At 41.7% G+C, this 72,089-nt stretch overlaps 1 protein-coding gene across 1 annotated transcript; it reads right to left on the reverse strand.

Moving 5' to 3' along the window:
* Positions 1–17,413: 17,413 nt before the first annotated feature.
* HS3ST1 (heparan sulfate-glucosamine 3-sulfotransferase 1) lies at positions 17,414–53,042 on the reverse strand. Its single transcript, XM_003934685.4, has 2 exons — positions 52,483–53,042; positions 17,414–22,433 (listed from the first exon to the last, which is right to left on the reverse strand). Exon 2 carries the CDS (start codon positions 22,332–22,334, stop codon positions 21,411–21,413), a length of 924 nt encoding a protein of 307 aa, XP_003934734.3. The 5' UTR covers positions 22,335–22,433; positions 52,483–53,042; the 3' UTR covers positions 17,414–21,410.
* Positions 53,043–72,089: the final 19,047 nt, after the last annotated feature.

Raw genomic sequence — 72,089 nt, forward strand, 5'->3', positions numbered from 1 at the left:
AAGTATTTTTTTTTTTTAATAGAAGGACCAACTGTGAAGTATTTCAAACATGAGTTGCCATTGTGTTGTTACTTTTTAACCTGTGAATGTGTCAAAGTCTTTAGCAAGGAAGGTCCATTATCTGTAGTGCAATGATAATAAAATGCATCACATGATAATATTATACATATTGTAAAATGATACCTGTGCAGGCACAGAGTCCAGAACAGATCAACATGGAAAAAAGAGTCAGTGTTGTGTGCACCAAAGAACACTGGCTTTGGTGTGAGACAATCCTGGCTTAAACCCCAGCCTCCATCTTTTTCTAAGGAATCATTGCTAAGCTTCAAGGAGACAGAATAAACCAAAGACATTACGTCTGTCCAAGCAAGGTTACATTAACATTAGTCCAAATGGATAGTGACATTGAGCCCACCTAGCTTGACGGCAGAGTATCTTTTCCTCTCATCAGCATCTTCCAATTCTTTCTTCTATTTGCAAAAGAATACCATGTGCTTGCAATTAGCTCACTTCTTGCCCTTGTCCTTTGGCTGTGTAACAACAGCAGCACCCCTAAATTCCAAAGGGTTTACACACAAAAGTGTGTTTCTAGCTCACACAAAATCCATTGAGAATCCAGGCAACCTTGGCACAATTATCCCCCATGCCACTTGCCCCTACTGTCTGTGTGTCTGAGGAGGAAGAGAGGCTGGGATGCAGACACTAGCCCTGCCCCATTTGGAGTTGCTTTTTCACTGGACCCCAGAGAAGTCTTTTTCTAGCCAGAACTTCGCGACATCTCTCATGAAATTAGTCTTCAGCTTCTCTTTCATTTGTGTTTCCTCCTGTATATAAATATCAGTAAACAAACTTTGAAAAACCATCTCCAGCTGGGTGTGGTAATGTATGCCTAGGTTCCAGATACTCAGGAGACTGAAGAAGGAGGATTGTTTGATACCAAGAGTTTGAGGCTGCAATGACCTGCAATCATACCACTGTACTACAGCCTGGGTGACAGAGTTAGACACTGTCTCAAAAAAAAAAAAAAAAAAAAAAAAAAAAAAAAAAAAAAAAAACAACCTTAGCCATTTCTACCATGATACGGTATAGACCAGAGAACACATTTTAAATCAATTTCACCAGTTTTTGCCAGGTCCAAGCTCTAGGCCAAGACAAGGTTCACTCACTGACATTGCAACTCCTACCACCAAAATGACTGGCAAGTGTGGTGTGGAAAATGGAAAATAAGTTCCCAAGAGCAAGCCCACCACTGAATTCCTCTATGACATTTCAAGAAATGAGATTTGTAAATAATGAACAGAGAACATGGTGGCTACAAAAGAGTCCTCAAGTTTCATCATGTAAGGAGTGTAATAAAATGTCTACAGTTTGTTAAGAGAATACATTTCTGGCTTCTACCTAGGACATCTTCAAAATTTCAGGGTACTAATTTCATCCAGAGCACACTGTTACTTACTTAAAATGTTGATACATTGTAGCGGGGGAAGAAGGAAGGAAGAAAGGAAGGAAGGAAGGAGGCAGGGAGGGAGGAAAGAGGAAAGGGACAAAGCCACCCCATTTTCTTAAACGTTCCTCTTTCATACCTAGGAGAAATTATAATGTTCTGAAATTTTTCGGAAATTTAAAGATAATCGAATTCTATGAGCTTTTTCAGAGAAGGAAATCTGTAGCTCAGGGAGGTGAGGCTCATTGCCACTAATCACAGCGTCAGCAAATGGATGAACTAAGCTTTTGTGCAGCACTTTCCACAGCCGCTTTTGTGTTGTCTAGCTAAACAACAGCTTAGATGCGATGAAGACCTTGTTGGGTAAGTATCCCTCCCAGATCCCAGCCAGAGAATGCAGCCTTCTGTGTGTATCCAGGCTCTTGGTTTCCGTGTTTCTGTGCTGAGAGAACAGTGCTTGTTTGAGCCCCTGGCCACAGGCCAGAGAAGCTGGGCTCTGGAAGCAGTTCAGGGAGACTGCAGTGAATGGGAGGGAAGCTCCCGGTTGAGAGGAGGCTCTTGGCTGTCCACTGAGGAGAGGCTAGGAATCCTTCACAATCAACGATTGAGAAATCCCTCCAGGAAGATCAACAACTTAAGGGTGCAGTTGGTGGCCAAAGATGAAAGACTGATGTGAGCAAAAGGCCAATTAAATGTCCACCTGGTTACTCATTTTTTCTCTTCTCTTCTGCTCCCTTCCTCACTCCTCCTCCCCTTCCTGCTCCTTCTCCTCCTCCCCTTCCTATTCCTTCTCCTTCTCCTCCTCCTCCACCTCCTCCTGCTGCTTCTTCCTTTCTTTTGCCATAAATCACTAAAATGATTTATTTTTTCAGGTATCTAAACCCTAGATGTTTAAAATCGCCAACATCTATTTTAGCTGAAGTGTGGGGTGATGCACACAGCCTAGAGAAACTCCTTATGTAACGGAGGTGTTTGCCAGCCGTTCACTACTTCTCATTACTGGCCTGTAACTCAGTGCTCTTCTGCATGAATATAGTAGGTAAAGCGCAGAGCTGGTGGTCAAATAGACCTGGATAGAATTCTGACTCGGTTTCCAACTAGCTGTGTGTCCTTGAGGAATCCATTTGACGTCTCTGACTCTCACTTTCCACACTAAGAATAGACAAAGAGTACAGACCACGCAGAATCATAAGGAGGAAATCTCAGATGCATTCCATTTCCCAGCTCTCTGTGTGTTAAAGAGCTTCAACATTTGCTCCTCTTTTCTTCCCAGGTGACAATTTCTACGTGCCAGGTAAAAATATTATTTATTCACTCATTTGTTTGTTCACTAAGTGTTGACTTTTTAGGATCGTCACTGTTCTAGGTTCTGAGTTTTCAGCAATGAATCGAAAACACAAAGTCCCTACCCTCATGGAGACAGGTTCCCAATAGTGAAGGTCAGTAAGTCAACACCAGAAAAAAAGGTGAAGGAAATTTTATCTTTTAGTTACTGTTACATCTCCAGTTCCATGAATAGTTCCTGGCACATCAAAAATTAAAACAAAAGAGACAACATTTAAAGTAATATTAAATCATTAAGTATATATTATTACTATATCTAATAATGATCAGTTCTATGAAGACAAATCAAATACAATGAAAATAGAAAGTTATCAGACGTTATAAGGTGGTAGGGGAAGCCTTTATAGTGAGGTAGTATTTGAGCAGAGAGTTAAAGTGAGGCTACAACCATAATGAATATTTACCAATCATGTAATCACAGAAGAACAGTTCTTAAGAGTTTTCTGGCAACACATGGTGGCTCACACCTGTAATCCCAGCACTTTGGAAGGCTGAGGCAGGTGGATCAAGACCATCTTGGCCAACATGGTACCCCGTCTCTACTAAAAATACAAAAATTAGACAGGTGGTGCATACCTGTAGTCCCAGCTACTCAGGAGGCTGAGGCAGAAGAATCATTTGAACCCAGGAGACAGAAGCCGCAGGGAGCCAAGATCGTGCCACTACATTCTAGCCTGGACGACAGAGCCAGACTCTGTCTCAAAAAAAAAAAAAGAGTTTTCTATACATTAAATTATTCTTCAGCTCTCCAGAATCCAGTGAGGGATTGCAATTATCATCACCATTCTAACACTGATGGAATGAAGCACTGGGAGTCAAATTACTTGTCCAGGGTCAAACTCTCTTCAGTCTATCTAGAGATATTTCCGCTCTAGATAGACAGAAGAGAGGTTGAGATTTGAACCCATCAGCCTGACTCTACGTTTGTGGGTTCAACCTTCATGTGACACTGCCTTAATTCCATCAGGTGAGGCTACATTCTCAAGCCTTAGACCATTCAGATCCAAATTATAGAATAATGGTTCAATCATCTTGTGTGCTTCAGAATAACCTGTGCTTGAAGTGTTAGTAGCAGATGGAAATGTTTGTAGCCTACATAGGCAAATAGTAGCACAGGCTTTAGGATTTCAGAGCGAGCTCTGCCGTCATCTGCAGAAAATCCTCTCCTTTTGAAAGATGGCTCTCTGCCAACTATTAGGCCTTAGTAAAAAAATGGATGCTTGACTATGGGCCACTAAGTATCCATGCTATCTGGGCTGCCTATCATGAACTGGGTGTTACCTGACCTACCAAGCCATGAGGTTAGGCATGCAGTACAATACTTTATCACCAAAGGAAGTTCTGTATACTGGTTCAGGCCCAAGAAGGTCCCAAAGGCATAAGTAAATTAGATGAAGATGTGACCCAAATGCCCATGGTCCCTGCTGCTGCTACACTGCCTTCTCTCTTCCAGCCTGCATCTGTGGCTTCATGGTAGTACCCTATGATCAGTTGAGAGAGGAAGAGAACAATTGAACCTGGTATCAGATGGTTTTGCATAATATGCAGACACCACCAAATTAGACAGCTTCAGCACCACAGCCTCTTTCCAGGACATCCATGAAGGACAGTAGCAAAGGGAAAACCTCCCAGTGGGCAGCACATTGGGCAGTGAACCTGGTTGTGCACTTTACTTGGAAGGAGAAATGGCTAGACATGCATTTATGTGTCAATCCATGGGCTGCAGAACCAATGATCGGGCTAGATGCTCAGGATCCTGGAAGGAAATGTCGTCTCCATTTGTATTTATGTCTTTCCCACTGGGCCATGGGCTCCACCAGAACAATGACTGCACCTGAGTCATCTTTCATTTACTGGGACTTCAGGGTGCAGAAAACCGCAAACTTTGAAAAGAGAAGGCAGAACAATATGGTCTGAAGAGGGAGAAACCTGGGAAAGATAAGTCTGATTTTATTGGCTCCATCTCTCAAACTGCCCCAGGGCTAGGAGTCAGAACACTTCCCTGAGCTAGAAGAATTTGAATTGTTGAAACCATAAATGGCATCCTCAACACCTGTATGTTTGAAAATAGCTATACCTGCTTCCAGAGGTCACTCAGTGCAGTGAAGGGGCTGCCTTGAAGGGAGTCCATTGATCTTCCTTTTATCAGTGTCCTGAACCTGAGGCTCCTCAGGTTCAGGAGGAAGACTCCAGGTCTGTGTCTTCCTCAGCACCCAGTGGGAGGCTGAATAATGTCCCCATAGATGTCCACATCCTGATCCCTGGAACCTGTGAATATGTTGCCTTACATGGCAGAGGGACTTTGTAGGTGTGATGAAGGTAAGAATCTTGCAATGGGGAGATAACTTATCTGGGTGAACCAAATGTGATCACAAGAATCCTGAGGGAAGCTGAGGTGATTTAAGAGTCTGAAGGAAGGTGATTTGATGTGAGACCACTAGCCAAGAAATGAGAATGGACTCTAAAACCTAGAAAAGATTCTGTGAAACATTCTCCCCATTGCCTCCAGAAGGAACAGATCCCTGACAACACTTTGATTTTGGATCACCAAGACTGAGTTTGGACATCCAAATTTCAGAATGGTAAGATAATAAATTTGTCTTGTGTAAGCTACTAAGTTGTGGTAATGTGTTTCTGTGGCAATAGAAAACTAATACAGCCATTTGATGGATCTTCTGAGTTGACAGCAGTCCACTTGAAGATGAAACACCCATTCCTATGTAAGGCAGACACTGTAGTTCCTTATGGTTATTTAAGTGAGCCGAAGATGGCCTCTATGTGTTGGCTACTGGGTTGCTTATTTCTTTGCAGAAGGCTGAGACCCCTGAGCTCAAAACCCTACTCGCTCCAAAGTCAAATATTTTGCATATCCAATTATTTAAAATATAACCCAAACAAGCCACTTGAAGCCTGCTTGTTTTGCATACTCTGGGAAACACCAGACAATTGTTACCCATTTATAAGATAGGGCCTTGTAAATACAAAACCAGAAGAAGCAGCTACTACCCTTGGGAGCTTTCTGACCCAGCCTTGCTGTTTAACAACATCACCAGAATGTTGTTAAAATCACTGGATAGTCTCTTGCTCTAAGGACCTTTCCTGATATGCAACCCTGTCCAAATACCGTCCCATAAAGCTTGTTGTGTGTTACAGCCTTTCAGGATCATATATCATTTCTTGATCAGCCCCCAAATCCCTTGAACTTCCAATATTTACTGTCCTCTAGTAGGAGAATGCCCAGTTGCCCAGGACTTATTTTGAAGAACTAAACTATCATTGAAGGAATCAAATCAAAGTCTAAGGTGTCCAATTTTCTCTATGTAATATTAAATATAGTCAGTATTATTTCTAATTATATAAAATTTGTTCACTTTTAATCTAGTAGGAAATTGGCATTTGAGACAAAGTAATACCTGCTCAATTTAGCCTGTGTGCCTGATGGAGATAAACAAAACAAAAAGAATTTTAAAGTACACTCACTCCTTGTTGATGTATTCTTTTGGTTAATTTTTATTACAGCTCAAGTATACTATCTGTTTTTTACTATTAAGGAGCTCATCCATTTAGTACTTACTCCAGTTTGATCAGCTATGTTCAACCCATGATCAGGAATTTTTGTTAAACAGAACTGAGAGGGAGGGCAAGGGGTTAATTTCCACCCTGGAAATTGCTGACTGTTGATGCATTCACAGTAAGGTTGTGTTGCTGAATGTTTCACAGGTAGATTGGGAACAACATGATTTAGAAAGGCAATAATGTACTTCTCAGGATAGGAGAAATTGAAAACTCTGTATGCAGTAGTTTAAATTACAAGTGTAAATGATTTATTTGGTTTAAAGCTAAGTCACGAGTTAGGCACATGAAAAGTGGGTGTAATTAGGCCTCCTTCACATTAAGTACCATGTTTATTTCCCATCTATAAACTGATAAATAATGCAGCAATTGGAAACTGAAATTGTCATGCAACAGGGATGCATAGGTTTTCAATTTTTATAGAAGAGTTTATGCATATTTAAATACAAAGTTCACATAGAACCTAACATTAATGTTTTCCCCTGTTTTGGAACACACACAGAAACACACACACACACACACACTCTCTCTCTCTCTCTCTCTCTCTCACATGGTGGTAAAATATACATAACATATTTGCCATTTTAACCTCATGTGTATGATTATATAATTCAGAGCCATTAATTGCTTTCAAAATGTTGCACATCCATCACCATTATTTCTAAAACATTTTCACAGCCCAAACAGAAAATTTATACCTGTTAAGCAATAACACTTCATTGTCCAACCTCTCTCCCCACCTCCCTCTGGCAGCCCCTGGTATCTGCTAATCTACTTTCTAGCTCTGTGGATTCTCCCATTATAGGTATTTCATGTAAGTGGAATCATACGAGATTTATTCTTTTGTGTTTGGTTTGTTTCACTTAGCATAATAGTTTCAAAGCTCGCCCTTGCTGCAATGTATATCAGAACTTCATATATTTCCTTTTTATTAAAATTTTTATTTATTTATTTATTTTTAAAGGCAAGGTTTCACCATGTTGGTCAGGCTGGTCTTGAATTCCTGACCTCAGGTGATCTGCCCGCCTTGGCCTCCAAAGTAGAACTTTATATATTTTCTTGCCTAAATAATATTCTACTGTGTACTATGTCACATTTTGTTTATTCATTAATCAGTTACAGGACATGGGTTGTTTCTACATTTTGACAATTGTGAATAAGGGTAAGACTGGATTTTAATAAATAGATGGGCAAGGCTGAGCTATCTCTTGACCTTTACAATTCTTTGTGCCCTTTTCAATCTTGCCATCCTCCACCTCTCTAGAAAAAAAATAGTAAGTAGGGCTATTTGCATTGAAAGAGAGAAAAAAACTGAATTTTAAAGGAACTATCTTGGTAAAATGAAAAAATCTGATAGATAACTGAACATACTCATTTCAAACTCTTGAAAAAGTTAACAATCATCTTTAGAAAAAGAAGTAAATGTCTCAACTAGTTAGTAGAACTTTTTAAAGAAAATTACCTTTCATCTGCATCTGTCTTTGTGTAAGAAGAAAGGACAAGAAAATTGTCTACCTTTTTCTTCTTCATTATTGGAATATTTCAGAAAAACAAAATGATCTTTATAATCCTGATAATTATCTTTAAAATGATGTTTGTTTGTTGTACAGGATAAAACAAATTGTTTTTCTTTATACTCACTCAACTTCCACATCACTATTTCACATATGGTCATCCAATATGTGTTTTTCTCTTCCTCACACTAAGATAATTTTAAATTCTTGGCAGACAACAGCTGAGTGTCCTATTATTTAACTCAATTCTGATACTGTCCTGAGATTGTATCAGACCCCATAGGCTAAGGCCTCAGTCCCACAAGACTGCCCCCACTTCAAAAGTCAATAACACATTCTAAGGTGTCATTAGTGATTCTGACTTGGTAAGTATATATTCAGGATTCCAATAACCCCCTTTCTCAGGTTTAATAATTTTCTATAATAGCTTATAGAACTCAGCAAAGTGCTTTACATACCGTTACAAGTGTATTACAAAAGATACAGCTCAGAAACTGACAAATGGGAGATACATGCTAGAGTTTGAACGTCTCTCAAAAAATTCATATTTTGGAAACTCAATCCCCAATACTTGGGGTCGGGGCCTAATAAGAGGTGATTAGGTCATGAAGGCTTTGCCCTCATAAGTAGATGAATGTCATTATCAATGGGGTGGGTTAGCTATCACAGAAGTAAGTTTATTAGAAAAGTGAGTTTGTCTCCCCCTTGCTCTCTCACTCCCACCCTCATCCCCAAGCCTTCTTCCCTGAGATGACGCAGCAGGAAGGCTCTCAAATGCTCTTGGACTCCCCAGTCTTCAGAACCATAAGCCAAACAAATTTTTATTTGTTATAAGTTACCCAGCATGTGGTATTCTGCTATACCAAAATAAAATAGATTCAGACAGAAAATTGGTACTGAACAAGTGGTGGTGTTGCTGTAACAAATACCTGAAAATGGGAAAGCAGCTTTGGACCTGGGGAATGTGCATGGGTTAGAACAATTTAGAAGTGCAGGCTATGAAAAGCCTAGATGGCCATAAACAGAACACTAAAGGCTGTTGTGGGAAGGACTCAGAAGTCTGAAACTTCTTAAAGGTTACTTAAATCGTCATGATCAAAATGTTGGTAGAAATATGGACAGTAAAAGTCATTCTAATGAGGTCTGAGACAGAAACAAGGAATAATGCATTGGCAATGGAAATAAAGCCTATCTTTGTTATAGATTGACAAAGGATTTGATTGAACTGTGTTCATTCTTTAAGTAAGAGTGATGAACTCTTAGATTGTGCAAACATAATTGCAGTTTTGCCATTACATCCAATGGCAAAAACCACAATTACATCTGCACCAATCTCATAAGATATCTGGTGGAAGAAATTTCTAAGCAAAATATTGAAGGACCTGCCTGGCTATTTTTAACTGTTTCTAATGAAGTGATAGAAGTCAGAAATGATTTAAAGATGAAATTTATCATTAAAATGGAAGCAGAATAAAAATATTTGTAAAATGCTCAGATTGTCATGTCAGGAATAGAAAAAAAATGCTTGAGACAGAACACTAATAGAGTGGCTAAGTGACCATTTGCTAAAATGATTAATATGGATAGAAGGAAGCCAGATTTCATTTAGCAAGACAGTGAGAGAATGTTCTTGGAAGCATTTCAAAAGATATTCCAGGCAAGCCAGAAACTTAAGGGCAAGGTTTTCAAAGAAGTGCCCATGGAATGTCAGAACGTGCTGCCCTGTGACATCTAAAATTTGGGCATCCCTGAATTCTGGTCCAGCACCCCTTGGCCACCCCAGCTGTGGTTCAGGTGAGTCCAGGTGTGAGTTTACCCACTGCTCCAAAAATTACAAACCATAAACTTTGGAAGAACTCATGCGATTCTAATTCTGCAGACACACAAAATGCAAGAGCCATGTGGCCAAGATGGCCTCTGTCTAAATTTCAAAGGTTGTGTTGGACAGTCTGGGGGCATAGACTTGTTACAGGAGAAGACACCACAGACAGCACCCACTAGTGCAAAGCCTATTGGTACTGTGAGAGTAGAACAGCCCCTATAACCCCAGAACCATAAAGCCACCAGAGTACAGCTCTAGGAACCCTGCAGTTGCAAGTACAAGAGTTTAAGCCATGACAGTTTCTGGATGTATTGAGCCCAGCAAAGCCATAGGCATGGGGCTGCCTGAGACTTTGGGGGCCCAATTCCCACCCTCTTTGTGCTCAGGATTCCAGACATGGAGTCAACACAAATTATTCTCCAGATTTAAGATTGAATGTTGTTTTCCCTGTTGGGTTTTGGACTTACTTGGGACCAGTTACTCCTTTCTTTTTGTCTATTTCTCCCTTTTAAAGTGGGAATGTCTATTCTGTGCCTGTTTCACTATTGTATTTTGGAACCATATAACTTGTTAATTTCACAGACTCACAGATGGAAAATAATTTGCTTCAGATGAATTTTGCCTTTAGTGTCACTTATATTTGATTTAGATGAGACTCTGGACTTTTGATGCTGGAACAAGTTAAGACTTTTGAGACTATTGGGATAGAATGAATGTATGTTGCATTGTAAGAACACACATTTGGGGGACCAAGAATTGAATGCTATGGTTTGAATATGTCCTCAAATTAATATGTTGAAAACTTAATCTCTAGTGCAACCCTGTTGAGAGGTGGGGCCTCGGAAGAGGTGATTTTGTCATGAGGGCTCGGCCCGAAGGAATGGATTGATGTCATTATCAAAGGAATGGAATAGCTGTCACAAGAGTGGGTTTGTTTTAAAAGTGAGTTCAGCGTATTTTACTCACTTGCTCTCATGTTCCCTTGCCCTCCCACCTTCTGCCGCAGGATGATGCAGGATGAAGGAATATAGCACTTCCTTGGCCTCTCTCAGCTTGCTGCCCTCCCAGCACCCCCAAATCTTCGTCAACGTCGAAACTCTCAACTCTGTCCTTTGGGTTTTTATAGTCACATCTTTAAGTAGGTATGGCTGATTAAATCATTGACTGCTGGTGATAAACTCAATCTTCAGCCCCTCTTCAGCTGCTTCCTGGGGATGCTGTAGCATCTCCATCATTCAAAAATTCAAAAATTAATTTTAGTTCAATGCTTCTAACATATTTCAGTCCCAGTGTGCTTTCAGCTGTATATGTTAGTGGTGGGTACTCATAAAGCCATTCTGTTTTTTACTTTCAGTTCAATATTCAATAAATGATCAGAAATTGGGGAGTGTGAGAGCAAGGGCTGAAAGTTCAGACCTTTTAGTCACATGGTTGTTTCCTCTGGCAACCACCTCCCATCCTGTCTTTATCTAGGAGTTTGACAAAAGTCATCTCATCAATGTTAACTCAGGTGTCCTTGAAAGGGACTTGTTCTGAATAACAAAAGGCTCCTTTCTATGCTTTATTGCTTTTATCCCTTAGGAAATTCCAAGGGTTTTAGAAGCTCTATGTCAAGCCCAAGATGAAGACCAACATACAGTTGATTCTCAACTTACAATGATTTGGCTTACTATTTTTTGACTTTGTGATGGTTGCAGAAGCAATACAAATTCAGTGGAAACCATATTTCACATTTTGAATTTTGATATCTTCTTGGTCTAGTGATATGCAGTAAGATACTCTCTACCAAGGCTAAGCAGGGGTAACGAGCAGTAGCTCCCATTCAGCCATGTGCTCACTGGAGCAAAGGGACACTTAGTATTGTCTTGAAGTACACTATTGCTGCTGACCCATAAACAAGTGTCCTTGTTCCAGTGCCTTCTATCTGCTCTTCTTAAGCTTCACTGGAAGAGATATAAATTGATGATCCTGTTGCTATAGCACCCCTATCGTTCAAAAATTAATTTCAGTTCAATGCTTCAAGTGTATTTCAGGCCCAGTGTGCTTTCAGCTGTATACGCTAGTGGTAGGTACACATAAAAACGATTCTGTTTTTCACTTACAGTACAATATTCAATAAATGACATGAGCTATTCCACATTTCATTCTACAGTAGATGATTTTGTGATAGATGATTTTGTTCACTTTGAGTTAATGTAAGTGTTCTATGCATGTTCTATGCATGTTTAAGTTAGGCTAGGCTTAATTGTGATGTTTGATAGATTAGGTGTATTAAATCCATTTCTGACTTACAATACTTTGAACTTATCAAGATATTTCAATACATCAGATTTATTGGAATATAACACCACTGTAAGTCAAGGAGCATTTGTACATAGTTCTTACTACATCACAAGATCACATTTTCCCATGGCTTGAACTTATGTAAATGATTACCATTAGAGGCACAATAAAATTCTGTTAATTTTTGGATGTATTGGCCTTGACTTTCATGGTGGTGTAATGATATCTGAATGGCTGTTTCTCTTCCACGAGTGAATTCCTACTTATAGACCCTTTGAATCTCCCAACAAAAAGTATATTAGAAGATCAATGAATATGCATGTGTTCAATATCTACTGCATGCCTGGCTGTGCTCAATGCCTTCAAGAGCCACAACAATTCCTGAAACATAATCATATTGCCATTTACCATATCAGCCAACTGACCCTCTGAAATAGTTAATCAAATTTGCCCAGCATTACCCAGATTTTAAGTGATAATGCCAAAATTTGAAACTTAGTTTTCTGACTGAGAGGAATACAAACAGATAAACAGAGAAGAAAATGTAAATCACAGCCAAATGGGATACTTGAAGTGCAAATCAGAACTAGGTACAGTCTTTAATTGTGTGGAAAATGTAAATTGCTACTAAAGATAGAATTTCCAAATTAAAGAAATTGAAAATAGAGTGTGCCGTATATTGTCTTTTGAGTGCTGTGCACAGCTCTTAATATCCAGTGTTAAATGTCTTAGCAATAGTCTTTTATGTCTGACAAATTGTCTAAGAGGTTTTGCAGGTCTGTCAAGGTTTGTGCTTTCATATAACGCAAAGTTTTCCAAGCTAACTCCAGCCTGTAATTTGTTCAAGTGTATCTTTTCTTCACATGGTTTGGTTGAGCCATAGGAAAATTCAGGGGAAGCAACGCAGTATGCACGCCTGCATTCTACTTGTAGAATAAATTGACTTATGCAAAATCACTTAATCACCATCACATAGGATCAAAAGAGGAGTGAACTGGTCACATCCCTTAGGTCAACATAGTTGAAATTACATAGCAAGCCCAAGGAATTACAATAATGATAACTTACATTTGTATAATGGATGCTAATATCCTGAAATCTTATACCTATATTAATCTTTCTTTTTAAGTATGACTACATAATCATTAAGCAGGTGTTCTGTCTATTTTATTGTCAAGGAACAACCAGGTATGGAAGCTAGTCTCCACAGAGGGCCCCCCGTGAACCACGCCTCATAATATTCTGCTCTTACGTGATCCTTTCCCACACTGAATTTGGACCTATGCAACAATCTTGCATGTTCATCACATGTACCCCAAAACCTAAAATGCAATAAAAAAAAAAGGGGGAAAAAAAATGTGGCCATGGTTTCACCATGTAACATTTGCAACTTTTGCCTTGGTTTCTTGGAACATTCTAGGGAAAACCAGGTACCATATAAAAAGTTCCACCAATAACTCTTAAGTCAGCCATGCTGCGAGGAAACCCAAGTTTGCCACATGGAGGTGTTATAGTTATCCCAAATGTGATTAACCAAGCCATCTTGGCCATCCAGATGAGGTTACTCTTTAGATGACTACAGTCTTAGCCACCATCTGAGTACAACCAGGTAAACCCCTAAGCAAGACTTTCCCAGATATTTCCAATTTATCCACAGAACCATAAGTGGTAGCAGATTGTTTCTTTATACACAAAATTTGGGAGTGGTTTGTTATATAACCTTAGGTAACTGCAACACCTGGTCTGTTTAGCTATTACTGTTTTTCCTGTTGCACCAAAAACACTACTAAATAAGGAGCATGACTTCAATCAACTCTCAGCTCAGTATCTGCTTTATAAAGAGAACTGTGTGGCACAATGGTCTCCACAGAAAGCAACAGACCTTCACTTGGAGAGCAAGTGATTAGACAACAGATACATGGTGTGAGAGACATTACAAAGTAGTTCTGAGTTTTCCCTTGGATTCTGCCACTACCTACATTATTTACTCCTCCAGGCCTCAAATCCTCTGTAAAACAAGAAGTTTGGCTAAAATGACCTGTAAATTCCCCTTCAATTCTATCAACTGATGGAGCTGCTGTTGTGTATATGTATTTTATTATCTCAAGGAATACAAATAAAAATGTTGACAATTGTCATCTCTCAATAATCTTGCTAAAAGGCTCTGGTTATTATACAATGGGCATGCATCCCTTGGGCAACAAAAATCCATGTATTTTCTTTGTTTTCAAGGGAGCATGCAGAAAAGTAAGCATAAGACAAGATGAATGGACTAGATAATAGAGTTACTCTTTGGATTAATTACCTATTACTTAACAAATTGCTACAAATGTAGCAGCTTAAATCAGTATACACCTATAATCTCCACTTCCCTGGGCCAGGAGTTCAAGCACATCCTATATCTTCTGTAGCCTTCCCAAGCAGCAATCAAGATTTCAGACAGACAACTTTCTTATCTGGAGCTTAGGGCCCTCTTCCAAGCTCACGTGTTGTCGGAAAAATTTACTCTTTGAAACTGGAGGATTGAGATCTTTGCTTTCATGTTGGATATTGGCTGGGGACACTCTCAACTACTACTGGTCACTGCAGTCCCTTGCTACATGGCCCTCTGAAAGGCCTCTCACATCATGGCAGGTGATGCCTTCGAAGTCAGTAGAAAAATCTTTTCAGTGTGCTAAGCTGGAGTCTTACATAGCACAATGTCATTGTAGTCCATCACCTTTGCTATTTAAAGTACCCTAACCCAGAGAGTAAATTAGTCATCTTATTTATAATTTCTGCTCATATTCGAGGCAAGGGGCTCTATGCAGGGCTTGTATACCAGTGGGTGGAAACCTTGGGAACCATTCTAGAATTCTGCCTGCCACAGCCTTTTTGCTGATATTTATATTAAGTTCCTGGTATATATTGTTGCCTTTTTTGTTTTCTAACTCTTTCTATGAAGAGACATGTTGGAGAAGAGATTCTCTTTTGCATTGAAAGGCATTATAACCTAGAGGCAAATCATTCTATTTATGAAGAGAATGTACAGGGAACAAATCTGGCTCTACCATTTACTAGCCATGTGACCTTGGGCAAATGACTTAATGTCTCTTTGCTTTGGTTCCCCATCCATATATAAAATTAGTAAAATAGTAGCATTTATCTCACAGGTTGACATGAAGGTTAAATGAGATACTACGTAGATTTTAATAAACACATGGCTATTCATCCTTTACTTTTTGTAGAACATGACACCAGCCATGAGAGCTAACTAGGAATTAGAAAGACTTACTTTTATATAATTGGAGAGTTTCTGAAATTGTGATCATTTATATTTGTCTGTGATTCATTTTCCGTAAAATCCTCATAGAATCTCTGTGAAGAAGGTATCATTATCCCTATTTTAAAGAAACGTACTGGAAATTGCCTGAGGTCACATAGCAGTGAAAAAGACTGAGAAATAAACTACTAAATTCACGTCTCCAGAGTCCACGGTCAGAGCTCTTTTCAGTACACCAAAAGAAGAGCTTGGAATTAGGGTGATTTGCTCAATTACTAAGTATTTATAGCTCTTATGTCAAGTATTGTTACTATTTGATGGGGATCTAATGGTAAACAAACACAGGAAGCTTGTATTGATGATTTCCTCTGGGGTTTGTGAATATTTAATAAAACAGCATATTACGAAGTACCTACCAGCGTCTGTGCCAGAGAGGGTACTTCCAGGAGGCAGGCCAGATCATGAGGCTGGGGTGTGGTAGGTGGGGCTTTCATGTAAAACTGACAACTAGTCTAGAGTTACCCTTCAATCTACAAACAGGTATTAAAAATTCTTACTTACCATGTGCCAGGCACTGTGTTAAGTGCCAGAGGGTTGCAATCAAAGGAAGAGTTATCCATATACTAGTTCTAAGTGGAATATTTATCAAGCAATAGAGATACAAGACATTGCTACATTAGATGAAACAATATATTCATATTTGTTGGGCTCGGAATTATTTTATGGAAGTGGAGTTTAGGTTTGATATTGATGCATTGTACTGTGTTGGTAGTCTGATGAGCCAAGAAAGGAGCATACTACTGGTAACAATTTCATCCATGATTGTATTTAACACTGCGATTTGCTAGCCAATAAAATAGACATTCTCTGCTATCTCTCATTTAATTGGAAGAATTCTAATAACCCCTGGCTTGATCATATTATACATTTAAAATACAGAGAGAATAAAACATACATGCAAGGTTAAGATCTTAGAATGGGTGTTCCAGATGCAAAGCCTGAGGAGGGGATTCCTGTATTCTTGAAAAACACATTTACTGAGAATAGAGTAGCAGAAGAAATGGGGAAGGTAATGTGGGAAAAGGATAAAGTTTGGGAAGAAACAAGCAGAAGTAGCATTTCAGGGGAAGTCTAGCCTCAGTCTGATCTCACATGGAGCTCTAAGCATGAGTTGCACCAGAGGCTGTTCTGCCCAGAGGCGATGAGGGTGCACTATTACCCTAATACCCCCGTGCTCCATCCCACATTGGTCAGTCAATCATCAGTCATGCCCTAACTTTAGGAAAGCAGGGGAATGGGGTGGGTAACACTTCCCAGGCATCTTCAGGTGGGGAAACTCCTGCCAACGAAGTGAAATCCTTCAGAAAATAGTACAGGGTGAGCCACCAGAAGCCGTCCTTTGTAGCAGCTGGGGCTGAGAGCACTTCCCTGGTAAGTGAGGTCTGGATGGAGCATGAACAGCAATAGCTGTAGTCACACAGCTGGGAAGCAAGTAGAGGAGGGAAAAAGACAGTGCATGTCTGCAGAATGGTTCAAATGCAGTTTTGGTCTGTCTCCTAAAGTCCCAAACGTTTTTAACCACTAACATATTCACGGAGTTTATACTTTTTACCTACTTTACCTCATTGAATTTGAGTTTTCCCCCAAACAGAGTAAAGTACATTCTCGGCCCATTTTTATCGAGAATGAAATTGAGTTTCTCAGAACCTGAATCTACAATCTCATGGCCAGTGATTGGTAGAGTAAGGAGGCACACCCAGGTCTTCTGGCTCTCTCTCTCTCCTGTGATCTAACTGGGACACTGGGCAAAATGGAGTAACGGTCTTGATGTCAGGGAGAACTAAAGCACCAAGGTAATTTCCTACATCAAAATATTTTAGTGAGGCAACTAAATTGGATTATGTCCCTGGTTTTGGCCTTCTTTCCTAGTGCGCTGTTCAGAGAACTCTGTTATGTTGTTCTGGCCTTAGCTCAGGCTGAGTCTTTCTAAATCAGCTGCTTCCAGTTAGAAGCATGTTTTATCTTTTATCACTTCTCTGTTGCATCAAATCCCAGCCACTGCTTTTCTTGAAGGTGATCTTGGCATCACCCTAACTGTCCAAATCCAAAACCCAGATGCCCATAATTTCCTTTACAGTCTCTGCCTAATAGACAGACACATGTTTTATGTCTTCCTCCACTTAGCCACAAATAGATGGGCCAAAAAAAAAAAAAAAGCAGAGTAAAGACATTGGAAACAAAATTTTATTTGTAAGAAGAGTGTCTCTATCAACATGGGCAAGCCCTTTAATTTCTGAGTTTCCCTTTCTTTAAAATTAGTAGCCCATTTCCTAACTCTCAGAGTTGTTATACTGGTTAGAAGCAACATATTTGAAATACCAAGAACATGGCAGGTGTGCAATAAAGGATAGTTATTTTTATGCGACAGATACAGCTGTCAGGAGCCAAAGACACATGGGAGCCTGCTAAGTAAGCATACAACACTCCAGCCTTGGGAAGCAGCAGCCTCTCATTGAGTTTAACACATTTGGCATACCACTTAGACAAATCTCCTGCCTCCCTCTACCTTCTACCCCCCGCCTTTCCCCATGACCACTGTCTTGATGTCTAAAGCTTCCCTTGTTAGGAATGCCCAGCTCTGGTGGAAATCACACCATAAAGCCTTTCCATAGGAAGGTCAGGGTCCCTGTGGCCCACAAATTAAGTGACCTGCCCTGCTGTTTGACCTCTGGGAAGATTCTCCATCTCTTAGCATTTCTGACAAATGACAGTCTGGAAAGAGTCTTTGATATTTTCACCCACTCATGTGATATGTGATATCAGCATTTCCCATTTCTGGACTATTTCTCTGGTGTGAGCAAGAATCCCTTCTTCTGAAAAGAATGATTTGAGGTCAGGGCAACTTTTTAAATCTCGGTTTCCTCTTCTCCATAAGGGGCTAGCTGATTTCTCTCAGGGATGTTGCTGAACTGAATGCCAGACCATGAAACACACCACCCCGCCCAGACATGTGTCTTTTCCCTTGCACTGCAAGACCCTGTGTATTTTTATTAAAACCCAGAACAAATAGTTAATGATTACTAGTTCCTGTTGTATTTTTTTAATATTCTTGAGGACTTAATACCACATTGAGCCTGTGGTAGGGGCTCAAGAAAGTACAATTTTAATGAATAATGGTGACCTGTGACCCCACCCTTGCAAGCAGCAGGCACGCTGGGCATTGGCGTCCCCTGCCTGCATCTCTTTTCAGGTGGGCAAACCTCCCAGGACAGAAGGAGTAAAGCGCCTGGTGCTCAGAGGCACATCACTTTTCCTAAACTCGCTAACTTTCAGGCTGTGAGCCGATAACTGAATGGTGTCAAAAGGATTTCAACCCTATCTTATTCCAGGAGGGGCTGACTCTGGAATGCCATGTGTGGGAATATTCCGAATCTAATAGCTGAGGCTTGGCTCAGTTGCTCTCAGCTGCCTCTCTGGAAGGACCCACCTATATCAGTCTGGCACCTGTCTCTGTTAATGGAATTGGTAGGAGGCATGTTTGGGAGGGATCCATGCCTCTTAGGTTCCCATGTCACTGCATTTTGGCTCTATCAGGACAGGTCAGGGTCTACTTCAGGGCATCCTTTGAATTTCACAGTGATTGGTGAGATCTATTAATAAATACCTTGGGTTAAGTCTGAGGTGATGGCTTCTTACCTTTTCAAGGACTGGCTGGGGTTGTACCAAAAATGAATGAACAGACATTGCTACTAGGACCTCTGATTCCTTGCTCATGGTAGACTCATTAGAACATAACTTTAGTCATGATTCTGCACCCCTAAATAAAAACATATCGAATTTACATCCACTAATCATTTTACACTGGACAAACCCCTCCATCAATGATGCCAGCCCCAGTAGGTAGATTATATTCCATGTGCTGGTCCTGTCTTCCTCCACTCCTACCCCCAGCTCTTGTACCAACAGTTCATGCTTCAACTAGACCATCCCTGTTAGGGCACAGAACTTACAGGCAGTTTGCAAAGAACATCTTCTTCAGAGTCAGAGACTCTCATTGCACTTTCCTTTCAGTCACCATATTCCTGAACAGGCTTGGAAACTTGACTTAACCTGTCTGGGCCCTCTTATTTCTTCAGTTCTTCAATGAGTGTGATAGAAGCAAGATCCAATGACACGCTGCAGAGGGAGGGTCTCTGCCTATTGAAAAGTACCATGTCCACCAGGAGCCTGCTGTAAATATTTTTGCTACTTCCTCTGGGGAAATGATGGTTTAATGACAACTTTAATGGATTCTAAAGAAAGAGGAGGGCATCCTCTCTGCTCTCTGTGCATGATATAGGGTGGGGCACAGGCCATGCTAAGGTCAGGTTGGGCTGGAGCTGCTGAAACATACCAAGGTGACTCACTTCCCTGATAACACTGCTGAGAAAAATGCAGGCTTCTTCTTGCCCTTCCTGTAGCTGGGACATACCTCTTAGGATGGAAGATATTTGGCACCTGGGAAGAAATGTCATGTCAGGTCAGGAAGAACTGGCTCTGAGTCTGGGCTTTCCTTTTGAGTTCAGAAAAGGTTGGGTAAAAAATAAACACATAAATAACCTGTGTTTTGGCTGTAAGTGGCCTCTAAGCCTGAGCTTATAGTCAGTGTGACCTTGGGCAAGTTTCTCATGTTCTCTGAGCCTATTTCCTCCTCCCTGAAGTTTCCTTCATGATATCTGCATCCTGGGGTTGCTTGGAGAAATTTCAATGAGTTCTTAAGTGTAGGAGATGATTAATTATGTCCATTTCTGTCATTTTCCTTAGGCATAAACTATGTCTGGAAACCAGATTATTTTGGTTGTTTGTATTTTCTAACTATAATGAATGTTTTATTTTTATTAAAATGTCCAGTGTATTTAATTCTGCAAAAAAAGCTGAGCTGTGTGAAGAATGCATGAAAAAAAACTGAGACTCAGAAGGGTCTGTGTGACCGTCTCCTACACCCTGGCTATTCAGGGGCAGAGGTAAAAGTGAACTCCAGCCTTTTCTCTGGGGACAACTGCAGTGGCTCTCTTACATGCTACCCTCAACTCTGCCCTTTTCTCTTTTTAACTTCAACCCTTGGGAGCTTAAATTTTGTTTCACATTCAGGACTCCAAATTTAGAGTTGACTTTGAAACATACACATATTTATGTCTCAATACATATGGAATATATGTCTATAATGCCAGTGGATCCTTCGGTAAATAAGCAGACTTTCAGACTAAGCAAAAAACTACTACCCTTCTAGTCAGCTTTTCAAAGAACCTAAGGTAGGAAGACACACATAGATTTTGCAGTTCCTCTTTTCTATTCTAATTGGCTTTCTGGAGGCCAGCTGCCACCTGGGGCAAAGTACCCAGGCCCAAGATCATTCTGAAGGCCAGGGGTTTAATTCTCTCTATTGTAGGTTGCCACCATTGCTGAGATCAGAAGCATATGCAAATATACTTTGAGGCCAAGATGGATCCCAGGGGGCCTCTAGTCAGTCACTAACTGCTTCTCCATCCTGAATATTGCTTTGTTTACTTGAAGTTTACGTGTGGCTAAAATCCGCATTCAGCTACCTGCTGAGTCAGAAATGGGTAATACTGTGACCTCCAAAAGTGACAAGGAATCTCCAAGGAGATAAATCTTACAATCTAAGTAATAATAAATCTGATGATCACAATGAGGCATTAAAATTAAAAAGAGCAATGCAGAAAAGAGAGCGGGGAGAGAGAATTATAACAGCCATGAAAAACATGGTTTTTTGTTTTTCTTTTTTTAAGTAACAAATAATCTAGATTTTGCAATGAGTGTAACACAGACAGCTATTTTGAGTTGGGGGCAAGTTAATTATATTCAAAAAAAGATAGCGTCTCCAGAAAAATCTTTTTTTTTTTTTCAGTGAAATAGTTTAGTTCCTTCATATAGAGACATATTACACAATGTTAACAACCATGAAAAACAATACAAAATGCCCTCCATTTAACAAGTAGAAAAATATAACTAGTATATATGCCAATTGTGAATCTAATACTGTACAGAGTACTTTATGGATTTTTACAAATAAATTATACCTTAAATGCTTTCTTAAAATTCTCCCCGCCCCCTAGATGTACACCAGAACTTACAGTAGGAAAGTTTCTGAGCTTAGCTTATTGCAAATCAGTGCCAGTCAAATGTCCTGCCAACAAGCTCGAAGAATTTCTTATTTGGCTCATGAAAATATTCGTGCAGTTTATTGAGTAGTTTCGGATCCACCTGGGGGTGCGCCCGGCCTTTGGACTCATGTAAGCAGCGGTCCCGGCCGCTGTCCCGCAGGCAGTAAAAGCCCTTGGTTTTGTTAAAGTAGAAGTTCGAGGCATTGATCTGCGGCGACAGCTTCAGGAACCTCTCAACCTTTTGGATCTCGGGGAAAGGGTCCCTGATGAGGCGGTCGCCGTCCACGATGTGGATGTGGCGCAGCGGGAAGAAGCGCAGCCAGTTCTGCATGTGCACGTGGTAGAGGCTGCGGTTGAGGGCCTTGTAGTCCACGTTGAGCCGGCCATCGCGCACCAGGAACTCCTCGATGGACGGGTAGGGCTTGCGCTTCTGCATGTGGTTGTAGAACACTTGGGTGTAGTCGGAGAGCACGCGCTCCGACGGGTCTCGCAGGATGAGCAGCAGCCGGATGGACGGGTTCATGCTGTGGACTCGCTCAGGCACTTTGGGCGACGTGAAGTACGCGGGGGTCTTTTCCACCGTGAGCTGGTGCGGCCAAGAGAAGGGCATCTGGCTGAGGTACCAGCCCAGGCCGTGGCTGTAATGCTCCTCCCAGTCGAAGAAGTGGACCTCGTTCTCCGCGGCCGCCACGTCGGGGTGCAAGCTGAGCATCTCCAGCAGCGCGCGCGTGCCACCCTTACGCACGCCAATGATGATGGTCTGCGGCAGCTGCTGGGCAGAGCCATTTGGGGCCAGGCCTTCGCGGACGTCATCCTGGAGGGTCCCCGCTTTCCGCAGAAACTCCTGCTGGCCCAGCTCGGCGGGGCGGGAAGGCACTAGCTGGGGCTGGACCAGCAGCAGCACCATGCCCAGGAGCAGCGCGGTCATGCTGGACACCACGGCGGCTTCACTGGGCCGCGCGCCGCTGGGTCATGAAGCGCCGCAGCAGGGAAGCCTCCCAGTCAGTGGCACATGGGCGTCTCAGGCCTTCAATTAGGAGGGGACAAAAAGGGAAGATATTAACATAATAAATGCGGGGTCATTCGACTAGCAACTCTGTAGCCACTCTGCAGCGAGGGCTATATTCACCTCCCCAGCACTCTCAGTCTCTTGTCGTATATGGGAGCGGAGGGCAAACATTTTCTGCAAAAGGACAGAGACAATACTTTGGGCTTTAAGGGACATACTTTATGCCAACTCCAACTCCAACAGTGCTATTATAGAAGGAATGCAGCCACGGACAACACACAAGGGAATGGGTGTGGTTGTATTCCAAGAACACTCTATTTGTGGGCACTGAGTGAATTTCATATAATTTCCACGTGTCATTAAATATTATTCTCCTTTTTACTATTGTTATTTTTTGCAATCATTTATATGTTTAGCTGTTTGGCTGCATAAAAAACAGCGGTCCCGGCTGCTGTCCCGCAGGCAGTAAAAGCCCTTGGTTTTGTTAAAGTATAAGTTGGAGGCATTGATCTGGGACAACAGCTTCAGGAACCTCTCATCCTTTTGGATCTTGGGGAAAGGGTCAGGTTTGGCCCACCAGTCAGAGCGTGCTAACCCCTGCTATAAAGGAAAGGATTAGGAAGACACTTTGGAACTCAGCAAATGTCAATAAAAAATCTGCTACCCAACAGTCCCTGGCAGAAGGCAGGAGATATAGAAGCAGGCTTTGTTTCTGCCCCCTACTCTTCTAGCCAGGGGCTCCTATCTAACAGAGCATGTGAATTAGTATGAAAGAGTTTATGATTAGTCCCCATTCTTCACCTTGTATCCAACCCTTGAATTGGCCTTGCCACTAGCGTGTGAGCAGATGTGACAACTCACCAGTCCCCAATCTGGCCGCAAGAGGCTTTGTGTGTTTTTGCTCACCCTCTTTCACTCTTGCCTGTGCCATGAGAGAACTATGTCCTGTTTAGTCCATGGTCGCAAGGGGAGGTTGAGAGACACACATAGCCATCCCAGCTCATGAGCGAAGATGCATGATTGTGGTTTTAAGCCACTGAGGTTTGAGGTGGTTTGTATTGCAGCGGGAAATGGGCAAAAGTCAATCGTTGCAACATGGCTATAGGCATCAGGGTGATATATGTTATGACTGTAATTTAGGTGGGGTGCTCTGAAGACACATGTTCATTCATTTTGCCTGAAATAATTGGGGATGGTTTCACAGTAGAGGAAACATTTGAAGTAGGCCTAGAGGGATCACCAAGTGAAATTACTACAAACAGCAAAAAGCCTTCATGTGTACAAAGCTTTACTATTGATAATGTGGCTTCATACTCAGCTCAGTTGATTGTCACTACAACCTGACATTAAGGTAGGAAGGCAGGGTAGATGTCACCACCATTTTTAAAGGGCAGTTTGTCTAAGGACACAATTATATTAGTCTGTTTCAAACTTCAGCGCTCCAAATTCAAAACTCTAAACTTGGTGTTCTTTATCCAGAAACCACCTCTTTTCCACAAAACTTCTCCTCTTACCTACTTAAGATTTATAACATTTAGAAAGTAAAGTCTCTCAAGGACACAGGAACTGCTGGCCTAGATGCTGTGGGGCTCCGCAAGACAGACTAGACAAGGGTTTATGTTTTCAGAGAGCTGATACTCATCAATCTGTGTTTCACACTCTCCCCAAAGGAGGAGACTGGATGCTCTCACTTAAGTCATCTCTGTTAAAACACATTAAGGGAGGGGTAAGAGACAAGCCTGGCTTGGGGACTGCAGGATTTACAAAGCTAGTAAAAATGTTCTTTATCAAGAGGACTCACCATCTTTTTTATGGTAGTTTCAAAATTTACTTTCTTAGTTTAAAACTTGTCTAGATTGAATAAAGGAAGAACAAATTCCAGGACATCCATTTTTATGATCAATCAGCTGATCTACCTTTCTCAGATATTGTGTTATCTGCTTAAAATATATATATATATATATATATATATATATATATATATATATATATATATATATAAGAGCAAGTAATCAAACAGATGGAAGGCTTTAGAGAACCACAATGCACTAGAGAAGGGACCTGAGAGATCAGTGATGTAACTCTTTAAGAAAAAAATCAAAAATGCTTTAGAAAGTATAGCCAAATCTGAGGAGGTTTCAGGTTGGTTCAACCAAGTGGTGAGCCCAATTTAATGGGCCAGTTGCTTTAGTCAACTGATGGTTTCAGGGTGTTTCAGTAGAACTTCATTTCCTTCTCAAGTCATCCATGTGGTTCGACCAAATGTACCAACTGATCTTGGCTTTCACATGTTTGAGATGTGAGTATGTGTGGAATTGTATGTGCATGCTTGCCTGTGTCTGTATGTGTGTGTGTGTGCATGTGTGTGTGTGTGTGTGTGCACAGGTAGAACAGGTGGGTCCAATGAGAGAAGGACTAACTACTCCCCTTTAGAGAGCTATACTGTGTGTTGGGCATTCCTATCCCCATCTTACAGTTCCAGGTTCAGACTCAGGGAACAACAGATCCAAATTATTTGATACCTAAGTGTAGATGCAGAGACCAGAACTGAAATTCATATTATCTGACTGTTTATGCTCCTTCCACTCGAGCCTGAGGCATTCTGGTTAGTGTAGTGTACATCTGAGGTTTCTTTCCTGAAGGGGAATTACCAGCAGACAATAGACAAGAAAGAAAATACAGTTTGTCCTTTCTGAAAGAAAGCCACAGCACCACACTGGGAAGTTAAGTAGCTTAAAAGCTCCTTGTTTGTACTTTAATATTATCTAAAAATATATTCGCTTATGTCTAGACCTTTCTCATTCAAAAATATTTGAGGCTTATAGAGAAATAAATTAGCTAATGTCTTACACACACATATGCATGTGTACATGCACACATACGCACATTCTGTATATAGCAAATACATCATGCTTGTAAATATACACCATGTATATCTTGTATGTGTATATATAAAAATGTGTATAAGTATATATGTGTTTGTGTATGTGTATGTAAATGTATGCACACCTATATTCATATCTAAATACAGTATAATCTGTATTATATTACATACACACTCTGGGCATTGGGAGCCAACTTCTTCTTCTTGTGGTTTTGTAATTTGGACTTCCCAATGGCACCTGGGAAAGCAAGGCAGGACCTCCGTTTGCAGGAAGGGCCTCCTTCATGTTGGCCAGACTGGTCTTGAACTCCTGACCTCAAGTGACCTGCCTGCCTCGGCCTCTCAGTGCTTGGATTACAGGCAAGAGCCACCATACCTGGCCTAATCACTATATAAAAAATTTCTAATTGTTTTTGTAACACTCTCAGAAACAAAGAGATGCCAAAGCTCAGGTGAACCTGTAAGCCATTCCTCTGGGCCACCTTGATCTTGGCAATAAAATCATAAACATCAGGGAAGAAGGGAGTCACTTAGTCCCTGCCTTTCACACCCCAAGATGACTTGCCCAATGTCACATAGTAATTCTGTTCCTAGGACTTTTGGTTCCTGAATTTCAGTTCTATAGTCTCGTTGCTATGATTACTGTCTTTGAAGTAAGTGGTTATAATACAAAATAATGACAACGTTTTTGGGATTCTAAAGAAGAAAAAACCAACAAAATCTACCCAGCAATATAACTCGCTGGCCACCAACTTCCAATGTCAGTTGACACCCAGGATATGTACCGTACAGGGTCAAATTTGCTCATTTGTTCTGTTCAGTAGAAGGCCCAAATGAATTACACAGGTTCCGAGTTAGGATTCCTGTCTCTAGTTTGGACCTTAGTCAAAATGACTTAATGTACCTAAGCTTCAGTTTTCTCACCTGTAAATGGTAATAATTCCACCCTCTTCAAATGGTTACTTTGAAACTGAAATGAAATAATGTGTGTCAGGACTGTCCGATACAAGTAGAATGTGAATCACATATGCACTCAGACATTTTCTAAGAGTCATATTTTAAAAAATGTATTTTGCATAGCCTAATGTATCTACAATGTTATCACTCTTAACATATAATTACTATACAATTTTGTTTTTGGGACAGAATCTTGATCTGTTGTCCAGGCTGGAGTTCAGTGGTATAATCTCAGCTCAGTGCAAAGTGCAATCTCCACCTTCTGGGTTCAATTGATTCTTGTGCCTCAGCCTCTCAAGTACTGGGACCACAGACGTGTGCCACCACACCTGCCTAATTTTTTGCATTATATTCTTAGTAGAGATAGGTTTTCGCCATGTTGGTCAGGCTCTCGTACTCCTGACCTCAAGTGATCCGCCTGCTTCGGCCTCCCAAAATGCTTGGATTATAGGCATAAGCCACCATACCTGGACTAATCACTATGTAAAATTAGTGAGATAGTTTGCATTTTTTTCTACCCAGTCTTCTAATTCCAAGTGTGTATATATTTACCCTTGTAGCACATCTCAAGGACACAGATGGCTGGTCGCAATTGACTTAGACTGCACAGAGATAGCCAGCACTGGGCACATTTGCAGTTCTTAATCTGAAAGTTCTTTAAGTGTGGAAAGCACTCTCCTGAAAACAAGATTCCTACCCACCCACAGAGTAGGAGCTTCCTGAACAGGAAAAGGACTAGGAAGGCAGGTTTGAACTTGCAGGCAGCACAAAAGGCAAATTCATTCTTTTCCCTCAAGAAACACACCCAATAAAAGTAAACAAACGGGACCATTTGACAGTTGAAGCACTCGGCTGACATGGGCATGGATACAGAATTCTTCTTAGCACCTGGAGTGGAGGCCACACCCCTTGGCAATAGCAATGATCGCAGCTCCCATCTGCAGCAGTTGCTATTGAGCCAGCACTAAGCTGGCAACTTTCCAAACAGGGTTTGCTGCAATCCTCACTGCAAGTCCTCAAGGTAAATGATGTTATTATTTTAAAAAGTGAGGTTCAGAGAAATGAAGTTATGTGTCTATAAAATTAGAGGCAGTGAAAGGACTCAAATTTGGTCTAAACAAAGCCAGGAACTTCACTGTCACTTTCACTTTTCTTGGCAATGCCTGCTGTTAGGGTGCATGTTGTTAATCAACTTGGCTCGACGTCTTTGTTCCTGTTGAATATTTGTGCCTTGCACCAATTCTGTAATGAAGGATAGAATTTCTACGAAGGCCCAGACTTGCTAAGATGGGCAAAATGAACCTCCACCTCCCTTTTATAGATGGGTTAATAGGTCCCAAAGGGAGACCCAGTTACCTCTCCTTTTACTTCCCTTTATCAGAGAGGCTGTTTTCTAGGTGCTACAGTAAAAAAAAACAAAAACAAAAACAAAAACAAAAACAAAAACAAAAACAGGCCTGAGTTTCATGAACTCAAAAGAATAAAGTCCTTTCTATCAGCAACAGTAAGCTCCCTTAAGTCCCACCGTGAAGACAGTAGCCACATGCCAAGCACAGGAAACCCAAGGGAGATTCCACAGAATCTTCCAGATGGAGGCTCCCCTTGCACTTAGAATTAAATGCAAACTCCTTTCCAAGGAGGCCTTTCCTGCAAACGGAGGTCCTGCCTTGCTGTATTGTATACCCTAGGACCTGGTGTGATTTCTGGTACAGAGCATGTTCTAGACATTTTGTTTGCTGAATGAACTTGTCAAATGCAGTAGACAGACAAATGCCTGGAAGGTACTGGGAACATATTTTAACACAGTAGGAAGAGAAACTTTAAGGGTTTGAAACTTCTCTCACTAGTGAGTCAAGCAGAAAACAGATGTCAAAAGGGGGGACTCAACATTTCTAATGATGATTGGGTGAGATCACCTGAGAGCCTAGAAAATATTTTGATTAAAAAAGGAGGGGAAGCTATGAAATAATGCTTCAAAAATATTTTAATTTTCTCTTTAAGTCTCCTTATTACATAATTCACATCATGACCTAGATTTCAAATGTAATTAACTATAATATATTCTCTCAGTCCCACTACTGGAACGTATTCATGGATGAAATGAAATAACTAGGATATTTCACAAGAGGTACAGTTAATGAATCTGGAACAGTGATGCCTGTCATCCATCTGTCTGCAGGACACTGTCACAGGCCCTCAACAAGAGATGGTGACACACTGTTACAGGCAGAAGTCTCCTCTAGGGGAGCAGGGATGATCAAAACATACAACCACAAGTCATTTATGGGATTTACCAAAAGGGTTAGAAGGGAGGAGATTACCTGCTGAGCACTCACTGTGTGCCAGGTGGTAAGCACTTGAGTATAAATTATTTCTCTTAATACTTGCGACAGTATGAGAGGTGGTTGTTCTCCTTTTATTTTATATTTTTAAGCAATAAAAAGGTGGCAGAGAGAAGTAAATGAGCAACAAGTTTTTGCAATCAGGTGGATCCAGGCTAGAATTCTTATTGCTAACTGGCCTCAGTACATTTCTGACCTCTATGGGGCTCCACAGTCCCCTCTGAAAGTATGAGCTTAAATCGACTTGATAGAGGCTTCATCATAATTAAATAAGATGACCCATGCCAAATACGTGACCCCGTGTCTGGCACACAATCATTCAACAAATGTTACAGCCTGCCTTTCACATTCACATCTGCCATGACAGACATGGAAGTATACCGTTAAAGTTAAATGACCTCCTCAAGGTCACAGAACCAGGAAATATCAAAACTAAAATATTCCACTGGCCATCCTCAAAGCCCACGGTGTGTTTTTGTCCCCTTTGAATGGTGATGCTTCCCCCTGGGCAGTGGGGAGTATATTCCACGCGAGGAAGAGCTTACTTAAAACCACAATGAGGTAGAAGGAGGATGAGATTTATTATATTGTTATGCAAGAACTGCTTCTTTCCAAGAATCCCATGGTGTTGAGTGATTTAATTTTCTGGAACGTACTGAAATATGAGAGAGGTTGAACAACAGAATTGTCATTTTTAAAAAAAATCTACCAAACTTCTGGGCAATCAAAAGTATGGTTATTTGTTCATTGTTAAGAACCAAGAATGTCTTTACTTTCATCTTTGCACAACTACAGAAGAGCACCTCGTGTGGTGTCAGATTTTCATCCTTGGCAGGTCATTTTGGAAACAGTGAAATTGCAAATAGATTTAGTTTGTGCCTGTCAGTCTATGAAAGGACAGTGATATTTCAAGACCTACATAAATATTTATTTTCTTGAAATTGCCTATACATGTCAATCTTCAACAAATGTTGACATTCATTCACTTTTATTTGAATTTCCTGATGGTAATTGCTGTGAGGTGGGATGGGGTGAAGAGTTTAGGGTAGAAAGGACCCATAAGTCAGGTCATATAATTTTTTTTTTTTTTAGACGGAGTTTCGCTCTTGTTGCCCAGGCTGGAGTGCAATGGCGCGATCTCGGCTCACCGCAACCTCCGCCTCCTGGGTTCAGGCAATTCTCCTGCCTCAGCCTTCTGAGTAGCTGGGATTACAGGCACGCACCACCATGCCCAGCTAATTTTTTGTATTTTTAGTAGAGACGGGGTTTCACCATGTTGACCAGGATGGTCTCGATCTCTTGACCTTGTGATCCGCCCGCCTTGGCCTCCCAAAGTGCTGGGATTACAGGCTTGAGCCACCGCGCCCGGCTTTTTTTTTTTTTTTTAGACAGAGTTTTACTATTGTTGCCCAGGCTGGAGTGCAATGGCCTGATCTCGGCTCACTGCAACTTCCGCCTCCTGGGTTCAAGCGATTCTCCTGCCTCAGCCTCCCGAGTAGCTGGAATTACAGGCACGCGCTGCCACACCTGGCCTGAGGCCACATAATGTTAATAAGCTTCCTTGGACCACATTTACTATCTAGAAGGGAATAAGCTAGAGTAATTGTCCCCATTTTTCCCTTGAAAAAGAGGAGGGCTCTGAGTATTTCCTCCTCTAGCCTTCTATATTTCCTTGAATCCTCTCCATGTCTGACAGGTGCCATATTTACAAAAGGCTAACTGGATAATAAATTGAATTCTCTGAAATCGAAGGAAGGAGATGCCTTGGCAAGCCAAGGACGGCAGCATGGTGTGGCCACCAGGATACGGATTCTAATCGCAGTGTCATTTCTGAGCCTCTGAGTGTTCCTTGATAAAATGAGAATTATAAATGCAACCTGTCCCATAAGTAGTCTGAAGTCAATCCACACAACATTATTCTCCCGATCAGGCGAAGGATTAGGGCCCAAGGATCTGGATAAAAAATTCGTGTGAATGGTAACTAAAGCGTCGTTTCCGGGCGGAACTTGTGGTTACATGTTACAATAATCACGCATAGTGCTTTCCAAACACGTAAATGAAGGCAAGTCACTTGGAAAACCAGTTAGAAATGCAGATTCTAATAAAAGAGTCCTGAGGAGGGCCTGGGATTCTGTATTCCTCATAAATTCCCGGAGGAGCTGGTCTCACCCTCGATAGTCGTTGGAATTAGAACCCTGTGAGCTTACAATGTTGGTGCCCAAGGAGATTCTGATCCTCCTGGCTTGGGGCAGAGACAGGCAGTGTCTTTTGTTTTTTGTTTGTCTGTTTCCTCCTGTTGTCGGGGTAGTATATTTTTCATTCCAGGACTGAAAACAACTGTGGTAGACAAAATAGACAGGGATTATTTTGGCTGCTGAGTTTGTATTTTGGGAGGAGGGAGATAGAGGAAAGATGCTGGGAATTAACAGAGGATTTAGAGCCAGAAACCCAGTCTCAAATCTTAGCTCTGTAACTTAAAATCTGCAAGACAGCCCCTGAAACTCAGAGCTTGAGACTGAATGCATTGGCCCTACATCTTGACTGTGTGGATTAAATAAAATAGTACATGTGGCATGCTTAGGGTATTGCCATGCTGTCTGGCCTGTGGTAAGCCCTGAAATCATGGTAGTTATTTTTGTACCTAAAAAAAAGAAAAATGCTGGGTGGTATAAATGGGATTCTGGGATGATAATTAGTCAAACACATTTGTTCATGATGCAAAGTACTGCAGTGACTCAACCAGACAGAGGCTCAAAGAAGAAAGGACAGTGACACATAGAAATAATCCAGCTCTCTGTGGAAGGGCACGCAGTGGGTCCTCCCTAAAGGACTCTGTAATGAATGATGAGCAGCTAGGTGTGTGCAGTGGTGAGGCAGGCTCCAGTGAAGGAAGAGGAGGAGTTACTTCTCACCATGTTTAATCCGCATTGCTGTGCACAGAAGGCAGCAGTGACCTAAATAAATCCTTCATTAGAAGCAAAAACACACTGGCTCAGGCACTGCTCAGCAGAGCTCTGCGACAGGAGGGAGGACAGACGGGGCTTCTCTTATTACTCAGTGAGTTCAAGAGGGGCCCCATAGCAGACAGGAGACAGGAGCTGGGGTACCTCAAGCCCACTGTGGGGTGCACAGCTTCAGCCGCTGCTCCAGGTGTGACTGAGCCTCTGAGAGGTGCTGTCTTAGCTGAAGAAGCCCTTCCTGGCTGGGCTGGACAGTCATCTGTCACCCTGCAGATGGTGAGTACCCATGAATCTTTTGTGTTAACGCAGAAATAGCCAGGAAAGACACACAAAGCGTCCGAGGCAAAACAGCCATGTTCCATCATATTGTTCTGTCTTATCATTTTGCAGAGAGAGAAACTGAGGTAAGCAGAGAACAAGAACCCCAAGGTCAGGCCAGGACAGCCATCTATCACGCTGCAGATGATGAGTACCCACAAATCTTTTGTGTTAACCCAGAAATGGCCAGGAAAGACACACAAGGCATAAGAAGCAAAACAGCCATGTTCCATTATCTTGTTCTGTCTCATTTTGCAGAGAGAGAAACTGAGAACAAGAACCCCAAGGTCAGGCCTGTAGGGTTTGAACTGATTCAGAAACATAGGTCTCCCATTTTGCGTCCCACTAACCTCTAGACACATAGAAATCTGTCCTTTTTTGTTGGGGTAAGGAAGATTGGAATAATTCACAGCTGAAAATAAATCTGTACAAACCAAAGTAAATTGTTCCCCTGAAATAAGCAAATAGAGAGAGATGATTTGTCTCTCATTTCTTGAGCCAGGCTTTTATGGACTGAATGTTTCTGCCCTCCCCAGATCCATAGGTTGAGACCCTAACCCTCAGAGTGATGGTATTTGAAGGTGGGGGGCTTTAGATGATTAGGTTTAGATAAAGTTATAAGGGCGGGCTCCATCTTGATAAAATTGGTGTCCTTATAAGAAGAGGAAGATAAAACAGAGCTCATTCTGGCTCTCTCATTCTCTCTACCACGTGAAGGCACTGCCAAAAGGTGGCCCTCTGCAAGTCAGGGACAGGGCTTCATGAAGAACCGCTTCCACTGACACCTTGATCTTGGACTTCCAGCCTCCAGAGCTGTGAGAAATAAATGTCTATTGTTTAAACCATCCATTGCATGGTATTTGATGATAGGAGACCTAGCTGACTAGTACAGGGACCTCAGAATAAATAGTAAAGCAAAAACAGTTTGGTTTGGATCTCTGCCACTGTATGTCCTTCCAGGGGCAGCACTCAGATGCTTCCAGGTTTAGGCAGGTGACATCTATGCACGAAGCCAGCTGACTGGTGGGAGATGGTGGCAAGCAGCTGTGTGTGTGCTTTGGCTGAAGAAGCAGGTGCTGCCAACTCTGGCAGATATTGTTGGAGACCAAGGACCAGAGTGGTCTGATATTCATATTTTTCAAAATTCAACTATGAATATTTATGTGAAAAGTGCTGATTTTTCGGAATCTCATAAATGGGTAGAAGTTGCCAAGTAGTGTGAGGAAAAGGAAAAAAATAAAATAAAAAAAGACTGAATGGCAAGTCTGCAGAGAGCCAGGCCTAAGGTCTATGCTGTGGCCACAGGTGATCACTTGAACTCTTACAAGACATTTAGGATGTTTCTAAAATTATACTGAGTTCCTGGCGACACTGAAATAATCCCATCCCTGTCCTCAAGGAGCACCTTATAATGTGGAAGATGCATGTGGAAGGAATAAATCACTAGACTTTGGAGTAGACACAGATCCAGCAACGGGAACTCAAGAGCCCAGAGGAGAGAGATGGGAGCTGCAGAGGGCCAGGGTGAGCCTGGCAGGACCTCACAGCAAAGGTAATGTTTGAACACAGTCTTGAAGAAAACTATGCATGAAGCCATTGCTCAGAAGAAAGTCCCATGGGAGCATTCATCCAGGGAAACTGGAGACAAGGCTGGATGGGGTTCAAGGAAAGCCTCAGCCCGTGCTGGGATTTGCCATGGGAAGCACAGGCCATGGAAGGCCGTGGCAGGTGCTGGTGGGGATGAGGCTGCGGGAACCACAGCGTGAGAACCTTCAGTGCCCTGCCTAGAAATTCAGAAAGAAAGTAGAGGAAAAATAGCTTTGGTATTGGGGCAAAGCATACAGTCCTGAACGTAAATCACAGCAATGCCACTTCACCCTGTACAGCCTCTGACTTGAGAAAAGTTCACGGCATCACTTGGAAACCTTTGCTCAGCTTCGGCCCAGGCGCTTTTTATTATCTTTCTTTTTTAGATATGTGTGCTCTTGGTTTATCATGATCATTTAAAAACAAACATTTAAGAGAGTGCTTAGTATTGCCAGGCACCATGAAACACACCAGGAGTAGAGCAAGGACAAAGTGCCCTCCATGCCTGCAAAGAGCTCAAGAGGCAAACCGGCACAGAAATAATACAAATATGATACCCTAGTGGGTTTTGATTGTATGTTGACCACATTTTTTTCTTCTTTGAAAAAACTGTTGCAGTTCACACGAGAGCACTGAATAAAGCAATAGTACATGGTTCTTTCCTCTGCCCACATTCATATACACATCGCTGTGATTTCCATTTGTCCCTTGCTCGAACATTTTTAAAAGTGTCATTCAAGTTGAATACTTCATTATTCTGATGCTTCAAGTTCTACAAATAAATTAGTATCTCATTTGCTTCTGACTCAAGATTTACTTTAAACAGAAGATGCCTGTTGTATCATCTTGGTAATCTTGAAATATTTAAATGCCACGTAATCTATCCAGAGAAACAGCACCTAGATCGTGCACTCCACACAACCCTCTCTGTAATCTCTTGTTATCTCTAATTATAATTATGCTATCTTCAGATTAAATGCAATGGTGCATGCCAAGTTAATCCATCAGTGGTCTGGTTGTTCGTTCTTTCGGAATATTGATGCAAAATGATTTACATTTTATACTTTTAAAATGTTATTTATTATTACTTAAATAAAGTAATTTCTGAAGGGGAAGTTCAGGAAACATCAAGATGAATTATAGGAGCTCAGAGTGGGGAGGCTGGTGATTAAGAGCCTGGGTTTGAATCCTACTTGTACCCATACTGACTCCATGTGATCAAGAGCAAGCCATGTGACCTCTATGCACATTTTCCCATTTGAAATGTGGGGATGGTAACAGCACCAACCTCATGGGATTGCTGTGGGGATTAAAGATGTGACTGCATGAAATGCTGAAGAGTGGGGCTGGCATAGCAAACTCTCACCGAATTTCAGTTTTTGTCACTGCCAGACTTTCATATCTCACTGGGATAGCTGATAAAGCTTCTATTCGGGTAATCAATAACCAGGCACATAAGATGCATATCTATGAAGTCTTCTTTGTTCGAAAGGGCCAAAGCACCAGGGTAAACAGGGTGCTGAACTGGGAGATAGGAGCTGGGGTCTAGTCCCTGCTTCTGTCTTGACTTCCATGTGATGGTGAGCAAGACACAGTGATATTCTAAGCCTTGTTTACAAAGTGAAACAAATGGGTCATAAATTCTAAGATCTTTTAAGATCAATCTAAAACATGAATCTTTAGAGAATTAAGAAACATATGGGTTGATTATGGCATGAGAGCCATAATCTTGGAATCTGAAATTTCAAGATACTTTTCCAAAAGCTACAGAATCCAACATTCCTAGCCCAGTGATTACTGTTAAAAGTTAACCGCAAAGTTTTGTCACCAGTGTGGGCATCAGTCTAACATTTTATAGGTTAAAGGTAGCACCATATATCAAACTTCAAAGTTGCTGAGGCCTTCTTGATGGGGAGGGGGAATAAGATGACCTTTAGTGGAAAAGAGACTGTTTCTTTGGGTAGGGCTTCTCAAGCTGCACTTTCTGCTCTGATTCTGCTCAGATCATATTTAGCACTCATTCAATGAATATTCATTGAAGCTAGGACCTGAATGAGAGGTAGATCAGTTAGACCGAGAAATAATCTATGAAGAATGCTTAACTGTTACTAGAATGAAACAAGGCAAAGAAGAAAGCATTGTTTTACCATGGACTGAATGTTTGTACTCTCACACAATTAATATGTTAAAATCAAATCCCCATGATGATGGTATTGGAGGTAGGGTCCTTGGGAGGTAATTAGGTCATGAGGATGAGGACTTCATGAGTGGGATTAGTGCCCTTATAAGAAAAGGCCAGAAGGGCCGGGCACGGTGGCTCAAGCCTTTAATCCCAGCACTTTGGGAGGCCGAGGCGGGTGCATCACGAGGTCGAGAGATCGAGACCATCCTGGTCAACATGGTGAAACCCTGTCTCTACTAAAAATACAAAAAATTAGCTGGGCATGGTGGTGCATGCCTGTAATCCCAGCTACTCAGGAGGCTGAGGCAGGAGAATTGCTTGAACCCAGGAGGCGAAGGTTGCGGTGAGCTGAGATCACGCCATTGCACTCCAGCCTGGGTAACAAGAGCGAAACTCCATCTCAAAAAAAAAAAAAAGAAAAAAAAAAAAAAAAAGAAAAAAAAAAGAAAGGGCCAGAAATATGGCTTATTTTCTTTCTGCCATGTGAGAATACAAGGAGAATTTAGCAGGGGCTGCAACCCAGAAGAAGGCTTTCACCAGAACCCAAGCATGCTGGCATCCTGGCCTCAAAATTCCAGCCTGCAGAACTGTGAGAAATCAGTTTGTGTTGTTCATAAGCCATCCAGCTCATGGTGCTTGGTCATAGTAGCCCTAATAAACTAAGATAAGTATTATATAAAAAGTTTCTCAACGACAATAAAATACACCATTAGAAGAGAAGCTTTTCAGCCTGGGGAACGTGGTGGGATAAGATTTCCCTTATCCCCACACCAAACGGGCAGCTTAATCACCTTTCAGGCTGGAGGAAGGCAGTTTCCTCTAAGGATGAGGCTGAGGGTCGTATGTGGCACAAACCAGGAAACGAGACTCCTACGGCAGCTCTCAGTCCTTAGCTCTTGTCTTAAGCACACTCACTCCCAATTGTCTATACATCACTTAAGCAACCATAAGCCTTAGAGGAAACTGCCTTAGAGAAGCAAACTTTGTAAAATATCGGGCTGTGAGAGTATCCACAATTCAGAGTCAAGACTTAAATAAATGTACGGTGCATCAGGCACTAAGAAATTAGAGACACAGTTGACACCCACCCTGTCTCTTCTCTCGAACACCTCAGGACCATGCAGGGTATAGGGTATGGAGAGGGAACAATAGAGAGAGAAGGTACAAAACAAAACAAAAGCAGCCATGATCACATTAGGGTTAGGGGTATGAGGGCTAAGGACAAGATGCTTGTGGGAAGAGCACAGAAACTCACAGATAATGGACTAAGGGATCTACATGAAAACCATTTTGATCTTATTAATGTGTTATGAGATAAGAAGAACTATAGTAGAGCTACGATTAGAAATGGATTGTTATATAAATTGTTGTATTATAAAGACACATGCACACGTATGTTCATTGCAGCGATGTTTACAATAGCGGAGACCAGGAACCAACCCAAATGCTCATCAATGATAGACTGGACAAGGAAAATGTGGCACATTTACACCATGGAATACTATGAAGCCACAAAAAAATGATGAGTTCGTGTCCTTTGTAGGGACATGGATGAATCTGGAAACCATCATTCTCAGGAAACTGACAGAAGAACAGAAAACCAAACACCACATGTTCTCACTCATAGGCGTGTGTTGAACAATGAGAATATGTGGACACAGGGAGGGAAGCGTCACACACTGAGTCTGTTGTTGGGGGGGGGGGCTAGGGGAGGGACAGCAGGGGTTAGGGAGGTTGGGGAGGGATAACATGAGCAGAAATGCCAGATACAGGTGACGGGGAATGGAGGAAGCAAACCACCTTGCCGTGTGTGTACCTAAGCAACAATCCTGCATGATCGGCACATGTACCCCAGAACCTAAAGTACAATTAAAAAAAAAAAAGATAAACCATTAAAATAAAAATATACATACAGAAAAAAAAAAGAGAAATAGATTGTTTTGTGTTAAAAGATTAAACACACACACACACACACACACACACACACACACACACACACAACCAGGGTGGTATAGCTGTGGGCAAGAGAGCCTTTGCTATGTTGCTGTCTGTTCTCTCATGTCCATTAGATTTGATGGGACCTTAGCAAGGTTGACTCATCAAGTCTTCTTTCCATCTCCTTTAAATGAAGTAAAATTGCTGTGTGTGTGTGTCTGTGTGTGTGTCTGTATGCATATGCATGAGTGTGTAATTGTTCCAATGATGAACTAAGTTTTCAAGACTTCCTGCTTCTCACAACCTTCTCAAGGCCATCAGCACATTAATGAAGGAAGCACATGACTAGAGGACCTGAAATGTTTTAGCCCACAGCATACTTCCGTAAAGATGAGTTTTCAGAGCTGACTAAAGAATAAAACTGGCTGGGGCTGCCTTGGTCTAATCAGTCCCATTGCTTTGCTACTTTAACAACCATGTTTACTTCTCCCACTAGCGAGTGTGAACACTCAGGCCTGGCTTTGTATTCCAGATTGATACCAAATCCAAACTAGTGGATTCATTAGTGTCCAACATGCTGAGGAAATGAGTAGGCTTGGCCAAAGAACACCAGTGCAAATTAAATAAAGCGTTGGAAATTGTGTTGAGATTTCTGGATTTGGTTTTCACAGTTTTTCTTCAAACGCTTAGATTCATAGAGACAGAGAGAGAATTTTAATACTGTGAGTCAGTAAGTGGGAATCCAGGATTTCTTTTTACAATTATTATCCCTTCTCCTCACTCCTATAATGTAAGATTAGCAAATTCAGACACTACCGAGGGTTAGATGTCGTTTGCTCAGGTCATAGGTAACCAAGTCTCCTATGTGCAGGCTGTATCGGGCATTGCCCAGGAATATAGGAAGAAAACAGGGTCCCATCCCAAGGAACCCACTATGTAAGGGGAAATATGGCTGTGGAAACAAACATTACCAACCCGGTGAAATGAAGGAGACGGTGGAATAGACATTATTTTATCAATGTTAAGGAGGTCAGGATGAGGAAATTTGGAATGTGCTTCACGGAGAAGTTTCCTGAGAAAAGTTCAGGGGTCTGCTGAGGACAAAAACAAAGCTCAACATTTTGAACTAATGTTCATGCTAAACTGCGTAAGTAGAGAAATAGAGAAATAAATGGATGGTGCAGAAACATCAAAGTAATCATGTTTAAATTATGTTGGGTTTATATTCTGGGTTAGTTACATGCCCTTGAGAAAGCTGTTTTTCGCTCTGGGTCTAATTTCCCTATCTTGAAGAAAGGGACTACTGCCCGTTTTCTTAGGTGGAATTAAGTAAAATATTACAGAAAAAAAATTTTTTAGCCTACCTGACATGTGATAGGCTCATAATAAATAATTGCTCAATAGTATTCACTCAATAGCAGATTGATGATATCAGCTTGAAGAGAAAAGCGAAAGAAAAATATTAGTAATAATTTAGGTTTAACAACTTTTTTTGTCGGCTTAAATAGTTGTCATAAGTAAAGAAAGAAACAACAACATTCTGAGAATTGACGATTAAGAAAGAAACGTTCTTCAGTGAAAGCAAAAAAATGTTGCTCTATTGATAGCTATGCAGCGACAGATGACAAAGAAAAAGCAGACTAAAAAGCATAAAGTGGCACTTAATCTAGTGTTTTTAAAGAACAACCATTATAAGATAATTAGCCTTTGTGTTGCCTTTAGCAGAGAACCTTAAGAATTAAAGTAAGAAAAAATAGCAGGTGATGACAATCTTAAACAAAACACATGGGTTTGCCTAAATGAAGAGGGCCCGGTGGCCTATGTCACCAATGGCCCACTGATAATGCAGAGTCCTTCTGCTGCTTCTGTGGAAATGTGTCCAGCTAAGGAGACTTGTCTGAGGGTGAGGAGCCGGCAGGAGCAGGCTGCTCCAGTAGGACTGAAAGTGTAAAAACATTCCTAGAAAGGGCTGATGGTGATAAGAGCTCCCATGAGAGTTCAGGAAAGGACAGCGTGCTGTTAGCATTGACCCTACCCAGGGGACACTGTCTCAGGTCACTAATTCCTTCATGATATGACAAAGGACAGCTTCCAATCTGAACTCAGGCAATCTGAACAAAAAGATCTGCTTCCCCTTAAAGACCAATAATTTCATTTCTCATAATGATAAGTTCACTTCCTAACAACCATGAACAAAGGCCTCTCCATTCATCCCCTCTCATTCCACAAATCCATATTTTGCTCAGGGATTGAGGACTTTCACACTGGACTAGGCATGGGAGGTGTGAACGGGCATGAGCCGGGTTTTGTCCTGCTCTCTGGGAGCTGTCTCCTAAGGGATGCAGCCAAGTCAATGAGCAATAACAATGCCACTTGCACAATACGGAGAGCTCCAGGAGGACTTAAGGGCTGGTGCCTCATTCAGGCCACGCCAAGTTAGACGGAGCTCAACACCTACCTCTTCGTTCCTCCACCCTTTGGCTGTTTGTACCATGAGGGTTGGTGGCAGGACACTGCTCATTCGAGTCTCTTAGAGACACAGACAGACAGGACAGCTCCTCTCTGGAGTAGTGCCAGTCACCAGGCTGGCAGGGAGGAGATCATGCACAAAGCATGGACTGGCTCTTAAAGCTTTAGGCCAGCTGACCACACGTCAGTTCCCTTTGCTTTTGCATGGCCCTTCTAAACTCCAACTAGGAAGGAAAGCTTGTCCCATCAAGTGTCTGGAAGAGATAGAGCCAAGGCAAAAGGCACACATGCAGTGATTTACTGTGGAGAAGGAGCAGTGGATTGGGACAGAGCTAGATGGCCCTTAAAGAATGATGCAGTCTGAACCTGATAAGGAAAAGGAGAATGTAGAAGAGTTCCAGGCAGAGGGAACAGTATGTGCAGGGGTGTGAATGACCACATTCCTGATTTATCTGGGAACAAAGGGTGGTCCTGAGGTCAGATGATGAGGTATGCGTATGGAACAGAGAATGCCTAACGATGAAGCTTAATAAATTAGAATGTGAGAGCAATCCTGCAGAACTTGAATTTCAGCACCACTTTTATTATTTAAAAAACAAACAAACAAACAAAAAACTAAAAGGCGAGCCAGCAGGTACCCACTATGTGTATTAAACATTCTAAGTTAATCAAAGGCGTTATAATGAAAATAATCAGTACATGCATTATCATATTTAATCCTGGCTACTCTATGAAATGGAAGGCATTAGGTTCCATGATTTTCCACTTAACAATTATTTCTTGGGTGACCACTGTCTGCCAGGCATTGGTTCAGCAGACAGATTCGGGGGTGGGTGGGTGGGGGGCTCTAGACAAAGTCCCCCTCCTCCTACAATTTAATCTATTAGAACAAATTAAATGTTAACAAATGAGCGTATGAAAAACACATAATTAAAAATCATGGAAGAATACCTGAAGTTTAGAGAGAGTATTAACCTGCCCAAGGTGATGCTGCAATAAAGCGATATGGCTGGGACTTGACCTTTCCTTGCATCTAAACGTCCTGCACTTAAACATTAATATTATGAATAATGGAAATCCATGGAACATTCTGCATCAAGGGGCTGGGAAATAACCTTATTATATTTGTGTTTTACAAAGATTTCTGAGGTTAGCAAGAGCAATTAACATAGAGAAATATGGCAGATTGCAAATGTCTGTAAAAGTGACAGAGCAGGGAAGGAAAAAGACAGAAGCCAGAAAGATATAAGGTTTGTATTTTAGCTGAAGATGGCAATAAAAGAGAAGTGATGAAGCTGAGCAGGATCAATCTCCAATTGTAATATACAAACAGAAGTGGAATTGTTGCCCAAAGGCAAGAGGGATCAATTCAGAGTTACCATATTCAATTCATTTTCCTCTTTCATTGTTTCAAATGTCTTTGTGCCTCAGTTTCCTATTCTGTAATTATTTTACCTGTGAGCATGTGGCCTAGTTTTTGGCCAAGGGGACAAAAGGTGAGAAAATATTCTGGCATTTGAGAAAGATTTCTCTCTGTAAATTAAAAGGAGTCCCCCTCCTCCTAGCCCCCCTGCACCTTACTCTCCTCCTACTTCAGAGCAGAGTGATGAGATCAGCTGCTTTGGGACACTGTGGCCCTTTAGCCACCTGGAGGGGAGGATCAGCCAGAAGGCAGAGGTGGACTGGAAGGCAATAAGCAGCTAGATCTATGATGACATTTGCAATCTGCTTTTCAATCAAAATCAGGCTTACCGGCAAGAAAATTAATCATTACTATTAAGTGCCGCATTATGGACACTTAACCACATACCAGGCTCTCTAATGGGTGCTTTGCATACATTGTGAAATGTGATTCTCACAACAAAAGTCCATAAGGAAATATAATTCCATTTTTCAGATCAGATGATCAAGGTTCAATGGTGCAAAATCATTTCCCCAACACCAAATACTTCAAATAATACACTTCCCTTTTGGATCAGGGAACATTCTCTTGTGCCCAGAGCTGCCATGCATGTCAAACTGCTTGGTGAATGGAGCTTTGGTCCCAAGAATGATCCTGTATCATAGAACGACTGGTGACAATGCACCCAACACCCGAGAAAGGATCAGTTCCCATGGTGCAGCCAGGCAGGGCTTAGGAACACGAGGAAGGCTAGGACACATCATGCAAACCATTAAAACCAAACCAAACCCCCACACAGTGAGAGGACCACCACAGGCACCATGGCCTGTCCCTCCACAAGACGGCACTGGGGTCTCTTGTCTTCAGTTTTCATCTGTGATGTTCGGCTGTCACAGAAACAGACTGGGGAGAAGGCACATGGCTCTCTGTTCCTATCATACCCACATGCTTGCTTTCTCGTTGGAACACTACAGTTTTATGTCTTTCCTTCAAGGTCATGAGGCATTGTGTTGGGGTCCTGAGAAGCTGGGAGGCAAGGAGAAGGAGTGGCATGTACCACTCTCAGCGGGCTGGCTACACTGGGATTAACTCAGGGGCTGCTGAAGACCACTCTGTCACAAATCGTCACCAGACTTCCATGCTCTTCAAATCCTTTTTTCTGCCTCTCATGACTTTTCTGTTCTTTCGCCTTGCGTTCTCTTCCCTTCTCTTACCCTCTGTCCGTCTCGTCTCATCTCCCCGTTTCTCTTCCTCTGCCTTTGCTCTGTCTGCAGCTTCCCCTCACTGTTCCTTCCATATTTTGCTACATCGCTACATCGCATTTGCTGGCCTAGAAAATGAATAATAGTGCTTACTTGAACTATGTAAATTAAGACTAAAGAAACAAAGGGCAAAAGCCTGACATGCTTTCCCATGAATATGATGCATAAAATTTAGTGGCCAGGTGCGGTGGCTCGTGCCTATAATCCTGGTATTTGGGAGGCCAAGGCAGGCGGATCATGATGTTGGGAGTTCGAGACCAGTTTGGCCAACACAGTGAAACCCTATCTCTACTACAAAAAAACAAAAACAAACAAAACAACAACAACAACAACAAAAAAAAAAAACAAAGAAATTAGCCAGGTGTGGTGGTGTGTGCCTGTAATCCCAGCTACTCAGGAGGCTGAGGCAGGAGAATCACGTGAACTCGGGAGGCGGAGGTTGCAGTGAGCTGAGATTGTGCCATTGCACTCCAGCCTGGAAAACAGTGCAAGACTCCTCCTCAAAAAAAAAAAAAAATTAGTTTGTGACACCACATGTCCTCACTTGTAAGTAGCAGTTAAACAATGAGAACAAATGGACACAAGGAGGGGAACAACACACACACCAGGGCCAGTCGAGGTGGGGGAAGAAGGGAGGAGTGCATTAGGACAAATAGCTAATGCATTCGGGACTTGAAACCTAGAAGATGGGTTGATAGGAGCCGCAAACCACCATAGGACACATTTACCTACATAACAAACCTACACGTTCTGCTCTTACATCCCTGAACTTAAAGTAAAATAAAATACAATAAAATTTTTTTAAAAAAGAAAAGATAGGGGCCTTCTAGTAAGAGAACATTTATGGTAGGGGAACATCTAATCCATTAAAAATATAATTTGGAAAAACACCTGTAGTTTGTGGTCTTTGTGAGGTGACACTGAGTTTGCAATCCAAAGGCCTTCCTTGTGTTCCCTCATCATTAAAGGCATCTTTGAAAAAAAAAGCAGTGACCATAAACCAGACACTGTATAAGTGCATTACATAACTTATTAATTGAATGCACATGAAATAAAATCTGTGCTGTAATTTTAATTCAGCCTATTTTGCAGGTGTGGAGCCTGAGATGTTGAGCCGTGAAGTAGCTTACCTCTTACGTCATGGCTGAAAAGTAGCATAGCAGATTCTAACCAGATTTCTCTGGCTAGCTAAGCCTTCACACCAATCAAAATGCTGTTCTATCTTCTTTCTGGCCCGCACTTCATGTGAGCACCCTGCCAGTAAGCAGCTCAGGTTAAATGAGGAGTCATTGATATGACACACAACAGAAACCAGCTATTTTGGCATGAGCAACACCTCACTACTGAAGAAAGCATGAAACTCTGCATTGGAAAGTCCACATGCAACAATATACTCTTGTTAATTTAGTTACCTATCACTCTATCACCTGAAATGGAAACCCAGCATTTTCACAGCCCTCCTCAGAATGACATGCTTCAGTCGTCGCAGGGGAGATCTGGGGCTCAATTTATTTATAATCTGTGTTCATCTGCTTGTGGGGAGCAGGTCTGAAAGGTTCGCTAACAGTTTTATTAGCTTGTATTGCAGGAGCAATTTCAGGTGTGAGTTTTCAAAGCACAAAGTATCCCTTCAGTGTACTCAGTGGAACCCTGTGTGAGCCTAGCCTTTCTAATTCCAGCCCTACACTAATGAGCTTGGAGCAATATTTGTATTTCATAAGGTTCTGCCTTAGCAGACTGAACACCACCCTGGTGGCCTCACAGGGTTGAAATACCTTCTTCCTGACAGGTGTTAAGAATAATCTGGCTTATGCTTTGGTGACATAGGAAAGAATCGGGCTCACTTCTTCAATACTCAGAGTTCTGTTTTAGTCTATGCTTCTTTTGCTCCTTTTAAGCAAAGAAACAAGCTTGCCTTGGTTTGATTTTCTGTTGCTTAGCTCACCAAGGAATACAGCCCTTCTCTTTTGCCTTAGACCATACCCACTGAACAAATCATTTCACCTTCAAGACTACACTGCTTTATCTTCCTATGGCACAAGCACTTTCAGAAAAGAATCTTTCAGAATTGCTACCAGAAACATAGGGATGCTAATAAAATACAGGATGTCCAGTTAAATTGAAATTTTACATAAACATGACACATTTCTTACTATTTAGTATCTGAGACATACCTATACTAAAACATTATTTGTTGTTTGTCTGAAATTCAAATTGAATTAGGTGTTCCATATTTTTATTTGCTAAATCTGATAACTCTACACAAGAGAAAATATACTGAGCATCGTGTTAGGTGCTACATATTGGCCATCTCCCTCAATCCTCATTAGAGTATGGAAAAAACTGAGGCCCAGAAAAACTGTCTATTACTCAGAGGGACACAACCGGTAAACGCCAGGCCAGAAATTCAAACATATATGACTTCCAGAATCATGTTCTTTCAACCACAAAAAATAGCTCCAAAATCTAATCTCAGAAATCTGTAACCAACACCTTCCCCTCTTTCCTAGCCAGGACACAGGGAAAGATCTGGTTTTAGAAGTAATTCAAATTAAGTGCAAGCCAGTTTTCCAGAGGAGGCTCCCAGCCCACTCTCATTCCCTGCCACACAAGTATGTATTTTTCAGAGCACAGCTAGGCAAGCATGCCTTTTCATTTCAGCTGCATCTGTAATCACCTTTCTCTCACTGTATTTTAACTGCTGATACAGAACTTTGATTTACCCTCCTAAACTAAAGAGTGAAGACATTTCCATAAAACAACCTACTGCAGGGTGTACACATACCTCTTCTGAAGGAATTCTAGAGAAAATTCGACAAGACATAAAATGCTGAAATAGAAGTTCTTGAGGGATGAAAGGAGATTTGAATGTTTTACATCTAAATGTACTTCTTTGCTTATAGAAAATATGGGCTACTCAATTCTCCAGGGATTTAACAAATCTCCACCTTGAGTCATCTATTCACAGCAGGTAGAGAATCACGTCCCTGGGTCCAGAGTCTGCCACCTTTACTCTGGGCATCTCTAAGAAAAGTTTCCTCACTTCTGGACCTCAGTTTCCCTAAATATCAAATGAAGATGGTAAGAGCTCCCCTGTGGCCCTCGCAGGACTGGGCATGAGAGACAGAGGAGGCCGTGGGTATTGTCTCATTATGTGAAAGTAAGGAATTATCCACTACGTTCTTTTCATGCCAGAGTGCTTTCACACAAGCAGACCAGGATCTATTCAGCAAAGGGCTTGTATTAATATGCCAGTTATTCAGCTGGACTGACCACATTGGGAATCCCCAAAATAGACAAATGAGTTTTCAACAATGGTTTGAGGGCTATGCAATTTGGACGATGTTTTCTCATTCTTCTTTGACTGTTCTCACCATGTCTCTCTCTTTTCTTAAATATTTCATTCACCGTGAAGCTTTTCCTAACTCCCCCAGACAGAAATGCTGCCTGTTTCTTCTTTTCTGAGCAATATGCTCTTCTAGAAACTGTAGCAAACATACATGTCCAGGTCCCTGAATGTGAGAGAAAGTAAGCAAATAAGTAACAAGGTGACTCCAGGTAAGCATACTTGCTACACAATTATGTTACTGAAGAAATTATTGCCATGAAAAAAAGAAATAGCATGATGAAAGGGAAATATTCTTGGGATGGTCCATCTCATGAGACAGGCAGAGACTTGCTAATTTTTCTGACTCCCATACTAAACTGTAAATTCATCAAGGACAAGAACTATTTCTTCATCTCCTGCACAACTGGCTTGTGAACAGCAATCAATATCAAAGGTGGGGGCAGATTTGAGAGAAGGTGTACCAGAGTCTCCAAGGGCACAGTACACTTTGCACTTGAAATGCTTTAAAAAATACGTACTTTTCATAATGCAAAATGAAATTTTATAATAAAAATGTCATTGCCAGATAAATTAAAGCCTCAAAAATATTTCCATGGATGATGGATGCAGACTTAAAGTAAGTTAATAAGCACAAATGTAGACTATTCCTGGCACATAATAAATGTCCAATTATTATGATGCAGGAAAATCCCTTGAACCCAGAAGTCAGAAGTTACAGTGAGCTGGGATCTTGCCACTGCACTCAAGCCCGGGCGAAAAGAGTAGGCTCTGTCTCAAAACAGAAAACAAACAAACAAACAAAAAAACAGGTGGTGAACGTCAGAGTTCTGAGTATCAAAACTCAACAGTTAAGGCATCCTGACCACACTCCTCAATCGCTTCAGTTGCCTGATCATTTAATCATTTGAGATCGTGTTTAATATATTTCATGCTGCTCTACAATTTCCTTGCAGAGTAGTCCTTGGTTGGTTTTGTTCATCAATGTACTCTAACACCTAATGCAGTGCCAGGTACATGGCATACAATAAATGTGCTCCATAGTCAATTTTATTAAAATTGAAAGTATAGCCCAATATCAAAAACTACCCCACAGATGATAGTCCCAGAATACAATCAAACTTCCACATAGAAAATATTTTACATTGGACAATGAAACTTAACTTTGGGTTACGTTGAGCCAGAGACTGAACTACAGACTCCCTGGCTACCAGCCTAAGCTTCCTCCCCAGTATCCTGATGTTTCCTATAACCTTCCCCTACTTTTTATTTATTTTTTAGTCCTTAGCACATCACTATCTAACTAGGAGAGATTCTGCTTATCTGTCTTGCTTTTTGTCTGTCTCCTCCACTGGACGATAAGCACAAGGGCAAGGACTTCCATCTGTTTTGTTCCCTACTATGTCACCAGTGAACAGAACAATATGCAGTACATGGCCAGAACTCAATAAACATGTGTTAAAGGAGTAAATGTGATTGCTGTAACCGTTCACGGAGATAGGAAGAAGCAGCATCCTGAACAGAGATTCACTCTGTAAACGTAAACGGTAACTAACTAGAGCACTGTCTGCACTCCTTGCCCCCTGCCCTCTCGCCTTGACATTCTCAGTAAAGTACTCTCCTTAATTTCATATTCCAATCAAATTTCCCTTATGTCCCGGGTCATCAGAGGCCATGCATTGGAGGCCTGTGTGACAGATATAAGGCTTACACACGGAAGTCTTTGGTTTGGCCCACATGGTGCAATTTAGGAATATGGAATTAGCTACTGGCAGTTGAAAGTGGGTACATTCCACACAAAACTGTAAACTGACCGTCTACCTTGGGAAAAAAAACAAAACAAAACAAAACAAAACAAACAAAAAAACATAACCAGATCTGGCAAAACCGGACCTGAAGTCCCACCTGTAGCCCCAAAGCCTGTTCCACTCAAGCTGTTACTTGCCTGGCTGCCGAAGTCATTAGAGTTTGCGACCCCTGCTGGAAAACTACCAAAAAGCATGTATTAGAGAAAAAGAAAGATGCCCACTGGGATCTATTTCTGTTATGTTCAGGCTATTGCTTGGAAGAATAATGTATTCATTTTTCTAGACCTCTTGTAGTAGCACATAACTATTGACAAACTACAGCCCAGTAGATATTATTCCAACGATCTGAAAAAGCTATAGACTTCATCCCCCACGGGTAGAGGAAGCTAAGGATGCTTCAGGCTGGAGACAGCCCTGAAGATGAATGGGTAGAGGGTGTATATCAGCTGGTTGCTATTCTGGCTAAGCCAGAGAGAAAGGGAATTTGCTTGAAGACTATGGGGTTGCCTCTAGGAATTGCTGAGAAGCTGAAAAGTCAGGATTGGAAAATGAGAAGGAATGAAAGAAACCCAGGGACTAGGGGCAGGTCAAGATGGTGTTGTAGAAGAGGCACCTCTGGGACCATGCCTTGGGACATGCATGCTACTGTGGATGCCTCTTGATCCATGACCCAAAGTGGTAAATAAACCCTCCAATGTCCCTGTGTCCTTTATCTAGTCTTTCAAGATTCCAGGCCCCAGGTGGGATCATTCAACTAAGCCCTACTTCAGGACTGGGAGATAGGGACAAGGAGAAAGAGGCCCATCTCCCATTAAAAAAAAAAAAAAAAAAAGAATCCCTCTATGAAGGGAAGGTTGCGCTCCCTAAATAGGATATTTGGTTCCAACTGCTCAGAAGGCTTTTAAGTGATTCTGAAGAGAGAGGGCACTACAAGCACGAATGCAGAGTGGAATAAGAACACGCAGTGCTGAATTCTAGTCTGGAATCCTTTGTACCTTTAGAAAATTAATTACTTTTTCGATCTGCAGATTCCAAATCCTTAAATTAGAAATGATGCCATCTGCTCTCCAGGGTTGCTGTGAAGATTCAGTCCAATCATTCATTCAATTATTCCAAACATATTTATTGAATGTCTATGTGCCAGGCAGGCACTGAGTTAGGTTCTGGAGACCTGTTTGGGACAACACCTAAAATGCAGTTGGGAGCCAGTGCATTATGCTGATGAAAGGTTTAGACAAGGGAGACCCAGGTCATCTCATGACACTGGTCATATTTTACTTTTCCCCAATGCAGTCACTCCCCCTTTGTGACTTTTCTCCTTTTTTTTTTTTTTTTTTTTTGATCAATCAACAATGGGGCTCTCTTTTCAACCAGATTTTCTTAAGACATATACAGTGTAATCTGTCAAATGGAAAAAAAAACTCTAAAAATTGGCTGTGATCCTGAAAACAAGAAACAAGTTATTCTGAAAAGCAGTATAGCACTCAGGTGAAGTGATCGTAAGAAGACACTGGCCAATTAGATGAAATCTCCCCCACTTAATGTTTAGCATATGTAATTTACTCAGACATATGCAAACTACAATAAAAATGAACATTAAAATCAATCTACAATAAAAAATTATTTTTTAAATTTTTTTTACCCTTTGTAATTGCACAAGTGTTTTATAATCAGCAAGATGCTTTTTGTATACGGTTTCTTTCTCATGATAAACCTTTCATCACTATTTTGCAGAGGAAGAAACATCGGCTCAGGGAAGAAGAAATTGTTTGCCCAAGGTCATGGGGCAAGAAGTTGGCTTTAAATCCATCTTGCATTCTCTTGCCTTCTGCCTTAAGAAAAGAGCAGCCTCAATGAAAGCACTAGGTCATGTAGCGAGGTTGGGCAAAAAAAAATAACAATAATAATAGGGATTAGCCCTGATCTTTTCCAACACCAGCCGGAAAGTTACTGCATTTCCCTGGAAGTGGTTAAGAAGTTACTACTTTCCTGCAACAACTGTCTCTAATACAGCCTCTCAGGCTTAGATTCAGGCCTGGAAACCTGGTGCCTGAGCACCTACCTAGGGTACAGGCTCAGTTTCATCAGGACCTCCAATACGTCTTACTGTGCCTTCCTCCAAACCGTAGCCCCCCATAGACAGACATGATTTAGCAACCATGGTGGGGATATGCCATCGTGGGTAGATGCCATGGTCTAGGAAAGGCAGTGTGCATGGATCAAGCAATTTATACCACCCAGTACATCTTTCTAAGCTCCTTCCTAGTCAACGTCAAGTTTCAATTCAAGACATGAAAAACTTCCATGTAGCTTTTCCCTTCAGAAGGCCCTGAGGACTTTTCTAGTAAAATAATTTCTTATTTTAATGAGAAAAGTACATGCTCCAACTTTTGGAGGGACCCTGGGAGAGCCTGAGGCTTCATCCTAGGCATATTGACAGGAGAGTAAAGAGCCCTTCCTCAGATGCAGTCTCAAGGTACCACTTCCTCACCAGCTTCTCAGAACAAGAATCTCCCATCTTATAACTACCGAGCACTGTATACCCTGCGGCTTCACAGAGCATCTAGAAGCACAGCTGACTAAGCCTTACTAAGGAATCTTCATCTATGCTGCTGTTGTCATTAACTGCTTTCACTTAAGACTGCTTAGTCATGAATTTGTCCATCCCTGTCAAACTCGGCTGAAAGTGTTAGATGGGCTAACCCAAACCTGGAAAGACTCTTTTAGAAATTATTCTTTCTCTGCTTAGTTCTGGAGGAAACCTTATGTAACACAGTGGTCCATTTCAATGTTATTTCTGCAATTCTGTGGGGGAAAATCTAAACGCTGGATATACAAAGGGAAGGGTAAGGCAAGGATTTGCAGCCAAGCGCCCGGCTTCTGGAATTTCAGTAGGTAACGCTTATTCTAATTGCACCCAGTGTTACCCAATATTACCAGAAATGCAGAAAGCAAGAAAATAATCCAAACGCCAAAGGATGCGCGTTGCTTTAGAAATGCAGGGAGGAAGAAGTTAGGTTATTTCTCCCTCCTTTTTTTTTTTTTTTTTTTTTTTTAAGATGGAATTCCTGAAATTAACCCTTGAGTGGAAGGATTTCAACAAAATAAAATGAGATTTGCCTCCAAAACAATAACTTATAGGTGGGAGTGAAGGAACCTGCCGGTGTCAGACTGCTGCCACAGCAGTCCCAGAGCACCCAGAGCCTGAGAGCGAGAGCATGGGGACTCATCTGGGGACCCTCTTCCTGGGCTAGTGGCGGGAGGCTCAGCGGAGCCAGGGGTGGCGGGGTTTCCTACCGGGGCTAGGGCTGAGAAAGGAGAAGAGGGAAGACTGGCTCTTTGGCTTCTAGGCCACTTTCCCCGCCATTCCTTGAGGCTGCTCCATGCCAGCAGGAGACTGCTTCTGGGAGCGCAGCGCAAAACAGTGGATTTGGAGTGGCCTCCCTAGAATCCTCCCCAAAGCATCTTGGCACAAGTTGTAGATAAAAAATAGCTCTGGATAACCTTGTGGGAAAGGAAGGAGCGAGACTCTTGCTAGGCGAGGCACGGTTACCACTGGCTCTGCAAAGCGGGAGGAGGAGGGAGGGATGCAACCCTTGTCGGAAGAGAGCTCCCAGAGTGTGTGAAGAATCGCTGGCTCCCAGGGGAGGAGATGAGAAGGAGGACCTAGAGATCTAGCAAATAACTGTAGCGCCCAGCACACCCCACCCCATCCCGTGCCGGCTTCTTCATCCAGTCATCCCCCTCCGTTCTGGGTCTGTTCTCCGCTTCCCGGGACAGGCTGAGGCCAGAAGGAGGAGCAGCGCGAGGTCCGCTGCTTGGCTGGAAGAGCGCACCTGGCGAGGTCAGGCTCGTGAATAAGACCCTTCTTAGGAGCTGGGGGCAAGGGGCTCCAACCGCGCGGGTTCGCGTCCCACCATCCCTCACCTCCATCCGCTGCCACTACCCAAGGGCCCGGAAACAGAAACCGACAAGGATAAAAAAAAAAAAAAATCAGTAAAAAGTAACAAGAAAAAATCAAGAGCCCCATGTAATTGGCATTGGGGAAGAGAGGCTTACTTATTGTCAGGGCTGTCGCCTCAATCGCTCTCCTTGGGAGATGCCTGTCTCCAACCAAATGCAAAGGCAAATCCGACCAAGGCTTCTCCACCCCAAACGTTCCCTCGGCCGAGTTACTTTTGCGGACTGTGTCCCCGCCCCAGTTTCTGGCCCCAGGTGATACCCAGGCTCCGTAAAGCGCTGCGCTCTCGCTGCCCCACAGGGTCCTAAGGTGAAGCTGCGGTCGCTGAGCGGCCGGCAAGAGGGAACCTCCCGACTCTGCTGGAGGGAAAAACATTCAACCCAGTAAGAGTCAGAAATCTGGGTCCCAGTCCTTACAGATCAACTCGTCCAGAGCAGAGGTGCTAGGGCAGGAGGTGAGGAGGATGGGAAAATTCCCAGTCTCTTCTTCCTGGTTCCCTCTGCATCCACTGCACCTGCTCCAGCCTTGATTCTTCTTGGGTTCTGCACTTGCCAGAAGTCCAGAAGGCCAGCCGAAAGCGCCTCGGAGCCCCCCACACCTGCGTCCTGCCACTCTCCAGCCTGGCGGCCCCCACCCCGCGCGCGCTGCACTCACCTGAGCGGCGCCGCCGTCCCGTCCGTCGGGCGCCCTAAATAGGCTCCTGGGTTGGGCCATGGGCAGCACTGCCGAGCACCCGCGGCGGGTGGAGCAAGTTTCGGAACAGCCCGGGGCGGGCGGGCGGCGAGAGGGCGCAGGCACCCACTGAGACCCAGCGGTGGTGGCAGCGGCTCCTGGCTGCCAGCGCGCCGAGGACCTTGCAGGCGGGCGTTTTGGTGCTCAATCCCGAGGAGGGAGGAGCGGGAGGAGGAGCAGGAGGAGAAGGAGGGGACCGAGGAGGCCGGGCCCGGAGGGAGAGCGCGTAGGGCAGAGGAGGATCGCGAGCGCCCACTGCTGCCCGGCGCGCTCGGGTGCGGCCCCGAGTCCGGCCCGATGGGTACCAGGTGCTCCTCTCTGCGCTCAGCGGCTCCGCGCAGCAGGGCCTGGCACGCAGCTCCAGGGGCCTGTCAGGGAGTAGTCGGTCCCGCCCACCCGGTGCGACGGCCCCTTGGGTTTCAGTCCAAGGGGAGGGACCAGCGCCCCGGGAGGGTGAGGCGGCTGGGTTGGGTGACTCCGCTGTCACTGGTCACTGCCAACCTGGGACGTCCCGTCTCCTCCCTCATGCCTGCTTGTTCTGAGCCCGAGACTACCTCTTCCCTAAATCTCCAGCTGGGCACTTGTACGCGGGACCTGCGCTCCTCCCACGTGCGTCTGCACCTCGCGTGTTCCCTTCCTGGCAGGTGACCCACCTTAGGAGTTCGCGCTCCTCCCGCCTCCCTGGAAGCAGGCGGTGCCATCCTCTCCAGCTCGCTGTGCAGCGGGGCTAGGACCTGAGCGGCGGCCTGGGCCGGAATCCGCGCGAGGAGCCGGCTTCAGAGAGCGCCCTGTAGCCATTGAACAGGCCTTCTCCTTGGGTTTCGCGTCGGAGAGAAATTTGCCAGGAGAGCTCGGAGAATTCAGCTTTTTTTTTTTTTTTTTTTTTTTTCTTTTTAGCTAGTGCACTAGGATTGCACACGTCAGCTCTGAAATAAAAAGCAGGGTCTCCCTGCCCCGCCCCCCGTTCCGGAAGCTGGGAGGTTCTGTGGGAGAACCACCTGCACCCAATAATTCAATTTAAGATTTAAGTTTTGAGAGGCGTGGGGTTGGAATTGCCTTCGAGAAACGGGCTTGTCTGCTAACCTGAGCCAAAGCAAGTTTCCCTCAAGGGTAGGTCAGCAGTCACACCCCCCAAAAAGCAAATACACAGCAAAGTAACTTCCTTTAAATGAGATTTTAATAGTTTTCATGTCTTCCATATTAGTAAATAAATATTTGGAAGAGTTCCAATTCGTGATTTATGTTTAAATATATTTTACCAAAATTGTTTAATTTAAAAATATTTTCCCATCTAAGAGAAGGTTCCTGTAGGAAATTGGCCTCTTGAGTCATACACAGATTACCCTCGCATTTTGACAAAGCAAAGCAGTGTCTTTTTGATAAAGCCAGAAGCATCCTGGAAGCTGAGACCTAACTGTGCTTTTGGAAAATAAGCTTTTAGGAGTTGAATGACCTTGTCTACTTCTTTGAGTTAGAATAATATTGGCATGCCTATTTTAGTTAAAAAAAAAAAAAATACAAATTCTAAAAAGTGACTTTAAAGCCTCACTTTGAAAGCCTTAGCATTTAAGCTAACATTCGATTTAAAAGAAGTGCTTTTCTCCCCCATTCTATGAAGCTGTGTAAAATCATGTATGAGGTTGTGTGGGTCAAATGGAAGTCTAAGATAAAGCTCTGCCAATTACTGGTGTCTTTAAGCTTCCACCAGTGGCCAAGCACAGTGCAGATCATGAGTTCTTCAAAATACACAGTGGTTTTGATGCTCTAAGTTGGTATGATTACTTTTTCTAAAGAGTTCAAAGTGCTTTGGTGCCATAGTATGAATTTCATTACCCATTGTGAGACATAAAGGGGGTTAGCAATGATTCTGTTTGCACCCTGTAAGCCAAAGGCAGGTTACTGACCTACTTAGTTCCCTACAACAAGACCTTGAAAGAAACAGGAACCCCAGGTCTCCAGCCCTGAGTCTTTGTTAGAAGTTTCCATTTGCAGGAAATGACTGCAGGCACATGTGGCAAGCTATAGGAATTTGAGGACTAGCGTTTTATTTTTCCTTATTTCTTTCTAAATTTGAGCAATCCCTCATTGATGAATAATCAATGTTCTTACATTCAGATAAATAAAAGTATCAGCTGATGAGTTTGTTTTTGAATTTTGTCCTTACTTAGCTTTATATGTGTGTCAGGCACTTGCCACTTCTCCTAAATAGCTCTTCCTGAAGTCTTCCGGTCATGAGTTCGATTTCCTATCCAGAAGCTCATACAGTACCAGGGCTTAGCTCTCTTCTAACAACGCAGGCACTGTATTGAAACGTCTATTTAGGGATCTGTCTTCCCTAGTAGATTATACATATCTTGAACTTGGGTATCATGATTTAATGGTGAATACTGCATGGTCTCTGAATCCCAGAATCCTGCATGGTGTCTGAAACATGCTATGCTCTCCAAAAATAAAAATAAAAATAAAAAATGTAAATGGGACTTCCCTCAAGGAGTCAGGGTTTAAGTCAATCATGTTTCCCTTTCAAGGCAGGGGCATGAGGATAGAGGCTCGTAGGAGACACAGTAGCAGTTGACTGGAGAAATGGCTGTCAGTCATAGATGTGTGGCCCAAGACTCTTTTTCTCAGTGCCAACAACTGAAAAATCAGAGGGTTTTAGTGGAAGATCTCTGTACTATTAATATTCTAAGATCTCAAAGTCTTTATTGAGCACCTAGTATGTATTTAACATTATGCCAGTTAGTAAGGAAAACGTGAAAAATTAAGACATCTCCATTGCCTTAAGGGAGCATAAAATCTCAGCTCAAGGGAAAACAAGGCTAACACCCATAGCCTACCTTTACAGAAACTCACAGACATCAGAACACAGTTGTAAATTTTTCTGACAAAGATAAAGACTCAAGGAGTGGAAAGGGGTGAAATAGAAACAAAAGCAACTGACCTATGAGTTTGAGCAATAATCAGTAATAATGGCAGCTAAAATGTATCTAAGGTGTACAGTGCCAGGTACTATGCAAAATGAATTTTATTAGCTGCACCTTTTGTTCACTTTACAAATGGGGAAAGGGAGGCTTAGAAGAGTTTAGTGACTTGTTCAAGGTAACATACTAATAAGTGAGTGGTAGGGCTAGTGTTCACATAGGTCTTACCTGACTCCACAGTGCATCTTCTCAATCAGTCTTAAAGATCATTAGCCTAGACCTCCCTATTTTATGCTTGAGGTAGTTTATCAAAGCATTAGAGGAGGAAGCTACCCTTCCAGTAAAAACTAGACTCCTAGTCAGAGGCTCTATATAATTGAATAATTTTTTATGTTTGCTATTTTGGGGATTTTTCTCTTTCCCCAAAATATATGACATGAGAAGGAGGTCAGGAAAGGGGGAGAGAGAGAAAAAGAGAGAAATTCCTTCTTCTGAAGTTATTCAGAATCCACTGTAGTCTCTCAATGGGGTTTTATTTGTAATCCCAGTCTATTGGGCTGCACTATATAGCTTCTCTTCACATAATGGCTGTTTGAATCTTTCAGGTTAATAGCATGAATATTAAAGACTCCAGTGGGATTCTTTATCAGCAAAGGAAATTGGGATCAGGTTAAAAATCCAATTTTAATAAACTTTCCAAGTCCTGATTTAGATGATGCACTAATGGCTCTTAATGCTGAATCATCTTAAAAGTCAAATGTATTTTTAAAAGGGAAGCTTGCTGGGTATTGTTTAATTGTACATTGTACATTCCTGTCTTAGTAGAAAAAGATCATCTGCAAAACTGATGAGAGCTGATAGCAAATCCCACTATCCACAGAGCCAGTTGGGTAGAGGGAAGGGCGTTGGGTTTGAAAGATAATTTTCACTCATTTGACCAAAACAAAGAGACCGTGATTGCACTGTGTGAAAATGATATCCTCAAATAACTCCACTAATTTGATTGTGCTGAGGTCTAGAATTGTTTCTATTTCTTTTGATTTGCTAATTAGCTAGAGCAGTCTGCTAGTGAGAGGGGAAGTGAGGGTCCTAGCCATAAAACATGGAGGATCCTGGTTGCTTTCAACTCAGTTCACCCACCTTGTGCCTCCCCCACCAGCAAATTCCAACTCCCAATTTTGTCTCTGTGTATGTAACAATCCATCAATCTATAACAAGTGGACTGTCTTTTTTTTTTTTTTTCTGAAAACAGGATTTTCAAGATTATCTACTTTATGATGCCAAATTTGACACATCTTGGCATATGTGGTTACAAGGTCCAGTTATGACTTTATGATGTTTTCCTTTATGAATCCCCCTCCCTGCCTTGCCAAGTTAAAATTATATCTTATGACTACATTAGTATAAAGATGAATATATTTTCTTCTTTATTTAAATGTCTTCTTTAACCTAAATGTTTATTTTATTTTCTGATTTTTAAAAGAAATTAAATCATTTTTGGGAAGCCCTCGAAGCACCATAAGCCCTGGGCAGAGTGCCTGAGACTTCTAATGGAGAATTTAGCCCTGTGAAGATGATATTGCAGTGGAGGAATGCTTATTTAATTTAGGTAAAGTATGCATGCTAAATGTAATTTCATAAAAAAGCCTGTAGTCTATTTGTTGTGTTGGATAAACAACTATAGACAAATAAAAGATTGCTTTTATTTGTTATCCTGTGTTAAAATGTGGCCCAAATTACACACATCAGTGCTACAAAAATTGCAGTATTGCAGGCTTGAAGTGGTCCTCTTGTTCAAATTGCTAGGCCCCGCTGAGCACTGGAATACCTTCAGGGCAATGGAAAATTGTGGCACTCTCTTTGATTTTAGGTTTTGGAACCAAAGCTGGCTGATTTTTCGATGAGTAGGTCTTTATGATTTTCTCTTTTAGGCCTTATTCAAGAATACTGGGAAGCTCACACTCTTCAGGGAAAAAAATAAAAAGTTTTCTCTCCTGGCAGGCCCATCAGTTCAGTTGAATCAATATTTATTAGATATCTCCCATATAACAGTCTCTGTGCTAGGTACATGGGTCGAGATTTATGAAGAAGAGTGAAATTCAATCCCTTACTTAAAGGAGCTCATAGATGTGCATGAACAGAAAAATGACAATTCAATCTAATCATTCTCATGAGCCCCTAGTTCTGTCTGTAGTAGGAAGGTCCAAGAAGCATTTGAACTGTGACTCTCAGACCCTTACTTCCTAATCTCAGCTTCAATCAGCACATGCTCTTTCTAGCATCTCTCTTCTGTCTTGGAGTTCCCACTGAAGTCCTCTAGAGTATGTCCCTATTGTCCCTGAAAACTGATAGTGCTGGCTTTTTCTTTCAAAGTCTTGTTTTAATTCCAGATTTGAAATAGCTCTAGTGCTGCAAGATGTCTCTTAGACAATGATATAGTTCTCTCTCCATAGACTTTGGAACACTGTTCTTTTGGAAATGTTTATAATGACACTTATAAGAGCTGGCTATATATAGTAACCTGCTTTGTGGTGGCAATATGTATTCTACAGAATGCTTTGAAGCTTAGGCAATTAGTTACTTTTTAAAAATTTAATTTAATATTCTTCTTTAAGTTCCAGGATACATGTATAGGACATGATGTGCAGGTTTGTCACATGGGTAAACATGTGCCATGTGGTTTGCTGCACCTATTGACCCATCACCTCAGTATTAAGCCCCACATGGATTAGCTGTTTATCCTGATGCTCTCCCTCCCTCCACCCACCTGACAGGTCACATTGTGTGTTCTCCTCCCTGTGCCCATGTGTTCTCATTGTTCAGCTCCCACTTAGAACTGAGAACATGTGGCATTTGGCTTTCTATTCCTGCATAAGTTTGCTGAGGATAATGGCTTCCAGCTCCAACCACATCCCTGCAAAAAAGATGATCGTGTTCCTTTTTATGGCTGCATAGTATTCCATGGTATATGTACCAGCAATTAGTTCTTAATGAAAAACAAAACAAAACAAAACAAAACAAAAAACCTGTCACATTTAAAATAATCAAGTTAGGATATCTCAATATATGCACCATAATAATTATTGTAAAGTAAGTTATGTAAATTAATGAAAATAACTACTTTGTGTAAACTTAGAAAAATCTATTAGATGGAATGGGAAACAAGAAAGAGAACTGAAGAAGCAAATAAAAACATGGCATTTATTGAGTAGCTGTATGCTGGGAGATCTGAATATTTTCATTTCCCCTAGTTTTCTTTACAAAGAATTAACTTCTTAAATGTTGTATGTTCCAGCTTGTGACTAGCAGTGAGGATTTTGAAACAGGTCAAAGTCAAGTTCTATGCTTTCTTCCTGTCTCATAATAGAATTCTCCCCTCCATACTCTACCTGCACATACATACTTCATAAAACTAGAAAGAGGACTCCAGTATTTTTTATGTTATTTCTTCAAAAAGAGATCTGAGTTCTTTACGCTTTCAACATATACTGACATTTCAGGAATTTAACTATCCATAAGGTATTTAAATCCTATATTCATAGTATTATTATAATGGCACTGAGTCAACTAACTGACAAAGGAAAATGCTATGCTTAAAAGCTCAGTTCACCAGGCATGGTGGCTCATGCCTGTAATCCCAGCACTTTGGGAGGCCGAAGTGGGCAGATCACAAGGTCAAGAGATCAAGAGCATCCTGGCTCACATGGTGAAATCCCATTTCTACTAAAAATACAAAAAAATAGCTGGGGGTGGTGGCACGCACCTGTAGTCCCAGCTACTCAGGAGGCTGAGGCAGGAGGATCACTAGAACCCAGGAGGCAGAGGTTACAGTGAGCAGAGATTGCACCATTGCACTCCTGGCAACAGAGGGGGACATCATATCAAAAAAAAAAAAAAAAAAGAAAAGAAAAAAGAAAGAAAGAAAGAAAAGAAAAAAGCTCAGTTCTCAGTGTAATTATTTTTCTCTCACCACATATAATCTTCCTTTAAATATAAAAGCTGTTATAGAGATGCAGTTTCCAGAAAACTTTATCTCACATTGAGGCTCTTGATTTTATGTAGTGTTGCAGATAAGCTTTTTTGTCAAGGGTCACCCTTTCATTCCAGCATCACCTAATTCTTTTGCTCTTAGTCTCTGTCCAGCATTAGGATAGAACCTGGAGATGCACAAGCAAGCTAGAGACAGTGCCCTTGTTCTCAAGGAGCTGCATATCAGAGAGGCATTGGTGTATTCTTTGGAGGATATAATGCCCTTCCCAGCTTTGGAATCTGCCTGTCTTTACAGATTCACCTCTTCCTGGAAGCCACTTTGAGTTGGCAGAAACACTCTGCCCGCCTCAGGAGATAGAGGAACTTATTTATTGATAAACTGGGGGAGAATGGCTGTAAATGCTCCCATCAGTTCTGTCCTTCCTCTTGGGATGAGATGCATGCAGGGAGCATTTAGCTTGCAAGGCTTCTCTGCTGCTCCTCTGGATGCTTTCCTGTAGGAGAGAGGTCTACCTGGGTCTGTGGCCTCTTCCTCCCTGGGTGAGTATGCCTAGTTCTGGGGTTCAGCTAGCAGGCCTCTTGACTCTGTCATGGTTATACCCTCCGTCATGGCCTCTATTGGTATTAAAGGAGATACTGAGCTTTCATTTGTCTTAGTCTTTGCTGCGTGAGCAGGAAAGAGGAGTATCATTCATCGCAGTGGATTTAAAGCTACAAAACTGATGAGCTCCCTGGATCCTTTTCTTCTCTAGCTCATAATTCACTTTCCTTTGTGCATAATTAGCACTCAATGTGTACTTTCCTGTTCTTTCATTGTTACCATGGCTATGGCTTGTTCTTGATGTTATTGTGAGTCTGTCTTGCTTATAGCCTATGTCTTTTAGGCCCTACTTAAAAATAGAGAGACAAGAGGAAGTGAGCTCCCCAAAAATAGACATGCAGTCAATATCACGAACCCCAAGAGGGCAGGTTCTGGAACCAGCAGATCCCAACTCTGCAGTATTAGCTCTATAACTTCACCCACATCACTTAACCTCAGTTTCTTCCTCTGGAAAATGGGGGAAATAATGACACCATTTTAATTATTACACATGAAGTTCCTAACACAGAGTACACACTGAATGCATGTATGTTTTATTACAAAAAGGAGTTAAATCAGATGGCTCTACCTTCCTTAGAAAAAATTAATACCAAACAAAACAAAACAAAACAAAACAAACAAACAAACAAACAAACAAACAAACAAAACAGCACCTCAACTCTCCTAAGCGCTCTGAATGACCTCTGTATTGCAGACTCTTTCAGGCAGCAGTCCCCAACCGTTTTAGCACCGGAGACTGGTTTCGTGGAAGACAATTTTTCTGCAGACCTGGGTAGGCTGGAGGATGATTTTGGGATGATTCAGGCACATTACATTTACCTTTATATTCTCATAAAGGAGCTCACAAACTAGATCCCTCGCATGCACACCTCACAGTAGGGTTCTGGCTCCTGTAAGAATCTAATGCCACTGCTGAACTGACAGGAAACGGAGCTCAGGCAGCCAGTGCTGGCTTGCCTTATCTCCTGCTGTTCCGCCCAGGTCCTAACAGACCACAGACCAATAATGGTCCAAAACCCTGGGGATGGGGACACCTGCTTTAAGGGAACAGCTTATGAGAACAAACAACATCTACTCCAGAGGTCACTGATGCTTGAAAATCAGAGTGAAAGAAGAATGTTCTCAAAGAACAACACTTTGGGGTCAGATATTGCTGTGTTTGAATCTGTTTCCAGCAAATCCACTTACATATCCTCTCTGAACCTCATTTTTAAAATAAAACAATACAATGATATTTACATATAATGCAATATTTTCATATTTAGCTTAAATGGTACAGTTGGAAGTCACTAATAATACACGGCATATTGTACATCAATATATATTGAATGACTGAACCCAGGGAATATTCATTCTGCCACTGGTTTCAAATATTGCCATTACCCAGAGCTGTGGATGTTTCCTGAGTTGACTTGTATTTACCTGCAAAGCAGGTGACCTTGAGAGGAAGCAGCCCTCCATGGAAAACCAAACAACGGGTCCATTTTTGTTTGAATAATCAAGTCTGGAAGGTGCTCCTTATTCAGAGCACATTATTTTATTTCTATATTTGATAGCTCTATCCCATTTACAGGGACGACATGCCATTCATACTGCATGTTACCCCTGTGAAATGAAAATTCCCCATGGTTTCTCTTTCATCATTCACTTTTGATGTTGGCAGAATAATGGTCCCCACAAAGACATACGCATTCTGATGCCCAGAACATATGAATATGTTACTTTATGTGGTTTTATGGATTAGCCTGTATGCTGCCCACATGAATATGTGGAATCGTGACCCACAGTACCACAAAAGATGACTAAATTTGGAGATAGGTGTTTTCAGAGGTAATGAAGTTAAGATGAGGTTGTTAGGATAGACTCTAATCCAATATAACTTGTGTTCTAATAAATAGGAAAAATTTGGACATAGCGATAAGGACAGAGGAAAGATGATGTCAAGACATGGGCAGAAGTCAGCTATCTACAAGCCAAAGGGAGAGGCATGAAGCAGACTCACCCTCACAGCCCTCAGATGGAACCAACCTGCTGACACTTTGCTCTTGGACTTCTAGCCTCCAGAACTGAGAGACGACATCTTTCTGTGGCTCAAGTCATCACAGTCTGTGATACTGTGTTTATGGTAGTCATAGCAAACTAATACAGTCCCATGAAGATTTGGTTGTTGCTTTGCAAGAGATTATATAATTCCTGGCTCATACAAATAAGGGCATTGACTTTATGGTACAGTTGAAAGTCACTAATAGCTTATGGCATCTTGTACATGGCAATAGTACATGGCATTGACTTAAATGGTGCAGTTGAAAGTCGCTAATAGTACAGTATTCCATTTCTGGCTTTTGTTTACTTTTGTATCTGCTACCTTTTCATTCCCAGGTCAAATCTTAGTGCATTCTAAACAATGTTTAAAAGAGCAATTATACTCACCATATGTACTTCAAATAATACTAATTTCTCAACTGAAGTAATGGTAGCATGAGTGAGTGTATTAGTTAACGTCTTCTGAATAACAGATTACTTCCAAAGTTCATGCCTTTAAGCAAGACATATTTATTATTTCACAGCTTCTTTGGCTCAGAGTCTTGACATGGCTTAGCTGAGTCCTCTGGCTCCTGGTGTCCCAGGCTGTCATCGACTCAGTGGCCAGGATTGCAGTCATGCCGGGGCTCACCAGGGGAGGGTCTGCCTACAAGCTCACTAGTGTGGCTTTTGGCAGAATTAATTTCTTTGCAGATTGTTGGACTGAGTTTCTTGCTGGCTGTTCCAGAGGCTCCCTTAGCACCGTGTTGTGTGACCTCTTCATAGGTCAATTCATATTGGCTTCATCAAAGTAAGCAGGTAAGACAGCAAAAGAGAATGTCCAAGGTAGGAGCCACAGTGTTTTTGTAATCTAATCCTATAAGTGACCACCTGTTATATTTGCTATATTCTGTTTGTTAGAAACAAGGTTCTAGGGCCAGGTGTGGTGGCTCATGTCTGTAATCCCAGCACTTTGGGATACCGAGGCAGGCAGATCAGCTGAGGTCAGGAGTTGGAGACCAGACTGGCCAACATGGTGAAACCATGTCTATCCTAAAATACAGAATTAGCCAAGTGTAGTGGTGCAGGCCTATAATCCCATCTACTTGGGAGGCTGAGGGAGGAGAAGCACTTGAACCTGGAAGGCGGGAAGTTTCAGTGAGCCAAGAGTGCGCCGTTGCACTCCAGCCTGGGCAACAGAATTAGACTACGTCTCAAAAACAAAAATGCAAGTTATTAGGTTCAGCCCATACTCGAGGGGAGGAGGTTATTCAAGAGCATAAATACCAGGAGGTTGGGATCACTGGAGACCAGTTTACAGTTTGCCTACCAGTAGGAGCAAAACCATAGTGTCAGGCAGTGACATCAACATCATGTTGACTGCTTGGCCAACAATAATGCTAAAATGCCCTCCATTCTAAGATAATCTCTATTTCATAACTATTAAAATGTTAAAAAAAAGTAAAGCATATGTGTTATTTTTTAACATTTGAAACAGTACCCTCAAGTCATATTTTAGAACGTTTTCTTATCACGTTTTGTGTGACTTTTACATTATCTTTTATATTATGTATTATAATAGAGAATAAAGAAACTAAAACAACTCCAAATCAAATTTTGAGGCACTTAACAATTAGTAAGTTCTTTAAATAGTCGGAAAATGGATAATACTGTGTTCTAGAAACAGGCACCAACTCTCAAAATGTTTGACATACTCAGAAATAACATGGCTTTAATAGGAGGGCTTAAGGAAGTTCAGCTTATACCTGGCTGATCAGAAAAGGGGAAGCCGCAGAGAGGAAGTGGGATCTGAGCATGCATCCAGAGAGCACAGCTTTAGTTTCAATGGAGGACTTTTGAAGAGCGAAATTCTCCACTGAACTTGCTGAATGCACGAGGGGAGAAAGAAGTATTTGCAGGCCCACATGATACCTGAAAGAGGACTGTGCATTGCTTTTAAACCTCCACGTGCCAGTACTCAAGGGTTAAGCTGAATTTTTAAATCTACTTTCACATTTGTTTTATTTTAAATTACTACCTGTTCACTATAGCTATTTGGAAAACTTACAAAAATTAGAAATAATAATATTTATCTTTCCCCAAAGTCACCACTATACTGAATTTTAAAACTAGAGCTTACTTTTGCAGTCTTTGGCACTACCATCATACAGCATCCTTCTTTGTCTCAGTCCTTTCTTTGATGTTATGAAAGTCATCCATGCTGCTGCATGCAGCTAAGGCTCGTTTTTATTGATGAATAATGTCGTATTGTATGAATATACTAAATATTCTTAGTCATCCTTCTGTTGAGAGTAGTTTTGCTGTTTTCAGTTAGGACTTTCCAAATCATGCTTCTGTGAACACTTTTCGTGTTGGGTTAATATTAGGTGTCAACTTGATTAGATTAAAGGATGCCTAGATGACTGTCATTGTTTCTCGATGTGTCTGTGAGGGTGCTGTCAGAGGAGATTGACATTTGAGGCGGTGGACTGGGAGAGAAAGACCTCAGGTTCTTCAATGTAGTTGGGAAGCATTCAATCCACTGCCAGCAGTCCTCTCTCAGATGGAAACAAAGTAGGTGAAAGAAGGTGTGATAAGCTGGCCTGCTGAGTCTTTCAGCTTTTGTCTTTCTCCTGTGCTGAAAGCTTTTTACCCTTGGCCATCAGACTGCAGCTTCTTCAGCCTTTAGACTCTTGAACTTACACCAGTGGCTTTGCGGGAGCTTTTGGGCTGTTGGCCACAGACTGAAAGCTGCACTGTCGACTTTTTTGGTTTTGAGGCTTTTGGACTCTGAGTCACTACTGTTTTCCTCTCTAGCTTACAGAAGTCATATCGTGGACTTTGCCTTGTGATTGTGTGAGCCAAATCTTAATAACCTCACTTCCATATATGCATATATCCTATTAGTTCTGTTCCTCCAGAGAACTCTGACTAATATACTCAAGTATATGCTTTGTGGTACACACTTTCAAGCATATGTTTGGTGCAAACCTAGGAGTGAGATTGTCGCATCACAGGACTTTCAAATGCCCAACCTGAGTGGTTAATGCTGAACTGATTTCCAAAGAAGTGGGCTCAACTCATACCCTACCAGTCACATTTCTCTGCTTTGTTTTTTCAAAGAATTTGGTGATATCAGTCTTTTTGCAGTATTAGCCATTTCGTTGAGTAGGTAGTAGTGTGTCATTTTGTTGTCACTTGGATTTTGTGATGGCAAATAAAGTTGAACACTTTTACTTAGCTATACTTTTAGTTTAGTTTACTTAGTTTACTTTTTTTTTATTTTTTTATTTTTTATTTTTATTTTTATTTTTATATTTTATTGCATTTTAGGTTTTGGGGTACATGTGATGAACATGCAAGATTGTTGCATAGGTACACACTTGGCAGTGTGGTTTGCTGCCTTCCGTCCCCTCACCTGTATCTGTCATTTCTCCCGATGCTATCTCTTCCCACCTCCCCACCCCCCTGCTCCTCCCCCATTTCCCCCCAACGGACCCCAGTGTGTAGTGCTCCCCTCCCTGTGTCCATGTGTTCTCATTGTTCAACACCCACCTATGAGTGAGAATATAAGGTGTTTGATTTTCTGCTCTTGTGTCATCAGAGAAATGCAAATCAAAACCACATTGAGATACCATCTCACACCAATTAGAATAGCGATCATTAAAAAATCGGGAAACAACAGATGCTGGAGAGGATGTGGAGAAATAGGAACACTTTTACACTGTTGGTGGGAATGTAAATTAATTCAACCATTGTGGAAGACAGTGTGGCGATTCCTCAAGGACCTAGAAATAGAAATCCCATTTGACCCAGCAATCCCATTACTGGGTATATATCCAAAGGATTATAAATCATTCTACTACAAGGACACGTGCACACGAATGTTCATTGCAGCACTGTTTACAATAGCAAAGACCTGGAACCAACCCAAATGCCCAACGATGATAGCTTAGTTTACTTTTAATTAGCTATAGTGTTGAACGGTGATTTGAATCTCTTCTTTTATGAAGTGCCTATTCTTGTCTTTTGCCCATTTTTTCCTATTGACTTGCTTGTACTTTTGTTACTGATTTCTAAAAGGTCCCTATGTATTTGGGATAAGTGGCTGTGCCTCAGTTTTTTAATGTATAAAATGGAAATAATAATGCTTCCCACATATGATATTGTTATGAGGAGTGGATGCTTTAGTACAAGTAAAAACTTAAAGCCGTATGTGGCACAGAGTCAGTGCTCAGTATTATTACCATTATCCAAATGTACACTGCTAGCACCTGTGGACACCAAAATCCAAAGAAGTCTTCTGATTTCCATTCAACACATTTTTGCCTTGCACAGCTTCACCAGTTCAGAAGTACTGAAACTCACCATGCTCACCCCAATTGTGCCCCAGTCCTAGCTTTAGTGGGAAATACTGTAGTAATTTTGTTACAATCCCAACACTGTTTTTACAAATTGTATTTTTCCTTGGAGAAGAAGAAGGCAGTTTTCAAGCTGAAAATTACTAGGGGAGCACTTCTTGTCATAGGCACAGACTGTATGGTGCAGTTGGCATTTAGCATGTTCATTGCAAAAGTTTCAAAAGAATAATTTTGCACCAGGAGTAAAAGGCAGACAATAACAACAACAACAACAACAAAACAAAGTAAAAACTATTCCCTGAATGCAGAAATAAAATGTATTAAAAAATAAAGGGTGCGCAATGTGAGTGATTAAGTGTTTAAGTGCCAATTCTTGCTTCATCTAAATTCCCTTGGTTCACTGGCTGCACTTAAGAAAAAAAAGGAGCACTTTTTATCTTCTACCCTAGTGGAAATTGCTTTGCACCCAGTAGTGAGACAGTGAAAATTCCCCCTAAACCTGAACAAACTTTAATCAGCGTGGTTATTCACCATCTATCTGTGGAATTTTCACAAAGTTTTTTGGAGAGAACGGAAAAACAATGATTTAGGCCTTTGAAACCAAAATACAACAGAAAAATCTTTCATTTATTATTCCTTGTGGACAACAGCTCTTAATATCTTCCTTCTAGGATTCTTAATTAAATTCAGCTTCTTATGTTTTTATCTTGATTCACTCACTTTCATTGTCAGATTAACCTAGATCTACAGTTATAATTTCTCAACTGTTAAATTTCATTTACCTCATTTGAATTTCTGTAGATTTATCTCCCCAAGTGGAAAGTTTGATTGTTCAGTCTTTCATCTTTCTCCCAGGCAATAAAACTATCCTCCTTAGACCAGTGCTAACTGATTTATAAACATTTGCATTAAAATGTACTATTCTGTATAATACATGTATGTGTGAATATACAGTGACTTTAGAAAGTGACAGTGATAGTCCTAGCCTGTAAAGATTGACCACCATCTTCAAAGATTCTTCTGGAGAGTTCTCTCTTCCACACAATCTCTGATTTCTTCTGGGGGAAAGGACTAGTTTTCTCTTTCAATTCCCACAGCACGTCTCCAAGGGCAATATAGTCGATTATTTCATTTTTCCAGATCATTTGCTACCTCTGTCTCCTGCTATATGACTTTCAGTGGCTCCCTGTGCTTTTCTGTCATTGGTGCCAGGCTTGCTCAAGTGACATTGTTTGTCAATGGAAGCTAAGCAGATTAGCTCCTTCTGAGAGGGAATTTTCAAAAACATTACAAGTTTTCACCACCTTCATTGCTCTTTTCCTTTGCCAAGCTCCTTCAGCCTGGTCCCCAGAAGGAGAAGTCACATGGAGCCATAGGACCTGAGCTGTGGCCTCCAATGTGTGACATGAGCAAGAAAGAAATATCTGAGGTTTAGGGTTGGTTATTTCAACACTTAGCATTTTCAATCTTTTATTGAAATTGTTTTTTTGCTTGTCTTATTCAAGGTGCATTCAGGAAACACATCTTCATTGGATGTCTGCATAGTTAGGAGCTTGGCAGTTAGTGGGAGCTAATAATGTTTGTGGAGCAAGCGAATGACTCAGTGAAGACCTCCAATGAAAAGCATCTATTATCTGCTATGGCAATTGCACTTATTGGAGAATGTTTCTTACCCTGAGCAGAAATGGAATCTTCCTGTACTTCCACGATGGGTTTTACTTATATCCCATAGGCTCATATAAAACCATCTAATTCCTCATCCATGTGACAGTCCTCTAGTGCCTGATAATAGTGCTACTATTTACCTTAGGATTTTGTCTTTGCAGATTGAGTATTCTCAGTCCTTATCTATTTGGTTATCTCCCATGGTTTTAACGTCCTTGGTTTCCTGAGGGTTCTCCTTTGCAGGTGCTCTTGATGCATGCCTCTCTTAGTGCATAGGATCTGCAATTAGTGCCAGTCTCCGTGTGTGGTCAGAGTAGCATAGAGTGAGGAAGGAGTGTTTCCTCCCTCCATCTAGACCAATTATACTGAGTCTAATACAGCTTCCAGCTACCTTCAGTGGTCTTGCCAGCCTCATCATGCTGCTGACACATACTGACTCAACCAAATCCCTTACGTCTTTTCCACAAGCCTTTATTACCAAGCTCTGCCTCAACTAGTACAGTGGGTTTAGGGGACCCAAATGTAGATCTTTAGATTTTTCTCTCTTTACTCACTCCCCTCATTTCATCTAGTTAGTGGTTTCTGTCTACAGTATTTGGGGAGATGAAGGCTTTGATTTCTGGGAAAGGAAATGCAGCAGATAGTACACAAAAAGGAAAAATCACCTTATCTCAATAACCCTGATATGACTAGAGAGCTCCTTTTTCAGGTTCAGCAACCTATACTTCACTATGTGAGGTAACTTATTTCTAATACTGTGCTGTCTTTGCTTGGTTTCTCAAGGAGAACAAAAGAGGAGCATCAATAACACATCCCAGCAACAAGCTCCATGTGTGACAGACAGACAGAATGTAAGGTGCTCCCTATGACCCCTGCCTCCTGGTAAATATGTTCTTGGATAATTCCCTTGACTTGAGTGTGAACATGTCCTGTAACTTGTTTCTAACCAATGGAATATGCCAAAGCTGATGGAATATATGTGATTGCATGTACATGATTATATTTCATATGATTGCAACATTATCTTCTTAAGAGACTCTTTTTTGCTGGCTGGGAGGGAGCAAGCTTCCAGGCTGTGAGCTGTCCCCAGGAGGAGGCCACATGGCCAGAAACTGAGGGCAACTTCTACCTGACAGCCAGCAAGAAGCAGAGGTCCTCAACCTGACACCTTGCCAAAAACAGGATGCCATCAACAACCACATGAGCCTAGAAAAGGATGCTACCTCAGTCCAGCCTTGAAGTGAGGCTGCAGCACTGGCTGATGCCTTGACTGAAGCTTCCAGATGAGACTCTGAGGCAGAGGATTCAACAGAGCCAGCCCTACTCCTGATCCATGGAAATGGTGATATAATAAATGTGTAGTGTTTTATGCTGCTAACTTTGTTGTAAATTATTTCTCAGCAATATTCAATTAATATACCATGCAATTAAGTGGTAGAAACCAAATTCACTTGGAAGCCTATGACATCATGCAGCCAAAATCAACAAAATGCCCACTGCTTTGCTCCCTCTCTCTCTCTCTTTATAATACTTTAAGTCCTGGGGTACAAGTGCAGAACATATAGGTTTGTTACATAGTGGACACAAGAAGGGGACATCACACACCAGGGCCTCTCACAGGGTGCAGGACTAGGGGAGGGATAGCATTAGGAAAAATACCTACTGCTTTCTCTTTTTGAAGGGTTGCATTGACTTATAGAACCCCTGATAATTCATGGCCTACGCCACCAGAATATTAAAAGGCCACATAGTAGTAGTAGTAGTAGCAGAGGTGTTTTCTAGTATTTTCCCAGAATAAGTTTCTGCTCACCCATCTTCTCCCATGTCCCAATTCTCCTCTTGGCCTTCCTTTTAGACTTCTTGGTTCTATACCCAGCTGTGAATATTTGCTTCCTGCCCTCCAGGGCTTCTGATTTTGATTCATCACTGGAGCAGGATTCCCCAGTTTTGATCACCTCCGTACTCTGACTAGGAAGTGTTTTCATCTAGCTTCTGTTTTATCTATATTTTATAGGTCTAGCTCTCTCAAACTTCCTGTTAAAGAAGAATCTAATGCTCTATGCTTCTTTAATGATGAAAAACCTGAATAGAGTAGTGTGAACTTCAGCAAAATAATAGATACGGGGGACGTCAATGAAGACACCTGAAGCCATTTTGTTATTCCCATTGAGGTTCTTTTCTTCTTTGAGCATTATCATCCCCATCATATTGAAGCCCTGTGCACATGTTATGTATAAAAAGGAATTTGTAAGTACTATGGTTTGTAGATCCTGGGAAATCGCTTGATGCCATGAGGCTAATTTGAATCCTGCTTGTCATTTCTGATGGTGCAGACACTGGACATGGAGGCCTGAGGGAGAAGCTGATGACTCACTTTTTCTGTTTGTACCGGTATGCTATTTTTGCATGCAGCTAAGTTTGCCAGAGATAGAAAGGTCTTCTGGAGTCCCTCAGTCCTAATGTACTTTAAATATTATACATAGAGAGGTAAAGAATCCAAGAGCTCAGTTCCCACACACCTGGGCTTGCTCTCTAAAAGCAGAGGGGTGTTTGAGTGTTTGAGTTTAGGTACGTAAGCCCTCCTCTCAGACTTGAGCTTTCAGATTCAGGCTATTTCGTTTAAGGTATTACTGCTGAGGCAAAACATTTACTATAAACAATTTGAGTCATACCCATGGATGTCCCTAGAATTATAGACAAATCAGAAGTAGGACTGAGTGAAACTCTAATACAAACCTTTAATTTTACCTACAGAAATATAGAAACTCTCAAAGGTTAAATGCCTAGACAGAATTTATGCAGTATTAATTAATGACAACATCCAGCCTGGACTTCAGAGAGCCACGGTGTTCTTTGAAAGGCCATAAAGAAATTGAAGCTCAGAAAGGAAAGTCAGTCTCTCTCAGTTACTTGGAGGAGAGGTGAGTTCTAACTCAGGACGCTGGACCTGGGAGGGCAGACACTAGATCCAAGGAGAATGATTCTCCTCCTAGTCTAGACTTTTAGGAGTCCAGATGATAGACGAAGATGAAAACATAGTACCTGCCAAGTCAAGGGAGATTAGGACATAGGAGGAGAAGGAGTCAGAAATAATTATTTTTCCTTAGGGGATCCATGTGGATGAAGCAGACCTCTTAGATGAAGTTTTGATTTTATAGGGCTGTTTATTTCCTTGTTTCTGCTCTTCAGCATTTAGTAAAGGGCCTATTGATTTTCATTATGTTTCATTTCAGCCTTGCCTTAGCCTCAGCTGGAAAGTTTTTTTTTTTTTTTTTTTTTTTTTTTTTTTTTTGTTGTTGTTGTTGTTGTTGTTGTTTTTCTGTCTGGGCCAGAGTGTTTGAAGATTAGAAAATTATTACCCTCTGAGGCCAGCAGGATGGTGATAGTGGAACCAGAGAAGGATGCAAAGCAAGAGAGGATCTGAAAACAAGGTCGGTGCTCCAGAATCAGGTGCTTCTCTGTCCAGGATATTCTCTTCCCAGTGCCAGACTCAAAGGGACTGATTTTTATTTTTGATCAAAAGCTGTTTAGGCCCTAGGTCAAAGGCCTCCTTTCTCATGAAGTCTCCACAATTTGCCATCTACCCCTTTAATGTGGCCTTCTGTCTTCCATAACCCCTTAACTGGACAGTCACTCCTATGCTTGTAGCTTGGCTTGCATTCAAATTAGTCATGAATAGTTCTGTCCATCTCACGAGACTATAATTATTCCCACTGCAGGGAAAGCATCTTTTTTTTACTTTATACCATCCTTCTCCTCTAGCCCCTGCTCCCGATAAACACCCGATATACCCTATCACATACCTGTAACAGGTAAGTAATTGTAGAGTAGTATTTTCCACACTTTTATCATGATGATAATTATGTGGTAGAATTTGTAAAAAGATTCTCAGATCCCACCCTGACCCTCCATGTCAGAACCTCCAGGGGCAAAAACCTGGAGACTAATTTTTTTTTCTTTTTTTTTTTT

The sequence above is a fragment of the Saimiri boliviensis genome, chromosome 3, assembly GCF_048565385.1.
Source record: "Saimiri boliviensis isolate mSaiBol1 chromosome 3, mSaiBol1.pri, whole genome shotgun sequence".
NCBI lineage: Eukaryota > Metazoa > Chordata > Mammalia > Primates > Cebidae > Saimiri > Saimiri boliviensis.

Coding starts and splice junctions, on each gene's coding strand:
- HS3ST1 (XM_003934685.4), bottom strand. CDS start 22,334: ATGACCGCGCTGCTCCTGGGCATGGTGCTGCTGCTGGTCCAGCCCCAG.